The 72,089-nt window shown below is 43.8% G+C and overlaps 2 protein-coding genes across 4 annotated transcripts; both read left to right on the forward strand.

The window, feature by feature from the left end:
- The first annotated feature begins 1,152 nt into the window (after positions 1-1,152).
- CEP44 (centrosomal protein 44) lies at positions 1,153-24,944 on the forward strand. Of its 3 annotated transcripts, none has more exons than XM_044297222.1 (11): positions 1,153-1,239; positions 2,477-2,581; positions 6,062-6,209; positions 7,417-7,563; positions 13,048-13,158; positions 14,239-14,379; positions 15,828-16,034; positions 16,387-16,462; positions 21,859-21,986; positions 24,254-24,291; positions 24,813-24,944. In XM_044297222.1, the coding sequence occupies exons 2-11, from the start codon at positions 2,493-2,495 to the stop codon at positions 24,856-24,858; spliced, it is 1,131 nt and encodes a 376-aa protein (XP_044153157.1). In that variant the 5' UTR covers positions 1,153-1,239; positions 2,477-2,492; the 3' UTR covers positions 24,859-24,944. The 3 variants fall into 3 exon arrangements, with proteins under 3 accessions (XP_044153157.1, XP_044153174.1, XP_044153165.1); XM_044297239.1 differs by having other exon boundaries at positions 16,387-16,447; XM_044297230.1 differs by having other exon boundaries at positions 1,159-1,292.
- A 217-nt stretch (positions 24,945-25,161) lies between these two features.
- LOC122940579 lies at positions 25,162-32,621 on the forward strand. The gene is made up of 3 exons (XM_044297211.1): positions 25,162-26,277; positions 27,471-27,675; positions 29,166-32,621. The coding sequence occupies exon 3, from the start codon at positions 29,766-29,768 to the stop codon at positions 30,990-30,992; it is 1,227 nt and encodes a 408-aa protein (XP_044153146.1). The 5' UTR covers positions 25,162-26,277; positions 27,471-27,675; positions 29,166-29,765; the 3' UTR covers positions 30,993-32,621.
- Positions 32,622-72,089: the final 39,468 nt, after the last annotated feature.

A 72,089-nucleotide genomic window follows, 5' to 3' on the forward strand; every position in this document is an offset into this window, starting at 1 on the left:
GTCACAGCGCAGGGATAATGCTTGCAGTCACAGTGCAGGGATAATGCTCGCAGTGACGTCACAGCGCAGGGATAATGCTCGCAGTCACAGTGCAGGGATAATGCTCGCAGTGACATCACAGAGCAGGGATAATGCTCGCAGTGACGTCACAGAGCAGGGATAATGCTCGCAGTCGCAGGGATAATGCTCGCAGTGACGTCACAGCGCAGGGATAATGCTCGCAGTGACGTCACAGCGCAGGGATAATGCTCGCAGTGACGTCACAGCGCAGGGATAATGCTCGCAGTGACGTCACAGCGCAGGGATAATGCTTGCAGTCACAGTGCAGGGATAATGCTCGCAGTGACGTCACAGTGCAGGTATAATGCTCGCAGTGACGTCACAGCGCAGGGATAATGCTCGCAGTGACGTCACAGTGCAGGTATAATGCTCGCAGTGACGTCACAGCGCAGGGATAATGCTCGCAGTGACGTCACAGCGCAGGGATAATGCTCGCAGTGACGTCACAGCGCAGGGATAATGCTCGCAGTGACGTCACAGAGCAGGGATAATGCTCGCAGTGACGTCACAGCGCAGGGATAATGCTCGCAGTGACGTCACAGCGCAGGGATAATGCTCGCAGTGACGTCACAGCGCAGGGATAATGCTCGCAGTGACGTCACAGCGCAGGGATAATGCTCGCAGTGACGTCACAGCGCAGGGATAATGCTCGCAGTCACAGTGCAGGGATAATGCTCGCAGTAACGTCACAGTGCAGGGATAATGCTCGCAGTGATGTCACAGTGCAGGACTAACGAAAAAGTATAAAGCACTCATGTCACACTGCAAATAAGGAAAAATAAATGCTGAGGAGAAGGTATATTGTACACAGAAGACGTAGCCATGGGGCTCCATATAAACACCAAGAACGGCTGAAATCAGTTTCTCAGTAATCACTAGCGTCTCATCCCAGTCCTCAGTTCTTTACACTGCTGTGCTGATCCGCTGCAGCCCAACCGTCAACCGCTCACAAGCCCGCCCACCTACCTGCCTCTGTTTCTCTAAACCAATCACAGAGCTCCTTTTATGCCACAGCTCCGAAATATGATGAAAGCAGAAGCATAATTTGTGGAATGCAGGAGCTCCCTAATTGGTTGAGCTGACAGTGGGCGGGGCTTACTCGGAGTTGTGCCTGTAGCTGTAGGAGAGCTGCGGTACTTCCGGCCGTTATAGTGTCTGTGGTCGCCGGGAGACGAGCGGGTGAGCTGCTGGAGCAGGGACGGAGACTGCCAGATTGTACTGGGGGGGAGCAGGTTAGGAATTGCTGGCTCTTGTAGTTCACCATTAGTAGTGGCTGTGGAGCCCTTGTAATAGGTGCAGCAGGTGATAGTAGTGGTGGAGCTGAGCCCATCAGGGTGTAGTGTGGGAGCTCTGGGAAATGTCTGTGCTCCTCCCGAGGGGTGACAGTCATTGGGGTCGTGTCAGTGATATACAAGAGAGGGTTCACACCTGGCGTTACTGAATGGAAGAACAGCAGACCTATTACCGCGGCTCTGAGGGCCAATCACTGTATGAGATGCCAGGTGGCACCTACTGCATCCTCTGATAGAAATGATTAGTGCCCCCCTCAGCTGCTGCAGAACATCTCTTTATGTAATAGGGGTGCGGCCGCACATGTAAGGTTTTTAATGCAGTTTTTGAAGCTGAAATCGGAAAAGGATCATAAAAGGGGATACGGATATTGCTTCTCTTATTTTTTTTATCCATTTCTGGGTTTGGCTTCAAAATCTGCATTAAAAACCTGCAAATGTGGACATAACCGTAAGGGAGGAGGGGGATTCTGTCTAGGATATTCACCTTCTTGTTCAGCAGCATCTGAGGTTTGTATTAGGATGTTCTGCAGCAGCTGGGACACAGTAATGTATAATACCCTAAGGGAGGACACCGCCAGTAGAGGCCCCTGAGCCGACACTGGTTGTGATGTCACAATTGCTGAACTGCTCTCATGATGTCACTGTGACTTACCTGACTAATACAACTGGTGATGTTACAATAGGTTATGTGATGTCATAGAGGCTGAAGGAAAGTGACTTTGTGATGCCACAGTGGGTTACCTCACAGCTGTGATGTCACTGTTACCAGACTAAACCCATTGGTGATGTCACAGTCGTTTACTGGAGTGAGACAGTTGTGATGTCAGAGTAGCATCCCTGAAACTCCACAACAATAGTGCAAGGACATCACATGGATTCCTTGATAAGAGCAGTCCTGTACCAGGCCTGAAGTCATTGTAGGAAGACGCTCAGCCCCATATTTTGTAAGTAGCAGTGGACCCCCCCTTTACAGGCCGGTTAGACAGCGGCTGCGGAGTACCATCTGTGGGCACCGTGCCATCTGAAGGAAGGCCACAGGCTGGGCAGCGGTGAAATCTGTCTGGATTTGGAGTTTTCCGGTGGATGCTGAAGGTTTGCTGTTTCTGTTTCCCTTGTTTTTCCAGGATATTTTCCAACAACATGACCACAGGGGATGTGAAAGGAGTCCTCCGAAAACTGGAACAGAAACTAAGGTTACTGAATTATCCCAGGGATGTCGACTACTCGGGGTAAGAAGGTGCCCTGCCCGTTCACCCTATGCTACAGAATGGCTAGAGGTGGCAGCGTCTTTCTCCTCTCTCCCCATTGAGGACAGACATGCTTGGCCGGACTAAGGCCCCTTGCAGAGGGCGTGTCTGGATGCGTCCCGGTGCATTGCGGCAAACCCGCGCGAGTAGGTACGCAATTGCAGTCAGTTTTGACTGCGATTGCGTTCCGATGTTCAGTTTTTATCGCGCTGGTGCAATGTGTTTTGCACGCGTGTGATAAAAAACTGACTGTGGTACCCAGACCCGAACTTCTTCACAGAAGTTCAGGTTTTGGTTAGTTGTAGTGTAGATTGTATTATTTCCCCTTATAACATGGTTATAAGGGAAAATAATAGCATTCTGAATACAGAATGCTTAGTATAATAGTGCTGGAGGGGTTACAAAAATATTTTAAAATAATGTAACTCGCCTTAATCCACTTGTTCGCGCAGCCGGCATCTCTCCTGTCTTCATCTGTGAGCAATAGGACCTTTGATGACGTCACTGCGTTCATCACATGGTCCATCACATGATCCATCACCATGGTGATACATGGTCCATCACCATGGTGATGGACCATGTGATGAACGTAGTGACGTCATCAAAGGTCCTATTGCTCACAGATGAAAACAGGAGAGATGCCGGCTGCGCGAACAAGTGGATTAAGGTGAGTTACATTTTAAAAAAAAATAATGTTTTAACCCCTCCAGCCCTATTATACTATGCATTCTGTATTCAGAATGCTATTATTTTCCCTTATAACCATGTTATAAGGGGAAATAATAATGATCAGGGCTCCATCCCGATTGTCATCTAGCAACCGCGCGTGAAAATCGCACCGCATCCGCACTTGCTTGCGGATGCTTGCGATTTTCACGCAACCCCTTTCATTTCTATTGGGCCTGCGTTACGTGAAAAACGCACAAAGAGGAGCATGCTGCGATTTTCGTGCAACGCACAAGTGATGCGTGAAAATCGCCGCTTGTGCTCACAGCCCCATAGAAATGAATGGGTCAGGATTCAGTGCGGGTTCAATGCGTTCAACTCGCGCATTGCACCCGCACGGAATACTCGCCCGTGTGAAAGGGGCCTAAGAGTATATGTGTGTGGGGAGTCGGGAGAGATGGCGGTGTGCTGAGTGCTCAGCTTGGGACTGCAGTAAACGAATATTTTAGTATTCTATTGATTATTTTTTACGATTAATCGAGTACTCTAATAAGAAAAACCTTCTTAAAATGACTTATTGCTTTATAAAACAATATTTTTATTTATTACATCTGATTTTCATCAGAACACAGATCATCAGATCAAACTACCCCCCCCCCCCAAATCAGACTATCACAGATCTAAGCCACAGATATGCCCCCCCCCCAGTCAGCCTTGCCCTTAAATCAGTCCCCCCATGCCGCAAGCCCACAATCAAACCCGCATGCCACCATGATCACACCCTCCCTTGCTTCTGTGAAATAAAAGCCAGACCCCCATGCCATCCATTGCCATGTCCCCCAGTGCCCCCCACTGCCATAAGCCCCTCCATGCCATCCAGATTACCATGATGTCCCCCTTCCTCTGTGCCTCCATGTCCCTCACTCCCCCAGAGCAGCCCCTCTATGCCAAATCGCTGCCTGGTGCCCCAATTAACCTGTATTAGATTTTTTTTAAATAAAATTTTATTATGAATTGCTTTGGAAACAAAACGGATATGATAGAGCAGTGTTTCCCAACCAGTGTGCCTCCAGCTGTTGCAAAACTACAACTCCCAGCATGCCCGCACAGCCAAAGGCTGTCCGGGCATGCTAGGAGTTGTAGTTTTGCAACCTCTGGAGGCACACTGGTTGGGAAACACTGTGATAGAGAGTAACAGATACCTAGCTGGATATCCAAGAACATAGCAATAAGTTCCACTCTGTAGTGTCCACTATTACATCAGTAACGTCACATGTGAATGCACAATCCCCTCCGCAGAGACTGCTTCAGGAGTCCCAATGTGAATGCTTATTTTTGCGTGGGATCCTTGGGCCTCTTTCACACGGGCGTCAGTTTTTTTGCCCGGATAAGAGGCGGGTGCGTTGCGGGAAAATGCGACATTTTTTCCGCGCGAGTGCAAAACATTGTCATGCGTTTTGCACTCGCGTGAGAAAAATCGCGCATGTTTGGTACCCGAACTTCTTCACAGAAGTTCGGGCTTGGGATTGATGTTCTGAAGATTGTATTATTTTCCCTTATAACATGGTTATAAGGGAAAATAATAGCATTCTGAATACAGAATGCATAGTACAATAGTGCTGGAGGGGTTAAAAAAAAAAAAAAAAAAGTTAACTCACCTTCTCCTCTTGATTGCGTAGTTCCCGGTCTCTTTACTTCTTGAATGAGCTGTGGGCTAAATGACCTGTGGTGATGTCAGATCACATGCTCCAATCACATGGTCCATCACTGTGGTGACGGAGCATGTGATCTGACGTCACCAGAGGTCCTTTAGCCCACAGCTCATTCAAGAAGTAAAGAGACTGGGAACTACGCGATCATGAGGAGAAGGTGAGTTAACTTTTTTTTTTTTTTTTACCCCTCTAGCGCTATTTTACTATGCATTCTGTATTCAGAATGCTATTATTTTCCCTTATAACCATGGTAAATAGACTGTCACCTAGCAACCATGCGTGAAAATCGCATTGCATCTGCACTTGCTTGCGGATGCTTGCGATTTTCACGAACTCCATTCACTTCCATGGGGCCTGCGTCGCGTGAAAATCACACAATATAGAGCATGCTGCGATTTTCGCGTGAAAATCAACGCTCATGTGCACAGCCCCATAGAAATGAATGGATCAGGATTCTGTGCGGGTGCAATACGTTCACCGCATGCATCGCACCCGCACAGAAAACTCGCCTGTGTGAAAGGGGCCTTAGGGTCCTTGTACATGGATCGATATCGCTCAGGTTATCAGGGTTTGGCGTTTGTTCCTGATCATCTGCCTCTGTGAAACATATCAGCGATCACCTGATGCGCGAGCAAACGCTTATTCGTCGGGTGATTGTCGCCCTGCCGCCACAGGAAAGCATTGTTCCTGCGCAGTAGATCGCGGTAAATAAACAAGGATTTGCTGCGCTGGATCAATGATTTACCGTGGGGACAAGCGGTACGCTGTATAGTTTGCTTGTCCCCATACAGTGGAGGTGATTGCTGTGTGCTCTGAGGGTCTGCTTCATTCCCAATAAACTGTCAGATCATTGGTCCGTGCAAAGGACCCTTATGAAATACATGTGCCTCCCCTGATTTATCTAGTGCCTGGAGTCCTTCCCTTATGAGAGAGGATCCGCTCTGCCCAATACTGATGGATCTGATTAGGACGCACATCCCTCCCCCCTCGCTCTAAGCTAATCGCGCCACAACAGCACTTCTAGATGAGGCTATTATAAATGATTTGTTACTCGGGTCATTGTTCCATATTTTTGCCACTACAGGTTGGTGAAAGGAGACCCAGCGGCATCGCTGCCAATCATCAGCTACACGTTCACTGCTTATTCAACATACATTGCGGAGATATTAGTGTCCCTAGACATCGAGCTTTCTGCGAAGAGCGACCTGAGATTTATTGACGCAGTTTACAAGGTAGAAATGTCGCTCTTTTGCTAATCGTCTAATTCACATGTTTACTGGGGCTGTCTCTCTAAGGGATCGTGCACACGGGCGTAGTTTGAGACCACATGTGGAGCCTCTAAAGAAGCGGACCGCACACCCGTGTGCTGTCCACATCTGTAAGTCCATTCCGTGACACGGCAAGAAATAGAACATGTCCCGTTGTTGCCCGTTTGGCGGACAAGGATAGGACATTTCTGCAGGAGTAAAAAAAAGGCAGCATGCATCAGTGTCTTGTGGAGCGCAAATCACAGCCGTGTGCATGAGCCCTAAGGGGGGGTTCACGTAGGTTTTGCTCTGCTGAAAAGAAACCTCTGGAATTTACTTCAAAATTCTACACGGTTTTGTTCCCACCCATCTAAAGGGGTCGGCCACTTTCTGGTTACTGTTGACCATATAGACTTTCTGTGCCATTTTCTATATTGCCCCCTTATTTGCCAAGTTTTGTGCTGTCCGCACAATGGTCTTGTCCATAAAATGGCTGCAGATAGAGACTCGAGACCCATCACTTTTAAACCACAAGCAGAAAAACAAAATTCTGTGGAACTGAGCATGCTTTATTTCCATTGAAGTCAATAGGAGGGGCTTGCATTTTAGGTGTGGATTTTAGGTGTGGAATACTCGCCAAAATCGATGGGGAAAACTCTGTGTGAACCCACCCTAAGTAATTCTAGGAGTCACCGTGGGCCCCTGAGTATCAGTCACTCTCGCTCTGGGCTACTTTGGTCACTTTTTCTGAAATCTGCTGTGACACCTACTTCCACAAAGTGAAAAAGGAAACATTCGGCAGCGGCTCCATTCACACGGAACGGGTGCGGACCCATTCATTCTCTATGGGGCAGGAATGGATGCGGACAGCACACAGTGTGCTGTCCGCATCCGCATTTCTGGAGTGCGCCGCCGATCTTCCGGTCCGCAACTCCGGAAAAAAATAAAACATGTCCTATTCTTGGCCGCCATTTCGGACAAGAATAGGCAGTTCTATAGGGGTGCTGGCCGGGTGTATTGCGGATCCGCAATGCACTATGGACGTGTGAATGGACCCTTTTAATCTGGAGACTAGTAGTCAGGGCTGTGGCCACCTACCTTCTGATGGAGAGGAGGCAGAGATCTGTATCACATAGCAATGTTACAGAACTGAACTAAGGGAAGGATCCATTGTAAAGCTTTCTTATTGCAGGTTCTCCGAGATGTCTTCCATTACAAGCCTGTCTTAACAAAGCAGCAATTTCTTCAGTGTGGATTTTCAGAGAGGAGGATGCAGACAGTTTGTGACATCATTGATTGTGTAGTCAAGAAACACAAGGAAATCGCAAATCAAAGCAAGGTACGTGAGTGATAACTGTATTCTATGTCTCCTCGCATCCATGTGGGCAGCATGTTCTAGTTATGGCTGCAATATATGTAAGCATGCTGCAGAAATCCTTGCACGTGCAGTCCGCTGTGAGGTGTCTGCAGGAACTCGGGGGAGCGATGGCTCCATTTTTGGAATTTGATAAACACATAGTATGCTCAACAAAATGCTGTAACAACTAGACAGATTTTATTAAACCTGTGGGAGCCAACCACTGAAATATCCCAGAAAATATTATTATAAGTCTCTGTGCATTCTGTTTCTGAGCCCTGTGTTTGGAATGTATGCTGGGAAAGCCCCTGCCATGTATGTCAAATGTATCCTTTCTTACTGATGGTGGGATCTAGGCCACGTGACACCACTGGTCTGCGGGAAGCAGCGAGAAGGCTACAGTGAATGTCGCCTTCTCAAACGGATGATCGGCAGAGGTCCGAAGTCTTGGATCCTGACCTTATCAGATGCTGATCACCTATCCAAAGGACAAATCGTTAGTAAGAAAAAGGCGGACAACCCCTTTAAGGCATCTTTTACTGTCTGGAGTCCAAAAGACTTTTTTTACTTATTTTTTTTTATTTATTTTTTTAATTATTTTTTGGCTTTGGGGTGGTTTGCATTGGCAATTTTTATTTTTTTTCTCCTCTACTGTATAGAAAAGTCCTGCAGACTATATTTTTTTTCTATACATAGGAACACCAAAAAAACATGCAGTGGTTGGAGACTTCTCTTGAAAATATACATCACAAAAAAATTCTAATGTATCCTTAAATACTGACAAAAGGGCTCAAATGGAGTGTGCACAGAGCTGAGCGGGCTTTTCCTGGCTTTTCCTGTGTGTCATGATGGGACCAGGCATCTGTGTTGGTCCCATGTTCATATGTGCCTGCATTGCTGAGGAAAATGATGTATTAATGTCAAAGATTAGTTCTTGGGATGGATCATGTATTTTTATAGAGCAAGTCGTTACAGACGTGGCGATTACATATTTTTTTTATTTTTACGTTTGTATTTTCTGAAAGCCATATTTTTTTAACATTTTTTGGGCGATTGTCTTATGTTGGGCTAGTTGTTTGCGTGATGAGGTGATGGTTTTATAGCTACCGTTTTGGGGTTTACTTTTTGATCGCTTGGCATTAATGCATTGAAAGGGTGTAATGATGTGGGCTCCTATGACTAGTGACTTCAATACGGTTTATTGCCGGTTCCAGAAAACTTACAGTTCAGTACAGCCGGGTCAGGTAATCAGTCCATGACATCCCAAAATTGTAATTCAGGCTCGGGTCTCCTCTAGATCCGTCCACAGGCCAGTGTTTATCCACACGTGCCTTGCACTTGGTGATCTATAGCCTTTCTTTCTAGCAGACACAACCTGCTTCACGCTGCTGACTTTTAAACACAATAGTGGACATGGGCCACGTATACAACCCGGATTGAATCCTGGGGAATAAGCACCCACCCAGCTCTTTGCCTATTCCCAGTAAAAGCCAGGCCTGGACTAGCTGATGCCAACTATGCTAGGTAGCAGCAGCGTCCACTATCTATCTTAGTGGACACTCTAGTTACTGGCTTCCACTCCACCAAGGCCGGGTACCTTGGTGGCACATCTCAGGTGCACCACAGCAAATCACGATATGCATCTTCTTAATAGGTTTCCTGCACCATTCTCAGAGATACATACCGTCCTTCATATATGAGACCTGTCACTGCCTCACAAGGGTTAAAAAGGAAAAATTAAAATTTCATCTGGACATAAGTATTCAGACCCTTTGCTGTGACACTAGAAATCTAGCTCTGGAGGCCTCCGATTTATCTTGATAATCTTTTGAGATGCGTCTACACCTTGATTGGAGTCCATCAAATTTGGTTGACTGGACCTAGGGGTGGGCGATATAGGTGATATGCGATATAAATTTGTGCAGATCGCCGGTCCGCGATATGATCGCGCTCTCTGCGCGCACCATGTTCTCCTGAGCCGGCACAGTGGAGAAGGAGGGAGTCCCTCCCTCCCCACTGTGCGTGGCTGCCACTGACCACCAATGACAAAAGAGGAGGAGGAGGAGGGAAGGGACTGACAGTAAATCATTGAGTTTTCACGATCTCAGTGAGATCGTGAAAACTCAAATCCGATGGTGTATTCTAACCCCCAGGCAGTCCCATGGTGACAGGGACGCTTGCCTGGGGGTTAGAATATACAGGGCCACACAGCTCACAGGAGAACATTTATAAACTAATCAGTAACTTTAACTTTAGTCATTGATAATCTCTTTACTGGATACCTTACTCTGTCTTCGCTCCGGTAACAGCAGGCAGTGCTGGCGGGCGGCGCTCACTCACTGACGTCACGCGCCTGCTCCTCCCACTAGGCGCCGCAGGCGCGTGACGTCAGTGAGTGAGCGCCGCCCGCCAGCACTGCCTGCTGTTACCGGAGCTAAGACAGAGTAAGGTATCCAGTAAAGAGATTAGCAATGATTAAAGTTAAAGTTACTGATTAGTTTATAAATGTTCTCCTGTGAGCGTCGGGGAGGGGGATCTGTGGATGGCACTGTTTAGGGGAGGGGGATCTGTGGATGGAACTGTTTAGGGGAGGGGGATCTGTGGATGGCACTGTTTAGGGGAGGGGACTCAGCTCCCTGCTGCTGTGTGCACAGGGCAGCAGGGAGAGTGTAAAGTCCTATTCACCCTGATGAATCTCTATTGGGGTGAATATGACAAGGGTTCTAGCCCTTAAGGAGGCTAATAGTTATTAAATAAAAAGTTAAAAAAAAGTTAAACCCCCCCCCCAATATAGAAAACAATATATCGCGATATATATCTCATATCGCACATGCTGAAAATTATATCGCAATATAGATTTTAGGCCATATCGCCCACCCCTAACTGGACCTGGTTTGGAAAGACAGGACCCCTGTGTATATCAGAGCTCAAAGCTGACAATTCATATCCGAGCAAAAACCAAGCTATGAAATAACTGCTCTAAAGATTTTTAGGGGCAGATGGGAGAAACTACCAGAAAGGTCAACCATCACTGCAGAACTCCACCAATGTGGGCTTTATGGCAGAGTGGCTGGAAAGAAGCTTCTTCTCAGTAAAAGACACATGAAAGTTTGCAAAGGAAGCACCTAAAAGACTCTCGGACTGTGAGAAACAAGAGACCAAGCACCGCTCATCACCTGTCCAGTACCATCCCTACAGTGAAGGGTGCTGTAGGGTGGTTTTTTAGTGTCTGGAAAGGGTACAGGCAATGTACAGAGATATTCTTAATGAAAACCTGACCCAGAGTGTTCTGCACTTCAGACTGGGCAGAGGGTTCAAAATAAGACAATGACCCTAAGCATACAGTCAAAGCAACACAGTAGTGGCTTATGGACAACTCTGTGAATGTTCTTGAGTGGCCCACCCAGAGCCCTGACCTAAACCCAATCGAACATCTCTGGAGAGACCTGAAAATGGTTGTCCAGACAGTCCACATCCAACCTGACAAAGCTTGAGGATCTGCAGAGAAGAATGGTAGAAAATCCCCAAATCCAGGTGGCTTCACACCCAAGAAGACTGGAGGTTGTAATCTCTGCCAAAGGTGCTTCAAGTTCTGAGTAAAGGGTCTGAATACTTATTTCAATGTAAGATTTTAGTTTTTTCTTTTCAATAAATTAGCGAAGATTTCTAACATTCTGTTTTCATGTTCAGAGGTATTGAATGGCGATTGATGGGGGGAAAATGTAAACTTTTTTTTTTACTTTAGCACAATTACCCAAAATATGAAAAAAAGTGAAAGGGTCTGAAGAGTTCCCGAATGCACTGTATTAGGTTTTAACCCATTTTGAGCCAGTTGACAAAATTTTTTCCCCTCTGGACAATCCCTTTTAAAGGGGTTGTCCGATTTCAGAAACATCTCGTGCCAGGCCCCTCACAGGTAATATACTCACCCTGCTCCCCGCGCCGCTTCCAGTACCCACACCGCTGCTGCTTCTTCCTGCACACCGATGAAAACATCAGGTGTTGGTGGGGAGCAGCCAATGGCAGGCGGGGACGAGCCTCCCTAGCGTCAGCCTTGAGAGCCCCCGCCTTCCATTGACTGCTCCCCCGCGACACCGGATGTTTTTATCGGTGTACTGGGAGAAGCGGCGTGGGGACCAGGGTAAGTATATTACTGGTGATGGGCCCGGCACATTGGGGGGTGTGGGGGGGGGGGGCTTCTGTTTCTGAAATCGGATAACCCTTTTTAAAAAAAAAAAACATTGGAAAGCTTGTAGGGGTGCGTCCACATGGGCCAGATGTGATTCGGATTTGCCACAAGGGATTTGCTTACCGGAAATCCACAGCGGTTTATAGCACCAGCAGAGTGGTACACACTGAAAATAAAAATTGGCACTGTAAATTGATTTGCAGTGTGGATTTAAGCAGGTCTGTTTATGCTATGGATTTCACTCTTTGCAAATCTTAGGGTGAAATCTGCATGTACAAGTACCCTTAGATATTCCCTGTACAGCCACACGTGGTAGCGGAGCTTCATGTAGAAAGTCCACAGCATTTACAGCACAAGGAAATTTCATCCACACGAAAACCAACAACCTAAACTGACGGAGCTGTAGGTTTTCTGCGCTGTAGGTTTTCTGCGCTGCAGGTCCGTTCATTCTGCAGATGTTTGTATATCGTGTGGATGAGATATAAAAAATATATATATATATATATATAATAATTTATTCCATCCACTGCTCTTGTAAATCTGCAGCATATCAGTCCCATGTGAACATTCCCCACTTGCATTGTTTCGCTGTCCACTTGCTCTGGAGTCCATTAGATGCTGATGATATTGTTTGTGGCCTAGGAAATGTAATTTTGTTTTCAGAAGTCCATGTGTTTCCAATTTTCCCATTAACCCTGCCTCATTACGGGGAATGTATTCTGCAGAGCAGGACTTCCATAGTGAAAATGATGGCCGTGGCACAAGTATTTGTTTTTATTTGTTTTCCTTTTATGTCATTTTCATAGTATCCGCAGCTTTTGGTTTTACTATACATTCTTCACCTAATCTGTTCTGTCATGCCCTGGCCTGCAAATTACATCTACGGGGCAGCAGATTATTTCTCCAGGGTCCTCCTGCCTTCGGTTCTTTTGATTTCAGATATTTTCTTTTGTACCGCTATTAGTCTACTGTTTACTTGAAATCCTTCAAAACTATTTATTCATTTCCACCACCGCTAATTCTACAATGTAGATGCAATACGTCATGTGAGGAGGAACTTGTCGGGTAACTAAAATATACATGTACCAAAAGAAAAGAAAGGGAATTTAAAGTGCACCTCTGTTCTGAAGATATGCTTACTGTGTCTGTAGATTTCGGCCATTCCCTCATAGACTCCTAGTAGGAATGTATCCCGCCAAGCAGATATCGCTGTTATACCATTACATTTACATTTGTCAGCAGACAGGTTATATTCTTTGTCTTTGGGCTTTTTAAAGGCTAAATTGCAGCCGGTTAGGAGAACGGCCCGTATAAAAGATAAGTGTGAAGCTTTTTATCCCGAAGAGACTTGTGTGCAGCCATCAGTAAAGCCTGAAAAGGAAAATCCGGTAAGTGAATACTGACAAGAAAACATGTCCTTGTGCTTGTCGTGCTGGGGTTTACCACACAGCGGGGGGCCAGAAGGGCGGTTTCTTTCTAAAATGTATAGGCCTTTCTTTTTAAAATAGAGCCTTTAGAAGGCATATAAATGGTATATGATTTTTACCCCCCCACCCCCCCATTCAGTATAGCAGAAAAAAGTTCTACCAATGGAGGCCAAAAGGACAGACTTTTGGCATCCTTCAGGTGAATCAGCGCCTAGAGATATTCTTGACGTATGCAGCAGGAGCTTTTCAGGCACGTATGTGAAAGCAGTCTAACACTGCCCACCTTAAAGGGGTTGTCTCATTTCATTGCTGGCATATTGCTAGGATATGTCGCCAATGTCACATAGTTGCAGGTCCAAACTCGGGGACCCATACCTATCTCTAGAAAGCAGCCCCCAAAGTGAACGAGAGCGCACTGTCATTTCTATGGGAGGTGCAGCAGTCCTATAGAAGTGACTGGGGCATCGGCTGCACTGGCGCGGTGCGCTCTCACTTCACTTCTGTGAGGCTTCTGAAAAGCGTGCTTGGCTATTTTCAGAACTTCCGTGTAAGCGATTGCAGGGCACACAGAACATTGGTGGTGCACTCTTGTTCCCTTCGGGGGCTGTGTTGTAGAGATAGGTGCATACCCAAAGGAGATCCTAGCGAAAGGTCACCAATGTGTGAGGTGACACAATCCCATTAATTGTTATGTCGGCGAACCCCCAACTAAATGCTCCCAACTAAATATTCTCCAAAAAAGAGCATTATCTGTTACACCAGCTATCGGCTACGGCTGCATTACAACTTTAGCCGCGACAGCTGTAGTTATGAGTCTCACAAGTTGCTGCAACCCCAGAATTACCAAAAATCCAGGAATCTTTTTATTTTTATTTTTTTCTTCGATTCTGGAGTTGCAGCAACCTGTGGCCCCATTAAGTTCTATTATACTTTGAGGCTACACAATGATCTGTGTTTGCGTGCCTGCGTCCCATCCCAGTAGGACAGTAGGGAGATATTAGCAGTGCATTTGGTTATATGAACGTGCTATTTATTTTACAGAAAAAAATAATTGTGGAGCGTCATACAGGTACCAACCTTCCCCCACCTACTCTGCCTGTAGCCAGTGGTCAATTTGTGTCATCAACAGAAGAAGAACTTTCTACGTCAGATTCTGAAGCTGAGGAACCATCTCTGAATGAGGTCAGTGCAGTTATGTTTAGTTTATCCTATAATGGATTCCCAGCAGATTCCCTGTCTACCCTTCTGTTGTCAGAGGGAGCCAGTCAGAAACAGAGCTTCATGTATTAAAGTTCCCCAGCAAGTCCAGCCCTGGGTCCCCTAATAGTGCAGGTTTTTAATGGCTGCTAGGCCAGTAGTCCGGCCCCTGTTGCTGATGAATACATAACTTCTGGTATTTCCAGTAGTCCAGCCCTTGCTATCCAGATGCCCAGATAGTCTAGGGCAGCGGTCAGCAACCTTCGGCACTCCAGATGTGTTGAAACTACAACTCCCAGCATGCTAATTCACTTTTATGGGAGTTCTGAAAATAGCTAAGCAAGTGTGCATTCTGGAGTCGTAGTTTCACTACAGCTGGAATGCCGAAGGTTGCTGATCCCTGGTCTAGGGTCTCACTAGAATAAAAGCTGAAGACTGTTCAGTTTTAACATGCCCATACAAATTAGATTACTCTTGTGCTTACCTGCCAATTTTACCGGGACCAACGACCAATTCCGCTCTCCTTTTCAAGAACACATGCACACTGCGCATGCATGTGCACAGGGGAGTTGTTAGCCCGACAGCTGCTGAGGTGTATGGTCACCTTTATAGGACTCTGTTTACAAACTCTGGGGTAGCAGCATCCGCTCTGGTAAGGATAACTAATTTGCATCCGACACCAATAATTACAGTATTCCCATCTCAGACAATGAGGGCATATCGCTAGGATATGTCCCCATTGTCTGAGAGGTGCGGGTTCCACTGCTGGGACCCGCACTTATAACAATAACGGAGCGGGGAGAGCTGTGGCTGGAGGACCCCAGATTTCCCGCGTCTGTCCACCACCAATTGCTGCTCCCATAGAAGTGAATGGGAGCATACCGCGCGTGCGCAGCTAAGGCTCCCATTCATTTCTATGGGGCCGACGGAAATAGCCGAGCCAGCGCTCTGCTATTTTCGGCGGCCCCATAGAAATGAATGGAGGGCGGCTGCGCATGCGCAGTGAGCCCTCCTTCACTTGGGTGGCCCCGTTGTCGATATAGGTGCAAGTCACACCGCTATCAGACAATGGGGGCATATCCTAGCCATATGCCCCCATTGTCTGAGATGGGACAACCCCTTTAACACATATTTGAATGCGCTCCATCAGTGTCTCTAGAAGGAATTATTGTATCTCCTCGTCCTTCGCCCTTTTGTTTCCAGTGATACCTGATAATAGGCTCAGCGTAGAAAACAAACTGAACATCTGGCAGGCTAGCAACGAGAAGCGCCGTGTTTATAGTCCTGGCTTTTGTAAGCTCCCTCCTGATAATTCAGATAAGGGGTCAGCTTTAAACTTCTGAATTGTCTTAGTATGATCAGTGTGACAGCGCAGAGCAGACGCGCTGATATAAGCGTGCTCTGGGAAATGTAAAGCCGCTGTTTCATTGCAGGTGACAAAGGACACACAGATAGATTTACTAAAGGCCCAGCTTGCCGAATGTCAAGAGAAACTTTCAAGGATTGACTGGATGGAGGACAGACTTCAGGAGCTGGAGACCAGTATGAAAGGGAAAATAATCATTGATGAAACGGACTGGAATAACCTTCTCAGCCGGGTTCTCCTCCTGGAAACAGATCGCTTGTTGCACTCAAAAAAGGTTTGTAGCTTTTTACTGATGATAGAAGCCGCAACGTCGCACACAGCAAAGAGCTGCTCCAGTCCCAACTGATATGAACATCTGTAAACTTCATAAACTGAATGAAAGAGATGTGTTACAGCTCAGGATAAACTGCATCCTGCAATGGGTCGGCTTATGCTTTCAGCTGTGCATTATGGGGTGAATTCCAAAATACATGTGATGTTCCACAGTGAAAAGCTGTATTAGCCTGAAATGTTAATAAATGGCCCCTCAAAGGTCCCTGGGATGCTCTATTCCTGGAATGTTACTGTATGTAAGCATGTAAATTAGCAGATTTTCTAGCATTCATAAGTTCTTTTCCTCTTTCCAGAGAGACTTGATATCTGAGTTCACGTCTATTAGTGAGGAGCGTACATCAAGCAGAATGACAAGTGAGTTACCGCCTGGTATGTGTCGTGTAAAGTCATGTATCTGTTGTAGACCGGGAGTTAGGCTAAGGGCTCATTCACATGGCCGTTGTTCAGCCTCTCCATGCACTGGGGGCCGCAATTTGTGGTATCCAATGCATGGGCACCATCAGTGCAGCTGCCGCAACGGTTCCAGACCTATTCAACTTGAATAGGTCAGTGATCTCTCCGCACGGCAAAAAGTTAGAATGTTTGTTTGTTTTTTTGCGGCGCAGATGCACGGACCAAGCCCCACGGAAGCGCTCCGTAGTGCTTCCATGGGGTTCCGTGCCTCCGTTCCGCATCTTCTGCATTGCGGACCCATTCAAGTGAATAGATCCGCATCCGTGATGCGGGGTGCACACAGCTGGTGCCCGCATATTGTGTACCCGCTGTCTGCAGGCCGCAATACAGGCACGGCTGAACAACGGCCTTGTGAATGAGCCCTAAAGCTGCATTTAGCTAGTGGTAGGTAAGTCATGATGGAACAGGTGATCCATTGCTGTTTCTTAAGTTTGTAAGCGCACTAGACTTGACACGTACATACACCTTGTTTCTTCTATTGTGAATAGTATCTTGAACTGAACAGCTGTGGTGTCCGAAATACCTAGAATTGTGCTGTAGTGTAGAGCATCTCCTTCATGCTGTTTGTGTTAATAAGTTTGTCTCCTCCTTTTACACGGATGTAAATAATAAAGAATGGCAGCAATAAAAAATATTGAAAACCACAAGGAATTGATACAAAAAGTAAATTTAAAATTTTTATTTTTGTATGGTACACTCATGAAAGGGGTTATCTTGGAAAGGATAATGATGACCTATCCTCAGGATAGGTCATCATTATCACTCCAGTGGGGATCCGAGTCCCAGCACCTGCTCCGGTCAATATGTTTTCCTGGATAACCACTTTTACCTGGAGAAACAGAAGGACAGGCCATTGATATTCTAATCCTGGACAACCTGTTTGGAGTTTGTGAGAAGTAAAGAGCCCTGAAAGGGTGTGTGTCTCTATTATATCTATTAGAAAAGTTTTACCTACTAAGGACCAGTTCACATGGGAGTATTCTAAATCCGTAAATTCCATCAGTATTCGTACGACAAAACCAGGAATGGAAGAGAGAAAATAAGGATGAAAGGCATGATGTCTTCTGTGTTTGGATCCACTCCTGTTCTGCCTAGTAAATACTGCTGGAAAATACCAAAGTGTGAACATGGCCCTAATTCTTAAAGGGACTTTGTCGCCTCTGTATCGAACTGTTTGCATAGACACATAGCTGTGGCTCACCTGATTAAAAATTAAAACGCTGTTTTTCATTTATTGATCCGAAGCATCGTTCCTGAGTTATACTTTTCCATAATATGCAAATTTTGGCTTTTGGTGCAATGAGGGCATCACGATTGCTCTTGTTGCACCCTTTCTGTAGTCAGCCTCTCTCTCCCTGCTTTGCCACTGCCTGGCCTTGTCAATCAAAGCGATGAGAGTGATGATGAACAAAGAAAGGAGCGGAGCATGGGTGCAACACGAATAGTGACCCCCTCATTGCACCAAAGGCCTAATTTGCATTATAAGAAACACTGTCATAACTTGGGAATGGAGCTTCGGATAAAATAAAAAATGAATGTTTTAATCAGGTGAACTGCAGCAACAATTGGTGACGGACTCTCTAAGTATCATCCTGAGGCCATTGTACGTAAAACTAGATCTTGTCTACCTCAGGAGCTTGTTTTCTCCGATTACATGGAACCTGTTACATTGAACATGGTGTCTGAGCTGCAGGTTAAGGAGCAGGAAGAGATGAGCAGATCGATTATATTGTTTTATGGGAAAAGGTTCAGTATAAGTTGTATTTCAGTCATTTATATCGGTGCTCATTCTTGGCTTTAACATCTGAGAGGAGGTCCTATTAGTGACTGACCGCCTCCCCTGTGTATATAGAGATAACTGTCAATCACTGATAGGACCGTCTCCTTGACTTCAAAGCCCAGAAGATCAGGAATTTACATGAGTGAAATACAAGTTTTACTAAATCCTTTCCCAGAAAACTGCTGCCTGTAGCTTGCATTGTATTTTCATGGTGGTTCAGATCTGTTAAAGGTATATATTCGGAGATCTCCCAATGTATACCTCTAGCACAGTGATGGCAAACCTTTTAAAGGCCGAGTGCCCAAACTGCAACCCAAAGCCCACTTATTTATTGCAAAGTGCCAACAAAGCAATTTAACCTGAAAACTTCAGTCCAATATAGTATATCCTCTATGTACTTTATCATTTAGCTATAATAACCTGCCTACATTCAGTGCGCTGCCTGTGCTGTTCATAGTGCGCCCTGCGCTGATGAATGGCAGGAAAAGTCTAAGGCATATTGGTACACCATAGACTTTTTCCAGAGTCCGGGTGCCCACAGGGAGGGCTCTGAGTGCCGCCTCTGGCACCCGTGCCATAGGTTCGCCATCACTGCTCTAGCAGAAGGCTGCGACATATCCCACTCTGTAGGGATGCAGTGGGAGAAGTCATAGACCCTTAGGTTCTCATTCAAGAAAAAATAGGTATAGCATGCAATATATGGTTTTACTATATACCTTTGTAAGGAATAGTACAGTCTGGTCTCTCATGGCACCGCATCAGAAAGGCTTATCCAAACTGAGTACAGTCAACGTACAAGACAGGTGTCCTCTTTATAAGCCACCACCAACCATTGTGATCTTCTCCTTTTTGTTTTTGTTAGAGGTTGGCCACTTTCTGGTTACTGCTGACTAGGGATCGACCGATTATCGGATTTACCGATATCGGCCGATATTCAGGATTTTGAACACTATCGGTATCGGCATTTATTTTGCCGATATTCCGATAGTGTATGGGGAACACAGATCGCGCTGCTGTCAGCGCTCTCCGTGTTCCCCTTAGCAGCACAGGGGAGAAGGAGCAGTGTCTCCTCCCCCTGTGCTGCTCCTGCCGCTGCAGCCAATGAAAGTACAGGGGACAGGAGGAGGGGAGGAGCTATGGCCACTGCTCCACCAATGAAGATTAATCTATCATTCATTCATATACAGGAGGCGGGAGCTGGCTGCAGGATCACATAGCCGGCTCCCGGCCTCTATGAGCTGTAGCTGCGATCTGCGGTAGTTAACTCCTCAGGTGCCGCGGATCACAGCTACAGCTCATAGAGGTCGGGAGCCGGCTATGTGATCCTGCAGCCAGCTCCCGCCTCCTGTATATGAATAAATTAGAGATTAAGCTTCATTGGTGGCGCAGTGCGCCCCCCAGTATTAAGCAGTGGTGCACCCCCCCTCCCCCCCACCCCAGTCGCAGTGCGCCCCCCCCACAGGATCCCCTCTCCCCTGCTCCTCCGATCGGAGCCCCAGCAGTGTAATGCTGGGGTTCCGATCGGTTACCATGGCAGCCAGGACGCTATTGAAGCCCTGGCTGCCATGATAAGCTCCATGCTGCTGTGTGCACAAAGCACACAGCAGCAGGGACAGTGTGAGCTCCTATTCACCCTGATGGAGTTCTATCAGGGTGAATAGGACAAGGGTTCTAGTCCCTAAGGGGGCTAAAAGTTAGTTAAAAAAAAAAAGTTACAAAAAAAATAATAAAAACTCCAAAATATTAAATATAAATGAAAAAGAAAGATTTACAAAAAAAAATAAAAAAAATACACATTAACAATAAACATTAATTTTCAGCAGATTTGTGGGAATTTTAATTTTTTTTAAAAAAATGAAAATTCCCAGAATATCGGTATAAATTATCGGCTATCGGCCTGAAAGTTCACAAATTATCGGTATCTGTATCGGCCCTAAAAAATCAATATCGGTCGATCCCTACTGCTGACCTATGTGCTTGTGAGATGATTATATGGCTCCTACTAACGTAGCCTTTGCAGAAATTCTGCACCATTTTCTATATTTCATAGGGTATTCTCCTTTGTTTACAAAGTCTTTTCTGCTGTCCACATGGAGGTGCTGTCCACAAGATGGCTGCTGATGGAGGGTCATGTGACCAGAAAATCACCTCCATGAGATGTCTCCTCCATTCATATACATTGCACCTGCACAAAACTCCCAACAGAAAAAGTGCGGATGACCGATGCATTATGTTTTAATGGAGGAGATATCGCATGAAGGTGATTTGCTGGTCACATGACCCTCCATCAAAAGACTTTGTAAACAAGGAAGCATATCTTTATGTGTGTATGTGTGTGTGTATGTATATGTGTGTGTGTGTGTGTGTGTATGTATATATATATATATATATATATATATATATATATATATATATAATAAATAATTTTATAGAAAATGGTGCAGAATTTCAACAAAGGATATATGTTAGCGCCCTATTATCTCACAAACACATTGGTTTCAAGTTCAACAGTGACTAGGAAGGGGCCGACCCCTTTAAGTTCCTATTTACATCACTGATCCTAAAATGTCTTCTAGAAATAATCTTCCTTGTAATGCTCTAATATGTAAGTACAACCATCCAAAATCCTTAGTACTCAAGACAGGCCACATGGCACAAGAAAACCCCGATAAAATGCACATTCTCTAAATGTAAAACCAATAGATCAATTTTATTAGGCTACAAAAACACAGACATAATTAAAAATTGTATACAATATAGCACGTGCTGGTACAAAATAAGACCAAATGTGGGCACAATGTGTGTAGTCCAATAATATACAGCAAAGATGCACTAGCACTATAGAATCTACAGTAGAAAAGTAATAAGTGATAATATGGCATCAAAACGCCTAGTACCTGGATAGGATAAAGGTATAAGGACGCCCCACGCATATCGCCAGTGAAGTCCGGCTTCCTTATTATCATTGTGTAGGCTGTTTAATTTGATCGGCCATGTTATCATTTGACATCTACTGTTAAGACTACAGTCTTGTGCTTCTTAACGTCATTTCTGTGAAATTTTATTTGCTTCACTTACCCATCATGTAGCACTACTGCCATCTGCTGGTTGTATGGAGTAATCTCACCCCAGATTCCTTCGTGTACCACAACTGAAGAAGTATTATTAACTATCTAATATTTTAGTGTGAGTTTTAGGATTTTTTTGCAGTGTTTTAATGTGTAAAAATAACCTGTCACCCTTTGAACAAACAGTGGGGTAATGTTTATCTCTGAGTACACCGGTGGTTTTCTTATCGCCCTCGCTGATCTGCAGCACATTCTTGAGGTTAGAGGGTTGAATTTCATGTCTGGGTCACTTGCTATTGCTGTGTGCGTGTCTATAATTTGGCAGCAAGAACTGCAGCGTTGGACCTGGGACTGTAGCATCCTATATAAACACCGTGCACTCCTCACCAGGAGTAAATCAAGTTGTTTGATGGTTGACCCTGTAAATAGACAAAGGTTATTTCAAAATGGACGTTCCTTCACAGGTCTTCACATCAAGGCAGATGTCCCAGAAAACAATCATCAGTCGTCTGGATACAGTTCTCTGCCGTCTGCAGAATCCTCTCCTGCAGCTATTGACTTGAATTATAGCAACTCGACAGAAAATTCCCAGGTATGCAGTGTTGTGTGAATACCAATCCAGGGTCAAGAACTCATTAGTGGTGGGAGATGATTCCTAATGCCTACCGGTTAGCCTGTCACCACTAATGGTTCATTATTGAACGGCCAAATGGATGGATGACTGCAGCTAACTCCACTCTTACCTCCCACCCATGTCCTATTTGAAGCAGAGATATAGGAGGTACTTCTCCCTAATATAGAAGCTTTGCAGCCAGAGTCATCTCCAGACTACAGGTTCCTGTGGTCCATGTCAGTGCTGTAAAGCGCATCTCTAAATGCTGATAACAGTAGCACAGGCAAGATGGCCGCCCCCATAATCATGTATAGAAAACAGAATAAAAAAAATGATTGTGCTTCAGTGTCTGATTTTAGTTAGTGGGACAAAATATAGGCAATCTAAACTTTTTTTTTTTTTACATTTACTATATGACAAACAGCAGACTATTTCATGCAAACTGACCACTAGTTGCATTGGATTCAGTGGAGAGGTGACAGTGCTTGCTGCCTTGGGAGCTATGGACTCTTGCTGTAATTTCCATAGACGTAATTGGTGAGGGCCTTGTGCAGATGTGACTACCTGTCCCTTAAAGGGGTTGTCCCATTAAAAAATAGTCTACAGTTTTCAAGCCAGCACCTGGATCTGAATACTTTTATAATTGTATGTAACTAAAAATTTAGCATAGTCGCTGAGCTATTCAATAAAATGTGTCTGTGTAGCGCCACCTGCTATTTGTTCTTTTTCTTATTTCTTTGTCCTGCTCACTGTGAAGGCCTCACATGCTCAGTTTGAACTGCCTCCTGAGCTGTGATTGGGAGAGTTGAGACACGCCCCCTTAGCTGCCGCAGAATAGACACTCCCCTTGAGCTGTCAGCTTGATATAAATCTAGCAGAGCAATGAATGGGGGAGATCTCTAGATCCCTGTGAGGCACAGGGCTGGTTCTAGCTTTGTTAGAAAGAGGTTGTCATGTTCTATATGGTGATTTTCATTTTTTTACATTGCTCATGGGATAACCCACTTAAAGGGGGTTGTTCCAATCTCGCCGTTTTTAAGGCGAGATGGGACTAAGCGCCAACCACCAGTTTTGCCTGGAAACGGCAGAGTGGGCAACTGCACCACTGTTTCCGTTGCTCCCATTGCAGTGCATGGGAGCTATGCAAACAACTTGGCACAGCAAGCTATTTTTTATTCAAATTTTACCTGTGCACTGCCTTTTGTGAAGTGTAATTACAATCCTCTGCGTCTGGAGGAAAGAAGGTTTGTACACAAACATAGAAGAGGATTCTTTACGGTAAGAGCAGTGAGACTATGGAACTCTCTGCCTGAGGAGGTGGTGATGGTGAGTACAATAAAGGAATTCAAGAGGGGCCTGGATGTATTTCTGGAGCGTAACAATATTACAGGCTATAGCTACTAGAGAGGGGTCGTTGATCCAGGGAGTAATTCTGATTGCCTGATTGGAGTCGGGAAGGAATTTTTTTTTCCTCTAATCAGGCAATCAGAATTACTCCCTGGATCAACGACCCCTCTCTAGTAGCTATAGCCTGTAATATTATTACAAGCTGACAGCTCAAGGGGAGTTATGGCTGGTTCACATTTCCTGGCACATATGCCAGATCCTTAGCGGGTCCTTTTGGAATCCACTATGGCCAGTATGCATACTTCTTTTTTTTTTTTTTTTTTTTTATGTACTGAAAAGAGTAGTGCACAGCATATGTTTTTACAGTAGCAGGTCAGTGCCCAACTTATGCCCCTTATGGATTAAAAAAGTAAAATGTGCACAATTTAGAAATTGTAAGATTATAGGGTATACTCGTTAAATGCCACATAAACGGGTTTTCTAATACTTAGATACTGATGGCCTATATTCAGGATGGGTTCATTAATATCAAAGACACCAAGTACCCCCACTGATCAGCTGCTAGTGCCGGAAACTATACATTGGACAGAGCCGGAAGTAGAAGGCACTGTCCACTGTGCAGTTCAACACCCATTCAGTACGCTCGTGCCAGAAGCTACACAATGGATGGAGTCTTCCACGCACTGTATAGCTTCCTGGCGCTGGCAGCTGCCTAAAAGAGCTAAGTATTGGACCCCGCCGATCTGGGCTTTGTTTAAGTATTGGAAAACTCTTTAAGCTCTGCTACATCTATACTTTTTTTATTTTTTTTACACCGTAACATGTGCGATTTATTTGCTTTATATCATTCTGCATGTTGAAATACAATATCTGATACCTATCTGTATGTGTGTCTACAGGAGAGCACAAAACAAAGAATGGACAGATTAACGAAAATGTAAGTAACAAAAAGAACCTGAGAAGCCTGTTCATCTATAGCCGTAACATTTAGAGAACATCCATGATTGGAATACCCCATATCTGTCAGGGTACTTTCACACTTGCGGCAGGACGGATCCGACAAGCTGTTCACCATGTCGGATCCGTCCTGCGGCTGTTTCGCCGGACCGCCGCTCCGTCCCCATTGACTATAATTGGGACGGGGGCAGAGCTCCGGCGCAGCACGGCGAAAGCCGCCGGACTAAAAAGTCCTGCATGTCCGACTTTTTAGTACAGCGGCTTTCGCTGTGCTGCGCCGGAACTGCGCCCCCGTCCCCATTATAGTCGATGGGGACGGAGCTGCGGCACGGCGAAATAGCCGCAGCATGGATCCGACATGGTGAACAACCTGTCAGATCTGTCCTGCCGCAAGTGTGAAAGTACCCTAAGGAGAGAAGTGCGTGGTATAACGCCACCATCTGATACAGTGTACCCATCAATGCTTTTGTTATAACCCTGTTCCTTTCTCATCCTCTCTAGGTTGGAAGAGACCTCCAAACTTCTGAAGTTCTCGAATAGCTCCTAGCATTGTGGACTTTTTTTTATTCTTGGATGATGTACATGCTTTTTTGTTTGGAAATATGTAAAATAAAGTATTTTTCTAAGTAGTAACACCATTCCTGCCACTTTAATAACTTCTTCTCTTGTGGCGTTTTTATGTCTCGGTATCACATATCAGGTCATAGTTTGCATCCCGCTCACGTAGAACCCTGCTCTGATTTTTATTATTCATGCATGTTGACAACTGGCCATCTGTCCTTCTGTGGTGGTTGTAATGAGAAAAAAAGTGAGAGTTCTGCGCCTTAAATTGAAACCTAGCTTGAAACGTATTGAAAAATGATTAAATATCCTGTGCATGTTATTTTCTCACCTTGCCCATATGTTGCACAGCTTTTATTACGTCTTCATATATGTATTATTAGAGATGGAGCAGAGAAATACACGTATCACAATATAGATAGAAGTAGCTTATGTATTAACCCCTTCGTGACCACTAATATGCCTTTTTACTGATGTACAAAGTTTTAATTTAGTTCTTTAGTTTTTTTTTAGCTAAACAGCTTGCTTTAATCAATTATTACATGTACTTAAAATGGTGCATTAAAAACTATAACTTGACCTGCAAAAAATAAGACCTCATACAAGTACATTTGGCACACCTTTTAGACTTCATCATTTCAGTTGTTACTATTTATTGGTTTTTCAGTAGAAATCTTTTTCTCAACATACCAGACTGTATATTTTACATCTCAAAAATGTAAGATCTTGTGGGCTGTTCTTAGTATGCGTTGGTTTTTACCTAGAAAATAGTCAATTTCAGCAACCATTGAACTGGCGACTGGGTCATGGATGCCATAGGTTTATTGCCGATTATGGAGAGTGAAGGCTAGCCCCACAGAAGAGAAGGTAATGCTCATATGATAGGTTTCAGAACATAGAGTGCTTTGTTGTGTATGGAGCTACGTGGCAACAGACCGGTCAGAATGCCCATGCTAATCCCTGTCCACCACTGAAAGTGCCTACACTTGGCATGGTAGCATTAGCCTGGTCTTTACAGTGCCTGGACTGCCACATGCAATCCCATAGCTTACTTGTTGAGAGAGATGGCACCAGGATGCTCTATAGTAAGAAGACATTGGGGGATGGCAGTGTGATACTGTGGGTCATGTTCTGCTTGGAGACTTTGGGTCCTAGATTTTAAGTGGATGTCACTATGATATTTACCACCTTTTTGTAAACATTGTTGCAGATAAATTGCATCGCTTCCTGGCATCGGCACTCTCTAATTGTAGTGACCTCTTTCAGCAGGATAATGCTCCCTGACACACTGCAAAAATGTTCAGGAATGTTCTGAGGAACATGATCAAGAGTTCAAGGTGTTGACTTGGCTTCCAAATTCTCCAAATCTCAGTCTGACCGAGTATGTGTGGGGTGTGCTTGAAAGGTAAGTCCAGCCCATGAAGGCGCCCCCCCCCCCCGCAACTTGACTTAAATCTGTTAGATTAGCTACTGTCAATGATCAGTGATTGTGGACCTACTGTGCCATCTAACTTCACTGCAGGGGAGCAATCGGACTGCTACCTTATGGGATAGTCCCAGTATAGTTAGCAGCTGAACCACTGGGGACTGTGGTGTAACTACCAGAAGCTTTAGGCACAGAAAATGCACCAAAATTGCAGATACAGTCTGAACAGTCACTTATACTGATTGTGTTTTTTGGCAGAACTTGACTATAGCATACTTATTAGTCTCTAATACTGAAACTGCAGATAATGGAAACACAGACCTGGAGATGCTAGGAGAGCTTGTAGACTGGGTAGTAATGGATGCTGGAGTAAGGCACGCATGGACCAAGAATGTAGTACAGACAAGCAGACAGACTAGGAGAACTTAAGGGGTTCTGCAGTTCTTTTTAACCGATGATCTATCCTCTGTATAGATATCAGCATCTGATCGGTGGGGGTATGGCACCTGGGACCCCCGCTGATCAGTTGTTTTAGAAGGCAGCGGCGCTGGTAGTAGCGCCACAGCCTTCTCTCTTTTTTTCCTCAGGCCCAGTGGTGTCACGACTAGTATCACTGACCTAGGCAGGGTTAAGCTCCATTCAGCATTCTCAAACAGCTGATCCCGGGTGTCCGATTCCCCAGATCAGATGCTGATCTACCCAGAGGATACCACAAATTACTCTCATAGGCCTTGTAACGGATCTCCTGGCACCCCAACCGGGTACCTCCGTTGATAGATGCTCCTAGTGCTTTCAGAGGACTCCAAGCACTCCACTTCACACCGTACGCACTGAAGACCTCACGAACCGCCGAAGCTTGGTTGAGGTCTCACCGTCTCCTACCCACCCTGGACCTACGACAATGCTCCAGGCTCCAGTGGGTGAACCTCTCCTAAAACCAGAGAGCAGGAACAGCTCTTACAAGAGCTAGTAGTTATGCCAGGGGAGTTAACCCAGTGGCGAGGTTGGTTTCGCCACAGGCCTTAAACTGTAACTGTCATTTCACTACCAAAAATGAAATATATGATGCTAAAGGGAAGATATTCATGAAGTTTTATTTTTCAGCTAATGTTACCTTTCTGATGTTTGTATTCAGCCCTTAGAAACCCTATTTCTTTGTGCCTGTATTTCAGCATCTCCCTAAGATGGCCTCTGCGGTGATCTTTGCTATGTCCTTGAGGCCATCCTGTATTTCCCTCACTTCCCATAACCTTGCTCTCCTCACATGAACTAGCAGGACCAATCCGAATACAGATAACTTCCCCCACTACCCCAGAGCAGTGTGTATCCTCTCACATACAGCTAACCAGAGACGAGACCTGCAATTGCATGAAATCCGTAAGCATTTGTTTTAGCCTCTTAATAGTTACGTTAAAAGGTTTTTTTAGGAACCATTTTGGGGTGTGTGTGTATATATAGTGTATTAAATAACTTTTATTTTTCGGGGGAAATATAAAAAAAAAAAACAGCAATTTTTACATTATTTTGTGGAATGTTTTTACGGCGTTCACTGTGGTAAAAATGAAGTAAATTAAAAATGTGGGTCACTACAATATATATCTATATTTTTCCTATTTTTTCCTCTCCTGCAGCTTGTCAGTTGCTCCCTCATTCTCATCCACACAGACAGGGGGAGGGGTGGCTGCTTTAGCTGCTCATATCTCTGGTTATGATATGGCCTTTGTATTGTTAGAAAGTGGACATTCCAAGCTTTCAGAAAATACCAGAATGACAGCAATATGTACAGTACAGGGGAAGATATCACTGCTAGAAATCGAGATGTAGTAAAAGCAGGTTTCACTTGTGATTATTCCCAACTCGAATTTCTAACGGTGATTTCTCCTCTGTTTAGCTGTCATTCTGGTCTTGTATTAAATCCTGGACTGTCAGCTTTCAAGTAAGACCAGTTGCATGTTTCTAGCTCCTACCATTCAGGAGATGGCAGCATCTAAGGCTACTTTCACACTCGCGTTTGGTGCAGATCCGTCATGGATCTGCACAAACGCATCCGTTCAGAACGGATCAGTTTGTATTATCTTTAACATAGCCAAAACGGATACGTCTTGAACACCATTTAAAGTCCATGGGGGACGGATCCATTTTCTATTGTGTCAGTGAAAATGGATCCGTCCCCATTGACTTACATTGTGTGCCAGGACGGATCCGTTTGGCTCCGCTTCGTCAGGCGAACAGCAAAACGCTGCAGGCAGCGTTTTTGTGTTCGCCTCCAAAGCGGAATGGAGGCAGAACGGAGCCAAACTGATACATTCTGAGCGGATCCTTATTCATTCAGAATACATTAAGGGCAAAACTGATCCATTTTGGACCGCTTGTGAGAGCCCTGAACGGATCTCACAAACGGAAACCAAAACGCCAGTGTGAAAGTAGCATAAAGCAGCCCTCCCTCTCCACTTCCTGCCTGAGCCCAGGCACTAAGGGCTGTGCTCCTTCTCCCAGTGCTTTCCTCATCTCATGTTTATATCAGATAAAGATATTCTTCTTTTTTTATAAATATTTATAAGTATGTATCTATTATTGTGATCACTGATTGAAGTGATCCGTCTTCAGTTACAACTGTTTTGTTTCTATCTTGTTTTTTCACTTTGTGTATACATTGTAACCATGACAGTGTGACGTCATCACGTCTGAACGCCGGATATGGCGCTCTATTTAAATTGTCTTGTAATTTAATTCACTATGCTTGACAAAGGCTCAGTGTTGAGCCGAAACACGTGTTGCCTTGAATGCTTTGAATAAAGCCAACTGAATCGCCAGAAGTGAGTGCCGGTCTTTTTTGAATATTGAAGTGGGTTTTTTTCATACCTTAGACGCGAGCACCGCGACGCAAGAGAGGAGTGCCGGCTGTTTCCCTGTGTTTGTCTTCGATTGAATCACAGCGCGAGCACCTTCGTACAAATGTCATTTGCTTACAGCGAGGAGAGAGCACGGGAGATTGTGTCTGAGGTCACCACCAGCACGGAGTTCCTGAAGACGCCGCCTACTGAAACCCGCAGTAAGGAGTGGGAGAGGGAATCAAGGAGGCTGGTAGCGTGGGAGTTGCATGCAGCTACATTAGCCGAATATTGCAGACACCACAGGATTCCACGAGGATTAAGGGTAAATCTGAGACCCACCTTTTTCTGTGATAATATAGAATATTGCACACAGTTTGCGAATATACTAAACAAATGTTCGTATGATCTGATGGTATTAACCATTGAACATCTGAATACTTCTATAGCAGAAATTAAAACTCAGATATGTGCTATTGAGCAACAATTAAAGGACGCTCTATCATTGGAGGAACTTACATCCTTAAAACAAAGAATTGAGAAAAATTGTAGCGATTTACAAAAGGACATTGAGGCCACCAAACGTAAGAAATATACTAGAGATTTGGAGGACTATCAGAATCATAGAATATACAGATGGCAAGACTCATCAGGCACAGCTACTCCATTGGTTCGTCGTTTTACACGCCGTGGAGGGTCCCAATCATCAGGATCCGGCAGCGACTACAGCATCAACCAACGTCCCACAGCGTCTTTTTTAGGGCAAAGACGCCGAAGAGGAAGAACACCAGGAGAGCAGGACGCCACTACAGGGGAGCCGCAAGCACCAATGGCAACGAGATCCCAGGTATAAATGAGACTTTGCTATTTAATATATCATCTAAAAATTTAACTCCTACACAGTTAAAATTGTTGCAGAAAGGTCTTTCATTTAGTCCCATTGAACCATTTGATAGTTTTCAATTTGATATGGACTGTCGCCGCTTTTTTAGGAGTATACGTTTAAAAGCTCATTTTGCCACCAAAGATATGTCGGTCTCCACATCAAGTATTCCTACACAAATAGGTTTAAACTTGAATCAATTTGGATTAAGATTAAAGAGCAATTTCCAGCCTCCAAAAATACATCATCCTGCAGAGACCTACATATCTTTGGTGCAAAGAGATTTTGATGCAATTATCTCTGATTTCCGTCGTGAGGGTTTGGCCATTGCACAAAATTTGTCAAAGGAAGAAAGAAATGCATTATACACCATATTAGATGACAAATCTGTTATCTTTAAACCTGCAGACAAAGGGGGCTCCTTGGTAATGTTAGATAAGGAATATTATGTGTCTGAAATTTTATCACAATTATCTGACCATGATACATATCATCCATTAGACAGGGATCCGGTGTTTGATATTAAGCGCAAATTGTCTGAAATTGTGAATAGACATAAGGAGAAAGGGTTAATAGATGATAAATTGGGTCAATTCTTAATTAATCAACACCCGGTAACCCCTGTATTATACACGTTGCCCAAAATTCATAAGTGCTTGACAGCGCCACCTGGTCGGCCAATTGTAGCCTCCAATGATTCAATATTGTCTGCACCTGCGATGCTTCTTGAAAAAGTTCTGACTCCACTGATAAAGAAAACTCCCTCTTTTTTATTGGATACCACCCATTTTTTGTCCGAGATTAGGAAGGTACATTTAGAATCAGGAGACCTTCTAGTTACTTATGATGTAAGGAGTTTATATACTTCTATTGAACATGTGAAAGGCCTTACTGCTGTGGAATGGGTCCTGGAATTTTCGGATCATAGCGCAGAAGAGAAAATGTTTTTTCTCCAATTATTACAATTAGTTCTAGAGTAGAACTACTTTTTATTCCAGGACACATTCTTCAAGCAGAAACGGGGGAACGCGATGGGCTCGCATGCCGCACCGCCATACGCAAATAGCTATATGGCTTGGTTTGAACAACATTTTATATACAGTAATTCATTATATATGCAATTTTGCATTTTTTGGCGTCGATTTATAGACGATATTTTTTGCGTATGGCGGGGCGGCATCGAGTCATTGGATTTGTTCACTACACATTTGAATAATGTATGGCCTGAATTATCTTTCACAGTTCAAAGTGACTTAAACAAAATGAATTTCTTGGACACTTGGGTAATAAAAGGTTCTGACAATTCAATACAAACTGATCTTCATATAAAAAAAACGGATAAGAATAGTTTGCTCCATTTCTCCAGCAATCATTCACCATCGGTAAAAAAATCTCTGCCTCTCTCACAATTTAGGCGAGTAGAAAGAATTGTGTCAGATGAAGTTTTAAAAAAGACGAGATTGCAAGAGATGGCAGATAAATTTTTATCTAGGGGTTATCCGAAACAGTTATTGGATGGTGAGTTAAAGAAATGTAGTGGCGAGGTATATAAAAAAAGACCTTGCAGTGATACAAGACGGTTACCGTTTATTGTTAAGTATCATCCGTGGATCAATAAATTTCGACACGTGATCAATAAACATTGGGGGATTGTACGTGCAGCCTATCCTGATGTTGCTGAATTCAGATATGTACCCATGATTTGCTACAAACGAACTAGAAATATTAGGGATACAATTGTCAAGGCTGATATAGGGGGTAGTAAGATGCCACGTCAGCTTTTTTTTGTCTACTCCAAAGAAGGGCACTTTCCCGTGTCTGCAGTGTGTCCATTGCTCAGCAGTAATTAAAGGTGAGACCTTTTCCCATCCGCACACAGGTAAAAAATTCCTGATTAAGGGATTTTTTACTTGTGATAGCAATTATGTAGTTTACCTGTTGAAATGCCCCTGTGGTTTGATATATGTGGGTGAGACATCTGTCAGAATGAAAGATAGGTTCAGTAACCATAAATCCAGTATAAGGAAGAAAAATCTGCTATTACCAGTTCCCTTTCATTTTGACAGATGTTCTCACAACATATCACAATTAAGATTTCAAATTATTGAACAGATACAGCAACCACGTAGAGGTGGCAACAGGTTATTAATGCTTAAAAAACGGGAAAGCTATTGGATTCACACCCTGCAGACTCTGGAACCAAAAGGTCTCAATCGAGACTATGAAGTGAGTTCTTTCCTATAAGGTATTAAATACCATACATCAAATATTGCTCATTGGTTATGTATTTGCTGGTGTGATTAATTTTGTTTCTTTTCTTAGTCACAGAAAAAATGAAAATTGAAAATATTGAAAATCATGCGAAAATAATTTGCTAATAATGCGAAATATATATAAAAAAAATGTTGAATTATGTTTAGCATGTAAGAGATGTAGATGTCTCAGGATATTGACTGTAAACATTTTATTTTCAAATCGGCTTCTGTATATCTGGCTGCACTACATGTCTGCCATCTTTACTTTTTTCTTTCTTCTTTTTTTATAAATATTTATAAGTATGTATCTATTATTGTGATCACTGATTGAAGTGATCCGTCTTCAGTTACAACTGTTTTGTTTCTATCTTGTTTTTTACTTTGTGTATACATTGTAACCATGACAGTGTGACGTCATCACGTCTGAACGCCGGATATGGCGCTCTATTTAAATTGTCTTGTAATTTAATTCATTATGCTTGACAAAGGCTCAGTGTTGAGCCGAAACACGTGTTGCCTTGAATGCTTTGAATAAAGCCAACTGAATCGCCAGAAGTGAGTGCCGGTCTTTTTCTGAATAATAATATGTTTATATCAGAGAGGAAACGGCCTGCACATGACAACGCTGTGAGAAGAGGCTGCTCAATGTGAAAGTGACACACATTTCTTGGTGTTAGGCCTCATGCACATGACTGTTTTTTTTTTTTTTTTTTTTTTTTTTTTTTTTTAAGGTCCGCAAAAACTGGGTCCGTGATCCGTGTCCGTTTTTTCTTCCGTGGGTCTTCCTTCATTTTTGGAGGATCCACGGACATGAAGAAAAAATCGTTTTGGTGTCCACCTGGCCATGCGGACCCAAACGGATCCGTCCTGACTTACAGTGCAAGTCAATGGGGACGGATCCGTTTGACGTTGACACAATATGGTGCAATTGCAAACGGATCCGTCCCCCATTGACTTTCAATCTAAAGTCAGGAGTCCCTATTATACCATCGGATCAGAGTTTTCTCCAATTCAATGGTATATTTTAACTTGAAGCGTCCCCATCACCATGGGAACGCCTCTATGTTAGAATATACTGTCGGATATGAGTTAGATCGTGAAACTCAGATCCGACAGTATATTCTAACACAGTGATGGGGACGCTTCAAGTTAGAATATACTACGAACTGTGTACATGTCTGCTGCCTGGCAGCCCCTGATCTCTTACAGGGGGCTATGATACGCACATTTTGCCGCACCTGAGGGGTTAATTGTGCGTATCATAGCCCCCTGTAAGAGATCAGGGGCTGTCAGGCAGCAGGGGGCAGAACCCCCCCTCCCTCCCCAGTTTTAGTTTCATTGGTGGCCAGTGCGGCCCCCCTCCCTCCCTCCCTCTACTGTATTAATTTCATTGGCGGCCAGTGTGCGCCCCCCCCCCGGCCCCCCCCTCCCTCTACTGTATTAATTTCATTGGTGGCCAGTGCGGTCCCTCCCTCTATTGTATTAATTTAATTGGTGGCCAGTGTGCGGCCTCCCCTCTCTTTCCCCCCCCCCCCCCGATCATTGGTGGCAGCGGAGAGTTCCGATTGGAGTCCCAGTTTAATCGTTGGGGCTCCGATCAGTAACCATGGCAACCAGGACACTACTGCAGTCCTGGTTGCCATGGTTACTTAGCAATATTAGAAGCATCATACTTACCTGCTGCGCTGTCTGTGACCGGCCGGGAGCTCCTCCTACTGGTAAGTGACAGGTCTGTGCGGCGCATTGCTTAATGATCTGTCACTTACCAGTAGGAGGAGCTCCCGGCCGGTCACAGACAGCGAAGCCGGTAAGTATGATGCTTCTAATATTGCTAAGTAACCATGGCAACCAGGACTGCAGTAGCGTCCTGGTTGCCATGGTTACCGATCGGAGCCCCAGCGATTAAACTGGGACTCCGATCGGAACTCTCCGCTGCCACCAATGATGGGGGGAGGCTGCACTGGCCACCAATGAAATTAATACAATGGAGGGAGGGGGGGGGGGCTGCACACTGGCCACTAATGAAATTAATGCAATCGAGGGAGGGGGGGGGGGCCTCACTGGCCACCAATAAAATTAAAACTGGGGAGGGGGGGTCTGCCCCCTGCTGCCTGGCAGCCCCTGGTCTCTTACAGGGGGCTATGATACGCACAATTAACCCCTCAGCTGCGGCACCTGAGGGGTTAATTGTGCGGATCACAGCCCCCTGTAAGAGATCGGATGCTGCCAGGCAGCAGGGGGCAGTCATGTACACAGTTCGTAGGATATTCTAACTTGAAGCTTCCCCATCACTATGGGAACGCCTCTGTGTTAGAATATACTGTCGGATCTGAGTTTTCATGAAGTGAAAACTCAGCTTTGAAAAATCTTTTAGGCAGACAGATCTTCGGATCCGTCTGTATGAAAGTAACGTACGGCCACGGATCACGGACACGGATGCCAATCTTGTGTGCATCCGTGTTTTTTCCCGGACCCATTGACTTGAATGGGTCCGTGAACCGTTGTCCGTCAAAAAAAATAGGACAGGTCAGATTTTTTTGACGGACAGGAAACACTGATCTCGGCCGCTGATGAACAACGGTGCATTTTCCGAGTTTTCAACGGACCCATTGAAAGTCTATGGGTCCGCAGAAAATCACGGAAAATGGAACAATGGCCACGGATGCACACAACGGTCGTGTGCATGAGGCCTTATAATGAGGTGAAACTAAAAAAGATTAAATTATAAAGCACAAAAGCATTTATACAGCAGGGTGTACTATACCATTCGGGTATAAAAAAAATAAAGAAACGGCAGTTACACTTTAACCCCTTAAGGACTTGCACTGTATATGTACGGCACGGTGATCAGGCGGGTGCAGGAGATGCGCCCGCCCGATCTGCGGCAGGGGTCCGGCAGTCACTGATAGCCGAACCCCTGCTGCATGCGCCGGCACTGGTGAAATCACTGATGCCGGAGCATTAACCCTTGATGTACCTCGGTCAGCTCTGATCGCAGCACGTGCGATATCCGTGCAGGGAGGAAGCAGCCATCGGTCCCCGTGCTGCTGTGACGGGGACCCGATGGCAGGGAAAGCAGCCTGATGCCTTCCTTAGGCATCGTGGCTGCCTTCCATGACAGCCTGTGAGATCCAGCCCCCTGGATCTCACAGGCAGGAAGCTGTAAATGTATTACATTCAGTAATACACTTACAGCCAATGCTTTACAATACATTGTAGTAAAGTAGTATTGTATTACAGTAGTATTGTAAAGGGGATCAGACGGCCAAAAGTTGAAGTCCCAGAATGGGACAAAAAAAAAAGAAGCGTCCTTTTCCCAAAATAAAGTTAAAATTTTTTGCAAAAAATAGGGAAAAAAGGAAAATGATTATCACTGTCAAAAAACAGTGCTAAAAAAAGCATTTTTTTTTTAGTCACCTTACATCACTAAAAGTGCAACACCAAGCTATCAAAAAGTCATATGCCCCCCCCATATAAGTACCAATCTAACAGTCACATCATCCCGCCAAAAATTAGGCCCTACCTAAGACAATCGCCCTCCCAAAAAAAACTATGGCTCTCAGAATATGGAGACACTAAAACATCATTTTTTTTTCAGAATGCTGTTATTGTGTAAAACTTAAGTATATAAAAAAAAGTATACATATTGCCGTGTCCGTAACAACCTGCTCTATTAAAATACCACATGACCTAACCTCTCAGGTGAACACTGTAAAAAAAAAAAGTCACAAAAGCCATTTTTTGTAACCTTACATCACAAAAAGTGTAATAGCAAGCCCCCAAAATAGTACCAATCAAACCATTATCTCATACTTTAAAAAAAAAAAATTAGCCCCTACATAAGACAGTTGGCTGAAAAATAAAGTATGGCTTTCAGAATGTGGAGACACAAAAAAATTTTTTTTTTCAAAAATGCTTTATTATGTAAAACTGAAAGAAACGCGTCCGTAACAACCTGCTCTATAAAAATAGCACATACGGTAATCTAACCTGTCAAATGAACATTGTAAGTAACAAAAATAAAAACTGCCAAAACAGCTATTTTTTGTTACCTTGCCTCACAAAAAGTGTAATATAGAGCAATCAAAAATCATATGTACCCTAAAATAGTACCAACAAAACTGCCACCTTTTTTGGAGTGACCCCTTCCTTCTACGCCCTGCCGTGTGCCGGTAAAGCAGTTTATGACCACATATGGGGTGTTTCTGTAAACTACAGAATCGGGGGAATAAATATTGCGTTTTGCTTGGCTGTTAACCCTTGCTTTGTTACTGGAAAAATTGATTAAAATGAAAAAATATGCCAAAAAAGTGAAATGCTGAAATTTTATCTCCATTTTCCATTAATTTTTGTGGAACACCTGAAGGGTTAACAAAGTTTGTAAAATCAGTTTTGAATATCTTGAGGGGTGTAGTTTCTTTCTTTTTTAAATCTTTTTATTGATTTTCAACACAAACAATAAAAATGAAAACGAAAACTGAGAGCTCAGTAAGATGAATAGTCCAGTGTTACATAAATGAATGGCATTACACCTATAAACATTTTACAGTCGTAGCATGTGACCATAAGGAATCAAGACATCAGGACTGTGGAAGATGCAATAATGCCACTGTGGTGATTCTATAGTCCTATTGATTATGTGGACAAGTGGAACAAGAGCTGTATACAGAGCAATAACAATAACAAAACTAAAAACCTTGAAGGGAGGGGAGGGAAAGGCAAAGGAAAGGTAAGGGAAGGGCAATAGGATGGAAAGGCAACTACTTTGTTGGGCTAGAGCAAATAAAGTAGCCATGTCTTGGTTGTTGCAAGTGGAGAGTGGTAATTCTCGCCAGTCTGGTTATGTCTATCATGCTGGGGCTTAGATTTCTGAGCTATTAACCTCTGGGATATCGATGGGGAAAGTGGTATCACACCACGCATCTTGGATATAGTTAGTTTTCCTCCATTCCTCCCACGGGGACCAAATTGCATGTTTTTTGTGGTGGAATCTTTGCTCCCAATGCAAAAGCTCTTCTAGTCTAGAGAGGGATTCCCCCCTATCTATCCAGAGAGAGTAATCAAGGGAGGTGTTTCTGACTTCAAGTTAGATGCTATTAATAATCGTGATGTCACCAGTAAAATCCTCAATATACCTTTTTTAGATTTAGTGAGTACATCTGGTAAGAGCGTCAATAGAGCAATTTTGGGGCATATCTGGAATTTTTAGTTATCTATTTTTAGGATGTGGGTTGAATTGTCAAATATTGTTAGGGGTGTAGTTTCTAAAATGAGGTCATTTTTTTTGGAGTTTCTACTCTAGGGGTGCATCAGGGAAGCTTCAAATTGGACATGGTGTCAAAAAACCAGTCCAGCAAAATCTGCCTTCCAAAATCCATATGGTGTTCCTTTCCTTCTGCGCCCTTCCGTGTGCCCGTACAGCAAATTATGACCACATATGGGGTGTCTCTGTAAACTACAGAATCAGGGCAATAAATATTGTTTTGTTTGGCTGTTAACCCTTGCTTTGTTACTGGCAAAAAATGGATTAAAATGGAAAATCTGCCAAAAAAGTGAAATTCAGAAATTTCATCTCCATGTTCCATTAATTCTTGTTGAACACCTAAAGGGTTAACAAAGTTTGTAAAATCAGTTTTGAATACCTTGAGGGATGTAGTTTCTAAAATGGGGTCATTTTTGGGTGGTTTCTATTATATAAGCCTCACAAAGTGACTTCAGACCTGAACTGGTCCTTAAAAAGTGGTTTTGGAAATTCTCGTAAAAATTTCAAGATTTGCTTCTAAACTTCTAAGCCTTCTAACGTCCCCAAAAAGTAAAATGGCATTCGCAAAATGCAAAGGGAATGTAAAGTAATAACTATTATTGGAGGTATTACTATCTATTGTAAAAGTAGAGAAATTTAAATTTGCTAATTTTTCTAAATTTTTGGCTCAATTTTACCACTGTCAGGAAGTACAATATGTGACGAGAAAACAGTCTCAGAATGTGATGGATCAGTAAAAGCATTTTAAAGCTATCACCACATAAAGTGACACATGTCAGATTTGCAACAAAAAAAAATGGCCTAGTCCTTAAGGGGTTAAGGACTTCATGCCTTGACAGGACATAGCTGTTTTAGTGGCTTGAAAGGACTTGCAAAATATCAGGCAGGTGATTTTAATGTTTTGGGGGGTGTATTTATGATTTTGAAAGTACAGTTTTCATTTGAAAGAGTTGCATTTTTAACTGCTTTGACAAATAAAACATATCATTGACTCAGACTGTTGTAATTGTATGCATTTGTCAGAGGATGGATATAATGAAATAGGATGCTACGCTGTTTAGTAGAGAAATGTCATTTACCTGCCCATTGATCCACACTGTACTGCTCAGTGAATATATAAACTCTTATAGCCACTTGGAGGTTTCACTGTAACATGTCAGCTTACACTAGTTAATAACCTCTTCTAGGAAGGGCAGGCCATAGTTCAGGAAGGAGCTCTAGAGTCCTTCTATTCAAATATACAAATGCAGCTGACACGCAGCTCAGGCACAGCCAGCTAACATCTTGATGTGTTTTTTTTATACTGGTTCTGCTGGTTCTTTTACGTTCATTATTTTTGAAGTCATGTAGCTATAATACAATTCTGGAATACAATTATGGAGTAGTTAGCAATCATCCAGTAACAAGTCATACTGTTGGGACAATTTCTTGCTTTTTGTAAACTAGAGAAATTGAGTAGAAAACAATCTTGATAGAACAATCTTGAAAATTACCATATATTCAGACTGTAAGACACACCTTACTATAGAACTATTGTTTTAGACAACAAAAAAATGTTTCATTATAGTTCAGCATAAATAATGTTACCTTTATTGTAAGGGTTAGTATGATTATGGTTATACCAAATATTATTAATACCTGCATATCCCCCTCGCGACATGGTTTCTAAAGGTTCTATCTCCGACTGTATTGTGGCTAACACCACAATTCGGGTCATGTTTTAAAGCTTAGATTTTGACATCTGTAGTTGCTATACAGCCTGAGAGATGTAGTTATATGTAGTTACTAATAACATGATATTCCAGAATCAGTTACTATTAGACTGACTTGCCCCATATTTAATAAGATTCAGCCCTTAGCAACCAGTCTGCATAAAACTGCAATTTCACTATTCAGTTAAGATGGCCGCCACTGCCCTCACCCTGAGGCTAATCCCACCTGCCCTCACTAGCCAGTAACAATAGCCCCCCAAAAGTGTCAGTAACCAGATCCCTCCCCCCTAAAGGGTTAATCTCCTGCAGCACAAAGGGGTCCTCTTACCACATGTTGCTTTTTATGTATACACTGAGCAGACGGCAGATCTCCCTTTATTGGTCTGCGCTGCTTCAACTCTGCATTGTCCCAGTCTGCTGAGTGAGGGAGCGTCTGCCAAGCGCAGGGACAGGGAGAAGTGCACACAGCCCAGGCACTGTTATCAGCTGCTGGGGAGGACCTGGCTCTAATTATTTACTTCCTGGCTGTCAGTAATTTATTTACTCCCTGGCTGTCAGTAATCTTACCTTGCAGGCTGTCTGCTTCTGCGTCCTCCGTCCTTCAACACATAGACGGACCATGCCTAGCAACCCTATTTTAAGCACAGGTAAAAGTAGGCAGTGCAGGGAACAAAACTGTGGAATTAAGGGGTAATTGAGTACACAGTGAAAAGTTAAAATAGGGCCACCAAGGAGATATTAATCACCACAATCCAACTACTTTAAGTTCTGTACAATCATTTTAGCAAATAAACAGGTCTGAACATCTTGGTACCTAATATAATGCTGTGTGCTTTATCACACATTGGTCAGTTTTGTCTTTTTCCTCCAAATCTAGACACAAAGACGAGAAATTTTAGTGTGACCAAGCCCTTACACGTTGTATCAGATTTGCAACTTCTTTAAGCCAAATAGTTGTATTACATATCATATATGCACCATATATAACAAGTTTTACACTCATATACTCAATAACAAGCAGTAAAACTTAAGCATGGAAAGAGTAAAATTGTACATTATATTGGAATTTAAGTCTGACATTTTTAAGACTGTAATATTTTTCCCTGATCCTACTATTCATGCTAAAAGATAAGAGGGTTGTTTGCCTGTAGCGCCTGCATTGCTGCATATATTTTATAGAAAGAATGTTCAGGTGACCAAATTCAAGATGCTGTACTGTTTGTGAAAGTAACAGTTCAGTTCTTTACTGAATTGTGACTTTTTATAGGATGGCATACAAATACGAAAGCAATATTTCTTATTATTAACTCTTTTGGTAATTTGTATTACATGTAACCTTACAATCCCTCAAAAGGTTATGGAATTAATTTAAAACCTAACTTTTACTCGTACTCAATAAAACATATAAAGGTCAAAGATGTCTTCCCCATTTGTTGCTGTTGTTTTTTATGGGCCAGGTGTATGGATAACCACTGTCGCCCCTATCGGGGCAGGTGCTCCATATTTGTCAGGCAGGGACTAATAGCTCCTTTCCCGTTGGTTTATAGGGTCCGTTTTAGGGCAAAACAGTTCAGGTCTCATTATAGCCTACAACACGAGGAGTGCCGCTCCAAGCAATTATGTAATCAGAATAAGGATCAATGGAAATTTCAGCAGAAATACGCTACTTTTACAAGTCTTAGGTGGTAAGAGCTACTCTGTTTTTGTGATTGTTTTGTTCTCACCAATTTATGTAGACATTTTTGACCTTCATATATTTTATTGAGTACGAGTAAAAGTCACGTTTTAAATGAATTCCATATCCATCTTTAGGGATTGTGTTTGTAGGGTTTGGAGGAAATATTGCTGCTTCACTATTATCCTTGTGCATCAGCTTGTGTAAATATATTGTACATGTAACCTTAGCAATATAATACATACAGTCTCATTCTGCTAAAATAATTTGCTACTCAATTTTCTGGGTTTTCCAGTTTTGAAAATTGGAAGAAACTTTTTTTTTTTTTTTTTGCAAGATATGTTAAAAAAACCTTGTATATGACATAAATTGTGTCATAAGGAAATAATATTGGACAAGCTTATTTTTGCTGAAATTGAAACTGGGTAATTTTTCATAATAGTTAAAGTGCTTTTTACAGATGATGATGTCATATCCTCAGGATAGGTCAATAATATATCTGATTGTTGAGGGTGTGACACCCTGCACCCCCCATAAGTTGTCTTCTGCAACCTCTGGCGTTGAAACCTGCACTTTGAGTGGAACAAGAAGCACAGCTCTATTCAAAGTGTATTGACCATGCCGGGTTACTGCAGCTCAGCTACCATTTACTTCAATAGTAGCTGAGCTGCAGTATCGCAACAAACCCATTACAATTTCAACGGAGCTGTGCATCACGTTTCATTTAAAGTGCTAGTTCAAGCACTGCTGCATGGAACTGCTGATCGTGGGGGTGCAAGGCGTTGGACCCTCTCTAATCTGTTATTAATGATCTATCCTGTGAAGAGGTTATCAATATCAAGAGCCTAAATAACGCATTAGGGTTATTCAAAGGGGTTTCCCAGGATTTTCCTCAGGTCCAACACCTAGGACATTTTTGCAGCTAAGTAGGATTACATTAAAAGATAGATTAACTGTGCTGCAAAATAGTTCTGTTTTATATTAGGAATTGCTAAGCTCTCAATTTTTGTGGTACAGCCAATTATGTCAACTTCATTTTCAGCCTTTTACCTTCCCATATTAATTCATTATGGACATTTTCAATTATTTTAAATATTTTTATTTCAATCTGCAAAGTAGTATTGAGGAACAATATTATAATTAAACATGGGAACAGAGTGGGTTAAAAAAAAAAAAAAAAAGAAACCTTGAAGACCAAACTGACCTTACCAATCCAATGCTGCTACTCTGATCTTCAGACTTCTCCCAACTTGTGTTCTCAGGTGTGACACACCGGAAACAGCTTGTGCTCAGACAATCACTGGCTGAAGTGGTAACAAGTCTCTGATAGTGATTGGCTGAGCATGCACTCCAAGCCATTTTCTGTATGTTGAGCCTCGAAGAGGAACTGGAAAAAAGGAGGGACAGAACAGCAACCATGTTAGATCTGTAAGTTGAGTACTTGTTGTTTGATATTTTACCCCATTTTTTTATTAAAATTATTCCCATGGAATACCCTTTTAACCAATACAAATAGCAATTTGGAGAGAATGTTTCTTTTTATTAGACTAATCTTATCTATATTTGTTACTGAAAGTTTGTTCCAATGTCTTGTTTTAAGCTTCATTTTTTTTTATTAAACTGAGATCTAAGTAGGATCGGGAGTTCAGACAGACATATATGCCAAGATATTTGAAAAGTGAAAATATTTTTATTTTATGTCTGTTAAATGGAGTCTGGCAGTAGCGCCTGAAGATGGCAGTAAACTAAAAACAATTCCTTTGTGGAGGTACTCTAATCAGGAGTACCATGACTATCATGTTTTAATCTAGCAGATTTTTCCCTTCAAGTGCCCAGGGCGGGGCTTCACTGTAAAAATGTTCTCTGCATTGAGCTGCAGGCCTTTGCAGCCCTTCCCCTCTGCGTTGCGTGACAGCTCTGATGATCTCCTGGTTGGATGATACAGCTGTCACTCAGAGGTGAGGGGATGTGAATCAGAGAGCACTCCACAATGAAGCCCTATTGCTTTTATGGCAAAGTGGAAGAGTTTAGAAACCACATGAAATCAGCACAAAGTTGCAGACCACAGAAAGTTACAGAATGGAGTCACCAAGTGCTAAGATGACCAACACTGCTGACTCAATGACTGCAGAGTCCCAAACCTGATCTGGCATTAACATCCGCACAAAAACTGCTCCAGGATCTTCATGGCATGGGTTTCCATGGCCGATCAGCTGCATGAAAGCCTTACATTACCAAACATCAGATAGAGTGGTGCAAAGCATGCTACTACTAGACTCTGGGGTAGTGGAAACATGTCCTGTGGAGTGATGAATTACGTTTCTCTATATGGCAGTCTGATGGAGTGTGGGTTTGGCAAATGCCAGGAGACCATTACCTGCCTGACTGCATTGTGCGAACTGTGAAGTTTTGTAGAGGAGGGATAATGGTATAGGGTTGTTTTTCAGGGGTTTGTCTAGGCCCATCAGTTCCAGTGATGGGAAACCTTAATGTTTCAGCATACCAAAACATTTTGGATAACTGTATGCTTTCAACTTTGTGGGAACAATTTTGCGGAAATCCCTTATGTGTTCCAGCATGACTGACACAGTTTGGTGTGGAAGAACTTGATTGACCTCGACCAGAGTCTTGACCTCAACCCCGTCGAACACCTTGAGATTAACTAGAGCAGAGATTGAGAGCCAGGCCCTCTCATCCAACATCAGTGTCTGACTTCACAAATGCTCTTCTGGATAAATTGGCAAAGATGCTCACAGGCACACTCCAAAATCTTTTAGAAAGTCTTCCAGAAGAGTGGAAGCAAAAGGAAGGGAAGGGGATTTCATATTAATGTCTATGGGTTTAGAATGAGATGCATTAAAAGCTCTTGTGGGTGCAAAGTGTAAGTGTTCCAATAATTTTTTCTATAGTGTATCTGATATTGAACTATGTGGCAAAAACCCTGATCCTCTTAGGTTAGAAACAGCATTACTGTATTCAGATGAGGGGCAAGAAACTTTGACAATATTTTAATGTTGTTGTTCAAATGAAATGGATGTTAGGAGCCAGGACTGTAGCTGTCCTTCTAGGACTCAAAAGCAATTGCTGCTTCCTCTATTGAAGCTGGTAGCTTACCCTGAATAGCTGTGTTAGGCCTCTTTCACACGGTCGAGTTTTCCGCGAGGGTGCAATGCGTTAGGTGAGCGCATTGCACCCGCACTGAATCCGGACCCATTCATTTCTATGGGGCTGTGCACATGAGCGGTGGTTTTCACGCATCACTTGTGCGTTGCGCGAAAATCGCAGCATGCTCCATATTGTGCGTTTTTCACGCAACGCAGGCCCCATAGAAGTGAATGGGGCTGCGTGAAAATCGCAAGCATCCGCAAGCAAGTGCGGATGCAGTGCGATTTTCACTCATAGTTGCTAGGTGATGATCGGGATGGGGACCCAATCTTTATTATTTTCCCTTATAACATGGTTATAAGGGAAAATAATAGCATTCTTAATACAGAATGCTAAGTAAAATTGGGATGGAGGGGTTAAAAAATCAAATAAAAAATTAAACTCACCTCATCCACTTGTTCACGCAGCCAGGCTTCTCTTCTTTCCTCTTCTTTGATGACCTGTGAGGAAAAGGACCTTTGGTGACGCCACTGCACCCATCACATGATCCATGGCAACGGACCATGTGACAGACCATGTGATGAGCGCAGTGACGTCACCAAAGGTCCTTTTCCTCTCAGGTTATCAAAGAAGAAGAAGAATAAGAGAAGCCTGGCTGCACGAACAAGTCGATGAGGTGAGTTTAATTTAATTTTTTTAACCCCTCCATCCCTATTTTACTAAGCATTCTGTATTAAGAATGCCATTATTTTCCCTTATAACCATGTTATAAGGGAAAATAATAGAATTTACACAACACCGATCCCAAACCCGAACTTCTGTGAAGAAGTCCGGCTTGGTGTCTGGGTACCAAACCTGCCGATTTTTCTCACGTGTGTGCAAAACGCATTAAAACGTATCGTGTCTTTACAAACATTCAAACCTTGACTGCCATGTATATTTATATAAGGCCATAGAACAATATGAAATGCCAAGAGCTCTGGGCAAACTCCCTTTAACTCGTTTATAGATATAAAAACAATTGTTAGGTTACAATACAGTGTCATATGATGTTACACCAATCATTTCCGTAGTAATATAAATAAATGAGTATCTTACATATATGTCTTATTTTAATTGTCCGTATAGTGCTTAAAGTAGCAGCAGTGCTGATCTTTATATTATATTTTTTTCGGTGGCTTTACGTAGATTGTCATCACCTGTCTCCATTTGGGTCTCACAACCTAATGATAATGGATTGCAAGGGCATTTTAACTGTGTACATGTGTATACCCCAGGGAAACTGGAAATGATCATTGCCATGCAGTTTCTGGAGATCGGGAACAATAAAAATGCTGTTTTATTTGCCCAAAGAAAAAAAAATATCTTTTTTTTTTACCGCTGTCAACAATTTTTACTATAATAGTGTAAAATAATAAATTTGATTTCTGGTATATACATTTTTGACATATTTAGGAAGGTCTGATTCATTATCTATATATGTATTAAATGAAGCATTGTTTGTCTCTGCAGTGATCATAAACCTTTAACACCTTTAGGCTCCTGCAGATACCAGGGCCTGGGTGAGGCTACACATTCTGCACCCCCTATAGCTACAGCTCTGTGTATCTGTAGTATTGTTGTGTCACATGTGTTAGAATGTGTTATAAGGGTTGTAACGGTGATTTGTTTAAGTTTAGTTGACCCAGTAGTTCTATTAAAATAACAGATCCTGTCCAGCGTAATGACACATTTCTCTGAAAAACAGACATATACAGTAGGGATAAGCCAGGAGGATTCATTTGGTGACAAAAAAAGGCAAAAACTAATTTGTTTCCATTAACCCCGGGTTATCTTTATTCTGGTTTAAGTAGATCAGCATTAAAATATGCCCCGAAACAGTCTTGTTAAACAGCACTGGTTTTCATAGAAAAGAGGAAAAAAATAACATCCTGCCCTTTACAAGTCACAGGATTTATAAGAGGATTATTCTCTCTGACTCCCCTAGTAAAAGGGTCATTATACAAAGCAGAGAGATTTACCGACTTAGACCTGTAGATTTCTTGCCTAAAGTGAGCTCATAAATTATGAACCATGTTTTCCATTGTCATTTGGTTTATTGGTTGGTTTAGAAAATGTTTCCGCTGTGACATGTACATGTCAGGGTTATGCTTAAATCCCCGAGTTTAATGTATAAAATTGAGCTCACAAACCAAATGTCCAAATGTTTGCTTAAAAGTAACGGTTAGGGTGTTGCAGTAAATCCAAAGCAGTTGATATAATATTGGTTATATTCTATATGTCAAAATTAATTTTAATGTTCTATATATGAATTCAGTTTGAAATTTCTTAATTATTCCAACATTACCTAAGAGATATACAGTATAAAAGCCCACTGTTTATCCTCAGGATGGGCCATCAATGTGTAAATGGTGGTGTTCTGACCCCTTAAATCGATATTGTGCATCTGAGACCTTAGGTAATTGGTTAGGATTTTCAATCACACATTGATGGGTTACTTAAAAAATATTACCATTAAGCCCTTTAATATGTCATGTTTGTGGGTGCTTCAAATGTATGCCCATCAAACCGAAGTTTAAATGTAGAAATATATACCTACATAAAAAGTGTCAATTGGAGAAAATTGGTTTTCAAAATCAAAAAGTGGTTTGTAATTCACCAATCATTAGGATCATGGCCCTGTGTGTCATTAGAAATCACTATGGCAGTGCTCTGCACTCTGTTATGCAGAGAGTAGGTTGCCAATGGAAGACTGAGGACTTTGGCTAGGAGATCGAACTGCATGTGTTGTAACTGGATGCTGGTCCATTACATGTGGGCTAATTTTCCCAACCGCAGACTCTTCACTGAGAAAGGTCTTTAATGTCCTGCACAAATTTTGTGACTACACTAAAACTACATGCTATTTGTTTCGTGATTCACTTCTGGATAAAATCACTGGATTATAAATTGCATATTCTAGTTTGTGTAGTAGAATCCATTCTCATTATTTGTTCATAATATTCATTGAACTGGAGAATTTGCAAATTGGGGGAAAAAAAATAAATATATATATATATATATATATCAAGTTTGGAAGTGCAAAAAATTTCACTTAAAACCTCATGCACATGACCGCTGTAATTTAAGTCCGCTTCCGTCAGCATTTTTTGAGGACCACATGTTGACCCATTCATTTCTATGAGTCCGAATCAATTTGCACACAGGGCCGGTGCAAGAATTTTTGCCAACACAAGCGAAGCTACATTTTGGCGCCCCCCCCTCTCGCAGCTTACCTGGCCCTAGTTCCGTCTGCAGCAGCTGTCTTCTCCTCTGTGTGGTCCTGGTATCTTCTCTCTGCTTTAGACAATCGCTGGTATGAGGACCATATTTTTCACCCTATAAGACGCACCGGCCCAAAAGACGCACCTAGGTTTTAGAGGAGGATAATAAGAAAAAAATATTTTCCATTACACCTCAGGTCAGGACAGCAATCTGACCCCTAATGTTAATCAGACCTCAGCTCACAGCCCCAATCAGATCCCCAATGTTAATCAGACCTCAGATCAGAACCCCAATGTTAATCAGACCTAAGATCAGACCCCCAATGCCTCAGATCAGCCCCCATGTCAGCCATCATGTCCACATGTCAGCCATCATGTCCACATGTCAGCCATCATGCTCCCATGTCAACCATAAGCCCCCATGTCAGCCATAAGCCCCCATTGTCAGCCATCATGCCCCCATGTCAGCCATCATGCCCCCATGTCAGCCATCATGCCCCCATGTCAGCCATCATGCCCCCATGTCAGCCATCACGCCCCTCATGTCAGCCATCATGCCCCCATGTCAGCCATCATGCCCCCCATGTCAGTCATCATGCCCCCCATGTCAGTCATCATGCCCCCCCATGTCAGCCATCATGCCCCCCCATGTCAGCCATCATGCCCCCCCATGTCAGCCATCATGCCCCCCATGTCAGCCATCATGCCCCCCATGTCAGCCATCATGCCCCCCATGTCAGCCATCATGCCCCCCCATGTCAGCCATCATGCCCCCCCATGTCAGCCATCATGCCCCCCATGTCAGCCATCATGCCCTCCATGTCAGCCATCATGCCCCCCCATGTCAGCCATCAGCACAAATAAAATAACTTACCTCTCCTGCTCCTGGACGCCGCCGCTCCTCACCACCAACGCTCTTTCTCTTCTTCCTGGTTCTCGGCTGTCAGCTGTGAAGGCTGTGCACAGTGAGGTCACATGGTGCGCAGCCCTGCACAGCAGACAGCCAAGCGGAGGACCAGGAAGCGGTGAGTATAGATCCTTCATCACTTCCCGGTCCTCCAGTACTAATGAAACGCTTCTAAAATGGAAGCGCTTCATTAGTATTCGCCCCATAAAATGCAGGGGCATTTTCCCCCCACTTTGGGGGGAAAAAAAGGCGTCTTATGTGGTGAAAAATACGGGGAATTTAAAAGATAAAACGTTTCTTTTTTCCACCCCCCACCCCCCCCCCCCCCTGTCTCTGCGTCCTAAGAGAGCTGCTTGGTCTGACTTATTATACCGCCGGGCCTGTTTGCACAGCACACAGATTTTGTCTGTGTTCTGTCTTCATCCATGTAGTTGTTCCTCAAAATATAGAACGTATCCTATTCTTATCCGTTTTGAAAACAAGAATAGGCAGGTCTAATAGAAACACGAGGAATGCACACGACCTGCACAGTGGTGTGCCTGAGGTCTTAACCCCTTCAGGACACAGCCTTATTTCACCTTAAGGACCAGGCCATTTTTTGCAAATCGGACCACAAAAAAAATAAAAAAAATTAGCAAATTTCCAAGTTTCAATTTCTCTACTTCTATAATACATAGTAATACCTCCAAAAAATAGTTATTACTTTACATTCCCCATATGTCTACTTCATGTTTGGATCATTTTGGGAATGATATTTTATTTTTTGGGGAGGTTACAAGGCTTAGAAGTTTAGAAGCAAATCTTGAAATTTTTCAGAAATTTTCAAAAACCCAATTTTTAGGGACCAGTTCAGGTCTGAAATCACTTTGTGAGGCTTACATAATAGAAACCACCCAAAAATGACCCCATTCTATAAACTACACCCCTTGAGGTATTCAAAACTGATTTTACAAACCTTGTTAACCCTTAAGGTGTTCCACAAGAATTAATGGAAAAAATAGATACAATTTCAAAATTTCACTTTTTTGGCAGATTTTTCATTTTAATAATTTTTTCCCAGTTACAAAGCAAGGGTTAACAGCCAAACCAAACTCAATATTTATGGCCCAGATTCTGTCGTTTACAGAAACACCCCATATGTGGTTGTAAACCGCTGTACGGACACACAGCAGGGCGCAGAAGGAAAGGAATGCCATGGACCTCTAGAATAGAAACTCCATAAAAGTGACCCCATCTAAGAAACTACACCCCTCAAGGTATTCAAAACTGATTTTTTACAAATGTTGTTAACCCTTTAGGTGTTCCACAAGAGTTATTGGCAAATAGAGATGACATTTCTGAATTTCAATTTTTTGGCAAATTTTCCATTTTAATCCATTTTTCCTAGTAACAAAGCAAGGGTTAACAGCCAAAAAAAACTCAATATTTATGGCCCTGATTCTGGAGTTTACAGAAACACCCCATATGTGGTCGTAAACAGCTGTACGGGCACACGGCAGGGCGCAGAAGGAAAGGAATGCCATACGGATTTTGGATGTAAGGTGACAAAAAATTGTTTATTTAGCACAGTTTTTATTTTTTACGGTGTTCATCTGAGGGGTTAGGTTATGTGATATTTTTATAGAGCCAGTCGATACGGACGTGGCGATACCTAATATGTATACGCCCCCCCCCCCTATTTTTTACCAATTTTTTTTTACTTTATTTGGGGAAAATGACGTTTTGGTTTATTTTTACTTGAAACTTTTTTGGGGGGAAAACTTTATTTTATCAACTTTTGTTTTCACTTTATTTTTTCTCCCACTTTGGGACTTGAATTTTTGGGGGTCTAATCCTTTACAATGCATTCCAATACTTCTGTATTGGAATGCATTGGCTGTATGAGTAAGGCCTCTTTCACACTTGCGTTGTCCGGATCCGGCGTGTACTCCACTTGCCGGAATTACACACCAGATCCGGAAAAACGCAAGTGTACTGAAAGCATATGAAGACGGATCCGTCTTCAAAATGCTTTCAGTGTTACTATGGCAACCAGGACGCTATTAAAGTCCTGGTTGCCATAGTAGGAGCGGGGTGCGGGGGAGCGGTATACTTACAGTCCGCGCGGCTCCCGGGGCGCTCCAGAGTGACGTCAGAGCGCCCCATGCGCATGGATGACGCGCCATGCGATCACGTCATCCATGCTGGTGGGGCGCCCTGACGTCACTCTGGAGCGCCCCGGGAGCCGCACAGACGGTAAGTATACCGCTCCCCACTACACTTTACCATGGCTGCCAGGACTTTAGCGTCCCGACAGCCATGGTAACCACTTTAAAAAAGCTAAAGGTCGGATCCGGCAATGCGCCGAAACGACGTTTAGCTTAAGGCCGGATCCGGATCAATGCCTTTCAATTGGCATTAATTCCGGATCCGGCCTTGCGGCAAGTCTTCAGGATTTTTGGCCGGAGCAAAAAGCGCAGCATGCTGCGGTATTTTCTCAGGCCAAAAAACGTTCCGTTCCGGAACTGAAGACATCCTGATGCATCCTGAAGAGGTTAAAGACAGGATTACTATTAATGATGAGCGGCAGGGGCAATATTCAAATTCGCAATATTTAGTGAATATTTGGGCAAATATTCGCGAATTCGATAATTTGTGATCTCCAGTCATTATTTTCTTGATTGCAAAAATCGTCAATGGGAAAATTCGCAATCAACACTACTAAAGTCAAAGATATTGCAGCCTTCTCATTGGCCCCCAAGCAAGAAGCAGTGAGTGATCAATATTTGCGATCAACACTAATTACTATAGTTTTTAACAGTTATGCTCATGTGGTTGCCTACATCATGTACATCTTTTTTCCCAATTTTAATATTTCTGACCCATTTTGACAATGTAAACAAATCACTGTGGGTTCTATCCTTAATGTAACACTTCCTGTTGCTGTATCCAACCAAACCCATGATGCACTTCTCCTTGCTCTACCACAGCTCCAGCACCACCATTAACAACACCCAGCTAGTTTATAGCTCCTCCCACCCAGCTAGTCGCATAGACACACCCCTATCACTGCCCCTAACAAAACCCAGCTAGTTTATAGCTCCTCCCACCCAGCTAGGTACATACACACTCCCCAATCACTGTCCCTAACAACACCCAGCTAGTTTATAGCTCCTCCCACCCAGCTAGTTACATAGACACTGCCCCTAACAACACCCAGCTAGTTTATAGCTCCTGCCACCCAGTTAGTTTCATAGACACTTCCCTGTCACTGCCCCTAACAACTCCCAGCTAGTTTATAGCTCCTCCCAACCAGTTACATAGACATTCCTAGAGGTGCACCTAGCCTTTTGCTGCCTGAGGCCCCAACCACATACCAAATTCTCAACCTAACCCCTTCCCTCCAAACATTACATATATGTCTACAAAACATATAGGGTAATACAATGCCACACATAGGCGTGCGCACGGGGTGTGCTGGGGGTGCCTGGGCACACCCTAATCATCACCTCCGTGCTGCACTGCCATCTGCCAACTCCTGATGCGATCCTTCACTAGTGGTCTGAAGCCTATGAGACAGTAGAGCGCTAGAATGGATTTGCTCTAGGGAGGTATGATGTCGGGAAAGAGGCGGAGTCTCGTCATACAGGGGGCGGGGCCTCAAGATATGCCGGAAATTCAACATAGGTAAGTCTGTGGAGGAGAAGAGTGACTGTTATATGGACTTGGGGGGCTTTTTGCAGGGGCTGAAGGGAGGAGGAATAATCATTGTACACTGGAGACTGTTAGAGGGGTCTGAAGAGAGGGGGGTGAAGTGATATTATTTACAAGGGGACTGTATGCTGGAGAGGCTAAAGGCAGAGAGAGTGATGTATTTTACATGGGACTGTATGCTGGAGGGGCTGAAGGCAGGAGGGGTGATATTATTTTACATGGGGACTGTATGCTGGAAGGGCTGAAGGCCGGGGGAGGTTTGTATTTTACATGGGACTGTATTTTGGAGGGGCTGAAGGCGGGGCGTGATGTATTTTACATGGGACTGTATGCTGAAGGAGCTCAAGGCAGGCAGCGAAGAGAGGAAGGGTGATATTATTTACATGGGACTGTATGTTGGAGGGGCTGAAGGCAAGGAGTGATGTATTTTACATGGGACTGTATGCTGGAGGGGCTGAAGAGCGCCATAATTATTACTATTCTGGTCCATTCACACGTCCGTAGTGTTTTGCGGATCCGCAATACACCCGGCCGGCACCCCCATAGAACAGCCTATTTTTGTCCACAGCTGCGGACAAGAATAGCACATGTTCTATTTTTTCCAGAGCCACGGACCGGAAGTTCGGCAGGCCGCTCCGGAAATGCGGATGCGAAGAGCACACTGTGTGCTTTCCGCATCCATTCCGTCCCCATAGAGAATGCATGGGCCCGCACCCATTCCACACAATTGCGGAATGGATGCAGACACATTTTGCGGACGTGTGAATGGAGCCTAATACAGAGGGGGCCATTATAATATTAAAGGGAACCTGTCACCAGGATTTTGTGCATAGAGCTGGGGACATGGGCTGCTAGATGGCCACTAGCACATCCGCAATACCCAGTCCCCAGAGCTCTCTGCGCTTTTATTGTGTTAAAAAACTGTTTTGATCCATATGCAAATGACCTGATATGAGTCCTGTATCCGGAGATGAGTCAAGCGGAAAGGAGCCCAGCACTGCCCCGCGTCCTCCGAATCTCCTCCTTGCTGGCTGACGTCACAGAGCTGGAGCGCCGAAATCTCGCCATGCACGAGCTAGCGCATGCGTAGTTCGTTCCCTGTGCTGATGCCAGTACAGGAAATGAACATGATGCCGACACTGCGCATGCGCTAGCTCAGTGTGACGTCAGCCAGCAAGGAGGAGATTCGGAGGACGCGGGGCGGTGCTGGGCTCCTTTCCGCTTGACTCATCTCCGGATACAGGACTCATATCAGGTCATTTGCATATGGATCAAAACTGTTCTTTAACACAATAAAAGCGCAGAGAGCTCTGGGGACTGGGTACTGCAGATGTGCTAGTGGCCATCTAGCAGCCCATGTCCCCAGCTCTATGCACAAAATCCTGGGGACAGGTTCCCTTTAAGAATAATAATAACACAGAGGGGCCAGTATATATTATAATTACACAGAGGGCATTATACTTCTGGGCACTACGGGTGGAGGGGAGGTCTGTTATCTGAGGATGATAGTAAAGTGAGAAATCTAAACATTTTTCTGTGAAACTCTGCAGAGTCGCGGCTGAAAGAAGGTATCATGGCGGCCTTATGTCCGAATGAAGACGTTGAGGAAGGTCTACATCACAGGAGATGTCACTGGAGGTAACAGGTATGTGCTGCTGTACTCTACTGTATAGTGTGTACCATTATATGTAATGCCCATCCACATATCTGTTTAGGGGGGGGGGGTGGCTATAGGATTTGGCCCACACTGCTGAAGCCTGCCCCCAGACTTCAGGTCACACTGTACGTGTTCTGAATTCTGGGGCCTCACACCCATCTAGTACATTATCTGTACTCACAGAGTTACCATTGTGTTATCTGTGGTATTACATAGGACTGCAGGTGACATCTGCTACATTATCTGTACTCAGTTATCACTTTGTTATCTGTGGTGTTTCATAGGACTGTAGGTGACATGTACTGCATTATTAGTAAAAAGGGACGTGTTCACAGGTTGGCGGGGGGGCAATACTTGGCTTGCCCCGGGTGCTGGCAACCCACGCTACGCCACTGGAACTCTGCCCTGTATGTTCCCTGCTGCTTGCTACCCCTCCTCAATTACACCTCTGTATAATGTACCCTGATACCCCTCAGTTATATGATACCGTATAACTGAGGGGTATCAGGGTAAATTACAGGGGGTAATATAACTGAAGGATCAGGGTAAATTATACAGGGGGTAAAACTAAGGGGTATTAGGGGTACATTATTATACAGGGGTAATATAACTGAGGAGGGCTATCTCAGGCGACATGATTAAGGGGTAATATAACTTATATAATATAAGTTATATTATCCCTGTATAATGTCCCTGATAGCCCTCCTCAGTTATATTACTCCTGTATAATTTACTCTGATAGCCCTTAGTTATATTACCCCTGTATAATAATCTACCCTGATACCCCTTAGTGTATTTGTGTGTGTGTGTGTATATATATACATACACACGCGCGCGCGCGGCACACCCTAATGCAATAGGCTGCGCACACCTATGATGCCACATACCTCTTACATCCAGTGATGTCATATTTGACCTTCAGACCAGAGCACCATTTTTCAGCCATTTCTCCCTCTGCAGTTTGACAAAAATAAATCTTAGTTTACTACTATTCCATCATCCTCCCATCTATTGGACAAATCATCCTACCAGGCTACCACCCCCAATACTGTGCCGCTGTGCTCCCCAATATTATACTGCAGAAACAGATAAACCCCCTAATAATACTAGTACCATGCAGATAGTGCCCTTTAATAATTATTTGCACGCAGTGTCCTAAAAATAGCTACGCCCAGGAAATAGTGTCCCTGACACTAATAGTGTAAACATTTTGTCCCCCAAAAATAACTGTGATAAGCTGATACTGTGCCAGGATGCCCCCACAGTAATAGTGCTCACCAAAGTCCAAACTAATAATTCTCTGTCCTAGCACACATAGTAGTTATAGTGCCCCCAACAGTACTAATGTCCCCACTGTGCCCCAGAAGTAATAATGCTCCCATAGTGCCCATACTAGTAATCATGTTCCCCATAGACCCTCAGTAGTAATAAAGCTCACCATAATGCCCCCCAGTAGTAATAATTCTCCTTATAATGTGACAGTACAAAAAATGCCCTTTTATAATGTGTGCCAGTTCAAAAAATCCCCCCTTTTAATGCCCCCCAGTTGAGCTACTGTCCCCCATAGTGCCCCCATAATGTGCCAGTATAAAATAATCCTATATAGTGCCCCCAGTAAATGCCCCCATAGTGCTCCTCTCCCTCCTTCCTCCTAGTGCCCCCATAATGTGTACCAGAATAAAATTCCCCTATATAGTTCCCAAGTGTCCCCTTTAATTTGCAAGTATATAATACCCCTTCTTAGTGTCCCCCGTAGATGACCCCATAGTACTCCTCTCCCCATTCCCCATAGTACCCACCATAATGTGTCCCAGTATAAAATGCCCCTATACAGAGCCCCTCAAAATATCCCTTCTTTGTGGCCTCAGTAGATGCCCCCATAGTGTTCCTCTCCCCCTTCCCCGATAGTGCCCCCCATATAAAATTCCCCTTCTTTGTGGCCTCAGTAGATGCTCTCATAGTGCCCCCAATAATATGACAGTAAGAAGTGCCCCCATAGTGCCACCCAATAATGTGCCAGTAAAACGTGCCCCCAATAGTGCTCCCAATAATGTGCCAGTAAAAAGTGCCCCCAAATAATGTGCCAGTAAAAAGTGCCCCTATAGATGCCCCACAATAATGTGCCAGTAAGAAGTGCCCCCATAGATGCCCACAAATCATGTGCCAGTGAGAAGTGCCCCCACCATAGATGCCTCCCAATCATGTGCCAGTAAAAAGTGCCTTCCCAATCATGGGCCAGTAAGAAGTGCCCCCAATCATGTGCCAGTAAGAAGTGCCCCCACCATAGATGCCCCCCAATCATTTGCCAGTAAGAATGGCCCCCCTCAATCATGTGTCCCCAATCATGTGTAAGAAGTGCCCCCACAGCGCTCCTCTCCTGTATTGTACCATATAAAAAAACACTAATACTTACCTCCATCAGGCTGGCAGCGATGCAATGCAGGCCTCTTCTGGCCTGTGTCCCGCGCTGTACGGCTCAGGCGGCCCGATGATGTCTAGTGCCTGCAGCCTATCAGAGGAATGAGGAAGGGAGACGCCTCTTTCTTGCCCCGACACATCCATCTATATCCCTGTCCTGGTAATGGCAATAGAGATGACTATGGAGATGAGCTATTCCACAATGGATGCGCTCATCTCCCTGTGCCCTGCCGCTGCTCTTGTCACCAGGGCCGCGCCGCCTGAGGCGATCGCCTCACCTCATCTAATTGACGGTCCTGGACACTGCCCTATCACTGCCTCTCACAACACCCAACTAGTTTATAACTCCTCCCACCCAGCTAGTTACATAGTGTGGGGATTTGCTCTGGTAGACAGGCTTGCGGACGCAATACAGAGGCAATGACAACGTCTTTAACTTAAACAGTGAAGTGTTTTATTCACACATACGTAAAGCGACAACAAAAAGGCAGTTTCAGGGAAAAACAGTCACCTTTAATCTGGTGTTTGTTCACACCAGGCTGCAGCACATAAGTCCTTGGGTGAAGCAGAAGTCCATATGCTTTTTCGCAAACAATATAGCAGGCCTTAGTCCCGGCCCAAACTCTCAGGCTCCAACACCCAGAATGACAAAAAGCTCCACTATCAGATGGAGGATAATCCACACAGCTGAGACTGCGGGCTAGGTTTTTATCCCAAATCAAAACTCGGCCACAAACGTGGGGAACAGCCACCCACCCTGCACTTTGGCTTCTTCCAATAAAAGCCGGCCCGGATCGGCTTTACAGCCACACTAAATAATCAATAGTATCAGTCAGCACTAGCTGCCGCTGACACTTACAATTACCGGCTCTTAACTCACCGAGGCCAGGAATCTCGGTGACACATATCTTCCGTCAATGATGGCCCCTTGCGCTTTCCTACATACCTCCCACCAGACAGTGTACCCGGGACAGGGCATCTGCATTACCCTGTAACCTGCCTGCCTTATGTTCCATGGAAAACTTGAAGTTCTGTAGAGACCAAAAACACCTTGTGACCCGATAATTCCTCTCTTTGGCTTGGCTCATCCACTTTAGAGGGGAGTGGTCGGTCACCAGACAGAACTTTCTTCCCAACAGGTAATAGCGGAGAGACTCGAGTGTCCACTTGATGACCAGGCACTCTCTCTCAACTATACTGTACCTATACTGTACCTAGTCTCGACTGGGGTAAGTTTGCGGCTCAGGAAAACAATGGGATGTTCCTTCCCATTGATGTCCTGAGAGAGTACAGCTCCGAGGCCTACCTCAGAGGCATCTGTCTGTACCACAAACTCCCTCTTGAAGACGGGCGTAACCAACATCAGGGACCCACACCTTTCTACCAGGCCATTCGTTTGCGGATGATATACGGACGTCTGTAACTATTTTATGTGGAGCAACTTACAGAGTTCCCTCATGACCTTAGACATAAACGGGGTCCTTTGGTCAGTCAGAACCTCCTTAGGCCTCTTTCACACTTGCGTTGTCCGGATCCGGCGTGTACTCCACTTGCCGGAATTACACGCCGGATCCGGAAAAACGCAAGTGAACTGAAAGCATTTGAAGACGGATCCGTCTTCAAAATGCTTTCAATGTTACTATAGCAGCCAGGACGCTATTAAAATCCTGGTTGCCATAGTAGTAGTGGGGAGCGGGGGAGCGGTATACTTACCGTCTGTGCGGCTCCCGGGGCGCTCCAGAATGACGTCAGAGCGCCCCATGGGCATGGATGACGTGCCATGCGATCACGTGATCCATGTGCTTGGGGCGCCCTGACGTCACTCTGGAGCACCCCGGGAGCCGCATGGACGGTAAGTATGCTGCTCCCCACTACACTTTACCATGGCTGCCAGGACTTTAGCGTCCCGGCAGCCATGGTAACCATTCAGAAAAAGCTAAACGTCGGATCCGGCAATGCGCCGAAACAACGTTTAGCTTAAGGCCGGATCCGGATCAATGCCTTTCAATTGGCATTAATTCCAGATCCGGCCTTGCGGCAAGTGTTCAGGATTTTTGGCCGGAGCAAAAAGCGCAGCATGCTGCAGTATTTTCTCAGGCCAAAAAACGTTCCGGTCCGGAACTGAAGACATCCTGATGCATCCTGAACGGATTTCTCTCCATTCAGAATGCATTAGGATAAAACTGATCAGGATTCTTCCGGCATAGAGCCCCAACGACGGAACTCTATGCCGGAAGAAAAGAACGCAGGTGTGAAAGAGCCCTTAGGCAGACCCACTCGAGAAAACATCTCCATTAACTCTTTAGCTATGAGTTTTGCTGATGTATGACGCAGTGGCACCGCCTCAGGATACCGAGTGGCATAGTCGAGGATAACCAGGATGTGTTGGTGCCCTCTAGCGGACTTTGGTACTGGGCCTACGAGATCCATAGCGATCCGCTCGAATGGAACCTCAATAATCGGGGGAGGTACCAGAGGACTACGGAAATGTGGCTGGGGGTTGGTTATCTGGCAGGTTGGGCAAGACTTGCAATATTCTTCCACCTCTGTGAACACACTGGGCCTGTAGAACCGCTGTAGAATATGGTCCTGCATTTTCTGCTGGCCCAGTTGTCCCCCAAGAACATGTTGGTGGGCTAACTCCAACACAAGCTTGCAATACACCACCAGCTGTTTAATATGCTCACCCCGTAGTTTATTTACCCGGTACAGCATCTCCTGTTAAACCACAAAATGGGGGAACATAGACTCGGCCCCCGGTTGTTGTGGCTCACCCTCAACTACTACCACATTCTCCCAGGCTCGGGATAGAGTCGGGTCCTGGTGCTGTGCTGTACCAAAATTATCACCAGAGACATTGAGGTCTGCCAGCTCAGGACCCTGCAGCAAGTCCTCCACGTCTTCCACCATCACACATAGCAGGGTTGTCTCCCCCTCTTCCACCAAAGTGGCGGTCACTCCTACTGCTGGCCCTTCTGACTCAGGTTCCCAAGGTTCTGGCCTCCACCCTGAGCCAGGCCTCTCTGCTAGGGTTACATCTGTCTCCCGGCAATCGGTAACTTTGTGGCGACAGCGACCTCATGCATCCACCTGCCGGCCACCGTTGACAGAGAGACTAGGTCAGTGGAATACTCCTGTAAGTCCCCATAAATGCAGACAATGCCGACTTTTCGGCCAGTATACTCAGCGGGCCGCACCAGGGCAGCTCCTACCAGGTTGACCATCTCCAAGGCATTATTCGGTGACACCTGGCCGTTCCAGTGCTGGAGAGGGTACGGCAAAGCCCTCCAAAACACATCCGCCAACAGCCGATCCAACATAGCAGTGGGAGTCAATATGTCAGGCTGCAGCAATTTTTGCAATCGGTGCAGCAGATCGTAATATTATATTGTCTGGCGGGTTCAGCCGTGTTAAAATCCCACTGATGCACCCTATGCGCCCGGACCAATACATTCACACCAAGTCTCGCCAGGATCTCACCTTTTACTGTCGGGTAGTCGGCTGCTTGATCATCGGGGAGATCAAACAATACTTGCTGGGGACCAGACGCCAGGAACGGAGCAACGACCTCAGCCCACTAGTCTCGGGGTAACCATTCCCTCACGGCCACTTTTTCAAAGACCGCCAGATAGGTCTCGACGTCATCCGAGGGGGTCATCTTCAGAATCGCCGCGCAGACAGCTTTCCAGGCATTGTGGACATTCTGGGACGCTCCTGCCGCCTGCAATGCCATTACATGTTGCAATAGCAGCTAGTTAGTTTTTTGTTGCTGCTTGTTAGCCTCCCGCTGCTGCAAGTTAGCCTCCACGAGGGCCTTCACGACCGCTTCCATTTTGTCAGGGAATACGGGTCGTACGGCTTAATGTAGGACATGCACTTGTGTCGGGGAAAAACTAAAAAATGTCGGCCTTCAGGCCTGCCTCAATGCCTTTGCCCGCATCCTCCACCAATTGTGGGGATTTGCTCTGGTAGACAGGCTTGCAGATGCAGTACAGAGGCAATGACAACATCTTTAACTTAAACAGTGAAGTGTTTTATTCACACATACGTAAAGCGACAACAAAAAGGCAGTTTCAGGGAAAAACAGTCACCTTGAGTCTAGTGTTTGTTCACACCAGGCTGCAGCACATAAGTCATTGGGTCAAGCAGAAGTCCATATGCTTTTTTGCAAACAATATAGCAGGCTTTAGTCCCAGCCTAAACTCTCAGGCTCCAATACCCAGACTCACAAAAAGCTCCACTATCAGATGGAGGATAATGCACACAGCTGAGACTGCTGGCTGGGTTTTTATCCCAAACCAAAACCCGGCCTGGAACGTGGTTAACAGCCACCCACCCTGCACTTTGGCTGCTCCCAGTAAGAGTTGGCCCGGATCGGCTTTACAGCCACACTAAATAATCAATAGTGTCAGTCAGCACTAGCTGCTGCTGACACTTGCAATTACCGGCTCTTAACTCACCGAGGCCAGGAACCTTGGTGACACATATCTTCCATCAATGATGGCCCCTTGCGCTTTCCTACAATAGACACTCCCTTATCACTGCCCCTAACAACACCCAAAAAAACAGAACAGATACGGAATGCATCCGTATGTCTTCCATATCCTTTCCGTTTTTGCGGAATCATTTATTGAAAATTTTATGTCTAGCCAATTTTTCTATGTAATTACTGTATATGCAATACTTCTGTTTCGTTTCCGATCTGCAAAAATATGCAAACCAAACGGAATGGCAAAATGGAATGGAACGGAAATGGAAACTTTACTGAAACAGAAAACGTAAAAACACTGAAAAAGCGATACGGTCATGTGCAAGAGTCCTAAAAGAAATACATTTTAGACTTAGGCCCCTTGCACACAAACGTATTTTCATTTAGCTTCCATTCCGTTTTTTTTGCGGACCGTATACAGAACCATTCATTTCAATCGGTCCTCAAAAAAAACCGGAAGGTACATTGTGTGCATTCCGTTTCCGTATTTCTGTTCCGCCAAAAAATAGAACATGTCCTATTATTGTCCACATTACGGACAAGGATAGTACTATTCTATTAGGGGCCAGCTGTTTCGTTCCGCAAAATACAGAATGCACACGGATGTCATTTTTTGCGGATCCGTTTTTTGCAGACCACAAAATACATACGGTCGTGTGCAAGAGGTCTTACAGCTATCTCCATATGTGATTATTGTAAGGGATATTGATGCAAGCCAGAAAACCCATTTAAAGATTTGTGCTCTTTCAAAGTACTCTTAAAGTGCAGATCCAAAGTTCTCTTTGGTTTAAAGGGGCTTTCTATAAGGGCTCATTCACATGAACGTAAGGGCTATGTGCCTGTGCTGCGGGCCGCATACGATGGTTCCGCAATACACGGTGTGCATTCCGCTTCACGGATAAGGACCCATTCACTTGAATGGGTCCTCAAATCCGGAGATGCGGTGCGGAACAGAACAGAAGCACTGAAGAGAGCCCCACGGAATCACTATGGAGTGCTTCTGTGGTGTTCCGTTCTGTTCTTCCGTTCCGCAAAAAGATAGAACTTGTTCTATTTCTTTGCCGAACGGACAGATAGCGGACCCCACTCAAGTGAATGGGTCTGCGATCCGCATGCGGCTGCCCCTAGGTCGGTTCCCTGTGCATTGTGGACCATGATTTGCTGTCCGCAGCAAAGGCACGGAGCCCTTACATTCGTGTGAATGAGCCCTAACTTTGAGATTGATGACCTGTCTATAAGAAAAAAAAGAGTATGTTATTTTCAGAAACCTCCATTAGGGCTTTCAACCTGGACTGGAAACTATTGTTTTTTGGTCATCATTAGAGATGAGCGAATAAAAAAAAAAAATTGGGGAAAAATTTGGTTTGATACAAATTCAAGTATGAACTCATCCTTACAGGTCGATGTTAGCATCAAGAAGAAGCGCACTCCTTTTACACCGTCACCAGCTGATTCCACATAGATGTCTACAGAACCTGTTCTATTAAATGCTTATACAAGTAGAGCCCCCCTCAGAGTGGAGAGGGTGTCAGCAGTAAGTTTGTGTTGATGTCACTGATTATTTTGCCCTTCCTCTGATCCATCAGACCAAAAACCCACAAAAAACGGATCCTGTCTGTGGAGCATCCGCCGTCACTCGGTCAGCATTTGGTCAGTAATCCATCAGTATTGCTAATGCCCACCAAAAAAAATCAGGAGTGGATCCAAAACAGAGATAGCACATTAACAGAATATTTCTTCTGAGTTTTGTACCGACTCCTGCTTTTGGATACCAAATTATAAGCCGATTCTGATTGGACCATACAGGCCTTATAGCTGCTACATGGAGAGGATCCGTTGTGCGTCTCATTTTTCCTTCCTTCTGACAGATCAGAAGAAGGGTCAAATAAATGATGATGTCAGCTAGGCCGAAAGGCAAAATAGCTGCCCAGTCATAAGGTGGGGAGGGTTGGAACAGCATGAGAAGTCCACAGAGTGGCCCTATGACATAGTGGTGAGGTTGAAGAAGCATGAGGAGGCCACAGAGTGGCACAATGACTGTGTGTAGGTGGCAGCAGCAGCATCAGGAGGCCACAGAGTGGCACAATGACATTGAGGAGGTAGCAGCAGCATCAAGAGATCACAGAGTGGCAAGGTGACAGTGTGGAGTTGGCATTAGCAGCATGAGGAGGCCACAGAGTGACAAGTGACATAGTGTTGAGGTGGCAGCAGCATCAGGAGACCACAGAGTGACCCTGTGACAGAGTGGGGAGGTGGGTTTCAATACCAGTACCAGCTGAAGATGGTGGGTCAAAGAAGGAGCACTTGGCATTAAATGTGTAGCATCAGGCGGATGGCTGCATCAGAATAATAGCTGAGGCAGGTAGCCAGAAGAAAACGGTCTCTTTTGTCAAAGTGTTGGTGTAGCACCATGGATGATCTAGTCTGATGCATCAGGCATTGGTGGGTGGAAATCCTGGCTGATTCATATTGACAAAGGTCAGTCCCTCCACATTTAGGGTGGACAGGCAAGTTTTCCTTGGGGTAACTATGGCCCCGCCGCACTAAACACCTGCTCTGATGCCACTCTACTGGCTGGGCAGGACAGCTTTTCCAGGGCAAACTCGGCCAGTTGCGGCCACAAAAACAGATATGATATCCAAAAGGAGAACAATAGAAAAGGCGGCACTCACCAGTGTAGATAAAACAATGCTTTATTCGGGCTAGAGCATACAGTGCAGGTAAACACGAATGGACCTGGCGGCGACGGCCGTTTCCTGCTAACTTGCACTTCGTCAGGCCACTGACCTCATTGTGCTATCATGCGCACTTTATGCACGTCAAAGTGTCCGGTTGCCTAGGAAACCTGGACGCTAATCTCCATTGTAACCATAAGTATGCGCTAACACAGTTGAATAAAATCGCATCTATGCGATCAGTAGGTAGCGAATGGAACATGTCAAATGAAAACACTTAAGTCATTTCTATAATTTAGTCCAAAGGGACCTAAGGCATCCGCTCTCATTATCCATCTTGATTCCCTTTGCAGGAGTGCCCAGTGCCTGTCCCCACCTCGGGGCATAAATGGCACCTGCTCTATCCCAGCAAAGGCAATACATCGCAGATTTCCACCATGCGCATTGCGGACATGTTCAATAAGCCTGGTGCATCCTTTTCCTGTCTTTAGAGAATTCAAGCGCTCTCTGAACCTTTCAAATAGGGGACGAATGGTGTTCCCTATATATAAAATGCACCACAATGGCATGTGATCAAGTAAACCACATAGTTACTTCGGCAGGTAATAAATTGTGTCATCAAGTGTGTAACCCCACCAAATGACAGATATTTATTTTGATTATTATAGCTGCAGAAGGAGCAATTGCCACATTTATAATTGTCCACAGGTCTGCTCGATGACAGCCAATTGCTTGCCCTTTTGTTCCTAAATCTACTCCTCACTATTTTGTCTTTAATAGTATGGCATTTTTTGAAGGCTATAAGTGGTCTATTATTCACAATCCCTTCTAACCCTTCCTCGCTTTTCAAAATATCCCAATTGTTGCAAATCGTACGTTCGATAAGTTGAGCTTTTGGACTGTATTTGGATGTGAATACAAATCTTTCCATTTGTCATGGGTATTTCTTCTATTTCTATGTACCAACTCCTGCTGAGTGAAGGATCCTGCTTTTTTTCTCGCTGTTTCTACGTCCTTTTCTCTATATCCCCTGTTGAGTAATCTACCTTTTAATTCTTCTGATTGTCTATTGTACCCCTCCTCAGTATTATTTATGCGCTTTAGCCATATAAACTGGCCATAGGGTATTGTCCTCTTGATGTTATCTGGATGAAAGCTTCTGTGATGCAGTAGGGTTTGTAGCTGTAGGCTTGCGGTAAACACTAGTCCGCATGCCATTTTCCCCAGCTTCAATGTGCGCATCTAAGAACTCAAGAGAATGACCCCCAAAATTGAGGGTAAATCTCATGTTCATATTGTTGCAATTATTCAAATAAGAGACAAACTCCCCACATTGCATCTCAGTGCCCGACCAGATCATAAATACGTCATCGACATATAACAGCTGTATATACTGTAGATATGGGTTAGCTGTAGTAAAAACATATCTGTCCTCAAATACGGTCAGAAACAGATTAGCATACGTACAGGATACAGGCGTACCCATTGCTGTTCCTAGTCTCTGCCTGTACCATTGATCTCCAAACATGAAGACATTGCTATTAAGAATAAAGGTAAGTGCTTCTTCAATAAATGGACAATACATAGTATTTTTCTCTGTTTTACCTAGCACTTCTCTGACCGCTTGAACCCCTATATTATGTGGTATCCGAGTGTACATGCTTTCCACATCTAGCGAAACCAATGCAAACCCCTCACGCCATTCAAAGTGAGTGATGGCACAAAGTAAATCGCTGGTATCGCTTAGATATGTGGGAGCCCTTGATAATAGAGGTCTAAGTAACCAATCGACATATTGGGAGAGAGGTTCTGTTAAAGACCCCACGCCCGCCACAATGGAACTATAAGGGATTTGTGGAACAAAGTACCAGGCTGGCATATTTGGGTATTGCGGTACCAACTTATCAATCATGTTGGAGGGCGAAAAATCTACAGCTATATATTTAGACAATAACTCTTTCAATTGTGACAGTAAGCCTATTGTGGGATCTTTCCCTAATTTTTCATAAGTGGCCCTGTCATCCAGCTGCCTTTGCGCCTCACTAATATACTACTCTTTAGTTAGTAGTACCACATTGCCCCCCACATTACCACTAAGTAATTCGGTCCATACCGCAAAAGGAGGTGTACAATCACCCATACATTATCCCCAAAAAAGCCTGTGTCACATAAAAAATTTCACTGCAAAAAGCGCTTTACCACATATAACTGCACCGCTGAACTTTTATACTACACAAGGCTTTTCAACATATAAGTGCCATATTTGAAAAGGGAAAGTAGACAGCTTCTAAAAATCATCCAAGCAGCAAAAATTACCCATGAGCCAAGCAAGGTAAAGAAGGTAACAGTATAGGTGCTAGAAGATGTGAACAAAGTCTAAAGAGGATGCAGTAAAATACACACAGCATGGTAAATGCTCAGTTTCCTCATCCTTGGATTTATATGTTTCATCCGTAGCCCTTTTCTCCTTTTATCTTTCTTTTCTGTCTATTAAAGGAAAATTTTAAGGATAATGTCATCTGCCAGTTAAAATCAGATAGCGACACATCTCTTTTTTTCTAATCTGTTTTTATTTTCTGATTACAGATTTTTTTTATTCTATTTCTTGAACTTTATTATGGGGGGAGCCAACTTGCCTAAGCTGTTCTAAACAGCATTTACAAAGCATAAAAAATTGCTTTATGGCTGCTCCGTGGGCCATAGACGCAATGGTCAGGAGGGGACCTCATTGACTTCTATGGGAGAGTCTTCTAGGCATGCTCTGTGACCTGTGCAGAGGTCATTGGACAAGGAAAGAATCGATAAGATTTTGCCAATCACCTATTGTGAAGGGTGGATTCTGTCTTATCTGTCATTCTGTTTATATCTGAACTGATATCACCTCTGTGTATAGAGAAGCAGTACCTGCAGTAAAGTGATCTGTACAGATCAAGAGGTGGCGCCTATTATCAGGCTTAGTGGCCAGTGTGAAAACTGCAGGATATTGTTTAAATATAGATAGTGACATGGAAAATTAAAAAGGAATATCATCAAAAATTCTTTAAAAATATGTTAAGCATAAAAATGTGATGTAAACAATAGGTCATTTTCTAATGACACCTTCCCTTTAAGCAATTCTCTTTAAATTAACTTGTATAAAGAGAGAAGAACCGAGCAGAATATTCTGAGGTTCCAATAAGAATTCCTCTGTGTGTTTTAAGCATATGTGAAAACCACTTGCCAAAAATACCTAAACGTGAATAATTGTATTAACACGTTACTAGACTAATACATAAAAAAAACGATGCATATTGTCTGCTATGTGCCATGTGCCCAATTCTCTATTTGAGCCTTTTTAGCCCATAATCCTCATTGCGTGCATGGCAAACATCATTATATCCCTTTTGTAAATAATGGGGAGTCATTTCTCCTTTAAAGTGTAATAAAATGTTGACGTCCTCACCAATACCTTTAAACACACTGAATTTTGAAATAACAAATCTGGAGTTCTACTTTATATGAATAAAAAGCGAATCATCAAATAAATGGATATGAGTTACAACCTCCAACAGGGACCAAGTCTAATCCTTTCCTAAACACTGATCTGCTTCCCAGCAAACCCATAAAATGCTTTATATGCTCAGATAAGTCCAGGGTTCTCTTGCAGTGTTATGTTCTGCTAGGAATTACAGATGGTGTATGTATTACAGATTAGATCAATCTTTCTAGACCCCAGAACCTGTTTAAGTATGTACTAAAATGTTATTCTTTTCATTTCTCATGTGAGCCTTTTAAATATTGAACTTTAGACGTAAAACTCAAGCTGTCGGCTAAAAGCCCCCAATTATAACATCAGCACAGAATAGGAGACGTGGTTTACCATAGCAGCAGGCACATCTGAAAATGTTCAACAAATGTTCATGTTGGCATCTCATGCTTCCGGGGCCATTTGTGAATACATATTTTTCCTAAATTATTCCTTTATATACACATATTGGGTGGAATTTATCATGAGGGTAAGTCAGTTTTTGCTTGAGACTGCATTGGAATATTTTGCACCAAATTTATCAAATGTCACACATGGTTTGATAAATTTGATGCACCTTTAAACCTAACACTTTTGTTTACTCCAGTTTTTCTATGCCATTTTACTGAACTTACAAAAAGATGGACTGTATGCCAACAGACGTCACCATGTAGACACGATCAGCATCGGGTAAGAAACGCGCAAGCGCTATAAAAAAGAAAACTACCCGTTACACTACAAAGGCGGCGAAGCGGCTGGACACGTAAGTGGACTTGCGCTCCATCACTGTTATCATTAAACGCACCTATCAGTGTGAACTGAGACACTGGACACCCACATATGCCTCATAGAACATTCCACCATCCTGCTGAAAATACATCAATTAAGAAAATGTATAGGAAAACAACGTAGGGCTGCAGTCCAAATATTATAGCGTAAGCTGCGAGAGCTCCGCAGCTTAATAGAAAGGAGGGACCGTGACTATTATAATTGTATTGCTATCTTAGATTCACAAGTGCCTTTTGATTTTATACTGCTATTTGGTGTGTTCATGTCTTTACGCATGATTGGCCAATATCTGGCATCATTTTACAGGTTGGGATTAAATTTGATGTAATTGACTTCTTGTGAGCTGGTCATCTTTTTCATATTTATTGTTTAGCTATTGGATGGTAGCAGGTCCTGCTCTATTTTGGTGAGCTTCCCATAACTATATTTTTATTTTACTGAACTTATTGTAACCTTTTGAAAAAGTTGCAGTGACAAATATGAAGTAAAATAAATCAACATAGCCAAGGGTGGCGTAAAACAGCAAAAAGTCATAAATTTTTGCGCTAAGCGACACTTGTGACAACATTTGCCACTTTTTTATACCACTAAACTGGCGTACCTTAAAAATATAGGATATATTCCCTTTTGGTTCTAGACACAGTAATATAGAGCAGAATCATTGACACCTTAGGCCTCTTTCACACTACCGTATGGCTATTTCAGTGTTTTGCGGTCCGTTTTTCACGGATCCGTTGTTCCGTTTTTTTGTTTCCGTTGTGTTTCCGTTTCGGTTCCTTTTTTCCGTATGGCATATACAGTATACAGTAATTACATAGAACGAATTGGGCTGGGCATAACATTTTCAATAGATGGTTCCGCAAAAAACAGAACGGATACGGAAGACATACGGATGCATTTCCGTATGCATTCCGTTTTTTTGGCGGACCCTTTGACTTTAATGGAGCCACAGAACGTGATTTGCGGCCAAATATAGGACATGTTCTATCTTTCAACGGAACAGAAATACGGAAACGGAATGCATGCGGAGTACATTCTGTTTTTTTTTTGTGGACCCATTGAAATGAATGGTTCCGTATACGTACCGTATACGGAACAAAAAAAACGGCCCGCAAAACGTAAACAAAAATTGGTAGTGTGAAAGAGGCCTTAAAGACTGGGCCCATTTTACTTTTTGCATTTTTTTCCCCCACATTTCAAGAGCAATGCCTTTTTAAATTTTCAGTTCACATAGCCATATGAAGGCTTATTTTTTATGGGACAAGATGTAATTTTTATTGGCACCATTTAGTTTACTTGGAAAATGGTAAAAAAAATATTTGTGGGGTAAAATTTATAAAAAATCCACAATTCTGCAAAGTTTTTGTGGGTTGATATTACGACATCCACTGTACACTAAAAATGACATGACATCTTTATTCTGCAGGTCAACATGATAACGGAAATACCAAATTTGTACTGTTTTTATTTTGTTTTATTACTTTTAAAAAAATATAAAAACCGAATTTTCTTTACATTGCCATTTTCTGACAGCATAACTTTTTTATATTTCCATCTACAGAGTTGTATGAGGGCTTGTTTTTGGCAGGAGGAACTGTAGTTTAAATGCTGTTAAGAATAGCAGATGGCAGTGCCCATAATCATGTTCAGGAAATAGAATAAAATAAAATCTGAGATCAGAAAATAAAAACAAATTACACAAAAGGATAAGCGTTACTATCTGGTTTTAACTGGCAGATAACATTTTGGGATATTTGGTGAGGCATTTCATTCAAAGGCTATGTACACCTTTTGGGGCAATTTTGTATTAGTGTATTGTACTCATTATGAGCTAAATAATCATTTTTTTTTAATTAGTCTTTATTAAAAATATGGAGTCCTTTTCTCTGTACATAGCTGAGATGCCCTACTAGCAGGATCTGAATTTTCTCTCTGCCAGGCAGGGAGTTGATGGGCTCTGAATCTCGTCCTAAACCTTATAAACACTCATCAAAGCTCAATCCTTATCTTACTGATAAGAATGTGGCCTAAATAAGTCTTTATGACCTCTTAGTAATTCAGATTTAAGGATTATTAGATGAACGGCACAAAGTGCAAGTGAAAGTGCCAGTCACACAGCTAGAAAAACAGTTAACCCTTTATGACAGAACGGCTGAATATTTTTAATAAAGACCAATTGAAGAAATTATTTTTAGCCCCAAATGAGTCAAATGCAGTCATTAAAAAATTGTCCCCAAAGGTGTACATAGTCTTTAAAGCAAGCATGTCAAACTCAAAGGCTAACATGGGCCAAAAAAACAAAATTTAAGTTTATGTGGGCCGCATCAAAAAAAAATAAAAATTTTTTTTACAATATAATGCAGACGGATCCGTTCTGAACGGATCCACCGTCTGCATTATATGAGCGGATCCGCTCTGAACGCAAGTGTGAAAAAAGCCTTAGGGGCGAGAACCTGGGATCTTTCATCCCTTGTCCTATTCAGCTCTATCAGGGTGAATAGGACTTCACACTGTCCCTGCTGCTCTGTGCCTTGTGCACACAGCATCAGGGATGTTACCCTGGCAACCAGGGCTTCTGTAGCGTCCTGGCTGCCATGGTAACTGATCGGAGCCCCAGGCTTACACAGCTGGGGCTCCGATCAGAAGCTGCCACTGCACCACCAATGAGGGGGAGGGGAGAGGTCCCTGTGGCCACTGCCACCAATGATTTTAATACTGGGGGGGTTGAGAGGGGCTGGCGCACTGTGCCACCAATGATTTTAATGGGATGGGGGGTTGAGGGGGGGGGGCACACTGCACCACCAATGATAAATTACCCCTTTATACAGGAGGCTGGTACTGGCAGATCAGCAGTTAACCCCTCAGGTGCGGCACCTAAGGGGTTAACTGCCTCTGATCGCAGCTCCCTGTCAGCGGCAGGGTGCCGGCAATGCGATTCTGCTGCCGGCACCCGCCTCCTGTATTGTGTTAGACTGACTTTCACTATCAGGCCACACAGAGCGGCGCCCAGCGATGTCTCAGCACTCACCATTAGTCCTGGGTGCCGCTCCGTTGGCCTGCAGTGCTCCATTACTGTCTCCTCTCCTGCTCCACATGCTGCTGATTACTATCGGAGCGATGGGAGGAGACATCAGCTTCACTAGTGGGCGTTCCTTCTTCCTGGCTGTAGCGCTGTCCAATCGCAGCGCAGGGAGAAGGAACGCCCACTAGTGAAGCTGATGTCTCCTCCCATCGCTCCGATAGTAATCAGCAGCATGTGGAGCAGGAGAGGAGACAGTAATGGGGCACTGCGGGCGAACGGAGCGGCGCCCAGGACTAATGGTGAGTGCTGAGACATCGCTGGGCGCCGCTCTGTGTGGTTAATGGGAATAGTCCTATCATTGGTGGCTCAGTGCGCCCGCCCCTCCTCCGCCCCTCTCTCCTCATTGGTGGCGCAGTGCGCCCGCCCCTCCCCCCCCCTCTCTTCTCATTGGTGGCAGCGGCAGCAGCACAGGGGGAGGGAGGACAGCTTCCTTCTCCCTGTGCTGCTGAGAGAACATGAGCGCGCCGATAGCAGCGCGCTCATGTTCAGAGATACTAGACTGCCGGGCCGCAAAGATATTCATTGCGGGCCGCATGCGGCCCGCGGGCCGCATGTTTGACACCCACATAGTGTGCTCTCCACTTCACATCCGGGCCCATAGATAATGAATGGGTCCGCACTCGTTCCGCAAAATTGCGGAACGGGTGCGGACCCTTTTGCGGATGTGTGAATGGACCCTAAGTGTAATACATAATAAAACTATAAAAAAATGAATATCATTGTAATCAAACTGACCCACAGAATAAAAGAAATGCCTTTCTTACCACCCAGTAATTACCACAAATATGAAACTAGTAATGTTAGTTTCACACTTACTCTATTTATCCAGCAGGCTGTTCCAGCAGTTTGCAGTTTAGCTCCATTAACTATAATGGGGACTGGCTGAGATCCGGCTGCAACCCAGCAAATATGCTGAAAAGCAGCCAGAATAAAACCAAAACAGCTCCACCCCATTAATCATTTTTTGTTGTTTTCCAATACTTTCAAGCCCTAATATGGCTATGAAAAATAAAAAAAATGATGGCTCTTAGAAGTCCGGGAGGAAAAAACAAAAGCAAATTATGAAAATTGGCTTCGGCCTTAAAGGGTTAAATGGTACTTTATAGTCTCTACTTTCTGGTCCAGGCTGAACAACCAGGAATAGTTTTATTTATTCCTTCTTACAAATAATTTTACTATTTTTGCCTCTACTTTTTGACAGTTTGCTTTCTTTCCAATTTCTACAGACTTCTGCACTGTCCTAGACATAGGGAGCTCGGATGTGCTGCACCACAGGTAAATGCTCCATCTGGACCATCAGCCAATAACTTTACATGTCACTGCACACGCTGTGTAAACTATTTAGAATCTATTTACAATATATTGATTTATTGCATCAGTAATTGCATCATTAAATCACCTTCTAGTAATATTGATTTGGCTTCCTAGAATTACACTCATGTTTACATATATTATTTTGCACCATATTCTGGATTAGTTTTCGGTCTATCCAGTGCTGGATTAGTAGAATTTCACCATTTATTGGGTAACATATGTTTCAGTCTTGCAAATGTCTATTTTGTAGCACTTCTTCATCTAAGATGACAGCG

Source organism: Bufo gargarizans, chromosome 1, assembly GCF_014858855.1.
Source record: "Bufo gargarizans isolate SCDJY-AF-19 chromosome 1, ASM1485885v1, whole genome shotgun sequence".
NCBI lineage: Eukaryota > Metazoa > Chordata > Amphibia > Anura > Bufonidae > Bufo > Bufo gargarizans.

Excerpts from the sequence above, each read along its gene's own strand:
- CEP44 (XM_044297222.1), top strand. The coding sequence starts at position 2,493 with ATGACCACAGGGGATGTGAAAGGAGTCCTCCGAAAACTGGAACAGAAA. Across the intron at positions 13,159-14,238 it reads AGCCTGAAAAGGAAAATCCG|AAAAAAATAATTGTGGAGCG; the intron begins GTAAGTGAATAC and ends TTTATTTTACAG. Across the intron at positions 21,987-24,253 it reads ACTCGACAGAAAATTCCCAG|GAGAGCACAAAACAAAGAAT; the intron begins GTATGCAGTGTT and ends GTGTGTCTACAG.
- LOC122940579 (XM_044297211.1), top strand. The coding sequence starts at position 29,766 with ATGGCAAGACTCATCAGGCACAGCTACTCCATTGGTTCGTCGTTTTAC.